Raw genomic sequence first — 72,089 nt, 5'->3', positions numbered from 1 at the left:
AACTTTCTTCCCATACAAATTTGCCTGAAGCTCACAAAATTCGTATGGAAAATTGTCACTTTATTTCCAAAATATTGTATAAAATAGGAAGATTTGTCGCGAGTTTTCCTGGCGACCAAGGGGAGCTCGTTAGAATCCTATCTGTACATATTTTGTTCATAGATTTTGTGGTATTTCGTAACTCTTTCACCAAGTTTTGATTCCTTTTAGTATGATATTATGTAAATGAATAACATTTTGTTTAGGTTGTACATAAGTTAAGTTTTATGACTTTTCTTTAATCTTTATATAGGTATTGATGATTTTGGCAAGCTTGAATTGAAAGGCTTTGATAGAATGAGCTTGGAAAGAAGTTTGGAGGCTAAAAGAAGAAGACTTGTATCAGCAGGTCCGCTAAGCGGACCACAAGCGCGCTTATGCTCCCCAAATTCAATAACCTCACTTGAAGCGGGGCTTGGCAGAATAGAATCCTCATTTTGGGTCCGCTTAGCGAAGCCATCCCGCTAAGCAGATGATGAAGAGAAAACAGATATTTTGAGATGTCCGCTTAGCGGACCTATTTTTTGGCCACTTGTGTTTAGGCACTTAAGATGATATTTTGAGGGGTTTTTTACCAACTTTTCATAACATACTTTTTAGACTACAAGTGAGGGAAAAGGAGAAGAAAAGAGAAAAACCATTTTCAAGTGTAATCTCAAGATTACTAAGCATCTTTCTTCATCTTCCTTTGAGTTTGATGCTACCAAATCTTGTTTTGTTGCTTGTTGTTGAAGCTTCCATGACTATGGGGAGCTAAACATCTTCTTGTGTCAAGATTAGAGGTAGTTAGTTTGTAAATATGTATTTATTTTAATATTTTGTGTATGAACTTGGTTAATGATTAATATATGGTGAATATCTTGTTATTTATGTCCTATTTGTTGTTTTAGATCACTATTGAGAGATATGTTTCAAATCTTGACCTAAAGGATATTCATCTATCAATAAACAAACTCTAGAGATAGATTTGTGAGTTAATAATCACTTGTATCAAGTTTTTAAATATTATCATGTTGATTGTCGGCATGAGAGATCATCTGATGGTTAATATGATAATATTCACGATATTGCTTTAGAGATAAACAGTATCGAGAGGATACGCGGTTGTATTAATCATTAATAGGTTCATATACATGATTATTAGAGTACATGTGAAGCAAACTAATGAATGCTAATCTTAGCACGTTTTTCTCAAATTGTTTTCAAACCCTATTTTATTGTCTTTATTTACCTTTCATGCTCTTTACATATAATGATACCAAACTGTTACCCAACCTTAGCTCAAAATACACCAAACTGTAGAACGGCGATAGTATCACATCAATTCCTGTGGAAACGATAAAGGAAATACTTACCCTTTTAACAGAGCTCAAATCCCCTGAGCTCGCTTGGCGAATTCAACAGCAATAAGAAAAATAATTTCTTACTTTCACCATAACTCAAGAACCGTAACTCCGATTTACGCACGGTCAGAAGCATTCAAAAGCTTATTCAATGCTCTATATTACTATGACTAAATATCATTGCTTGAATACCTACAAATATGAGATAAAAAAATCAAACTCAATGATATTTACATGATAATGCAATATACACTATATCATAAACTATATATACCAAATATACACTAAAATTGAGGTTTATTGACGAAAAGAAAACGAATTAAGCCGATGAGTGCTAATTATTCACTCTCAAATTCATAATAATTTAGCACTCATCAACTATTTGTACAAGCCCTGATGCATTTCGTAACCATGTTGTATCCCATGCATGTTTAGACATCTATTTAACTCGGGGTATATTTAGATAACTCTATCAACACAAACTTCTAACTCACTTGATAACCATGTTTAGACATCATATTTCCCATGCATGCTGTATTTCCCAATTCCTATTCTTCAAAAATCAGCTTTGAACATTTGGTTTATATATCAATTTTGTATCCTTCATGTCATATACTTCTTAAGAACTTCTAAGCAATATTTAGTTTGGCTTATGAAGGTTTCCTTGTTGGTTTACTTTAATTGAAGGCCCGCGAAGTACATAAGTTCACTCATTAATGAAATTTCAAACTCACACTGCAAAGTGTTAGAAAACTTCTTATTTAGATTCATTAGTAGATCCAAAAATAAAAGCATATGCATATATCTGAGCTAATAGAACATATTCTCCATTATGTTTTATAAAAAAAATTAGTTTCTACATTTTCAAGATGATTCATTTTCCTAGTAATAAACTACTAAGGTGCTTGTTTGAGACCATAAATAGCTCTTTTTAGTTTGGAAATATGGTAATAATTTGCATTGTCCTCAAAACTCGAAGTTTGAGAAGCGTATACCTATTTATTCATAAAACCATTTAGGAAAGGAGACTTAACATCTATCTAATATCGCTTGAAATCAAGGCAATAAGTGAATGCCAAAAGGATTCTAATAGTTTTGAGACGAGCTACGAGAGCATAAGTCTCCTTATAGGATATTATTTAAACCTTATTATATCCTTTTTTTTCAACTAGCCAAGCTTATTTCTTGTAATTATTCTAGTCTCATCTAGTTTGTTTAAAAAAACTCACTTAGTGCCTATGATTATTTTGTTTTTAGGAATTAGGACGTAGGATAAGTCCCATACACTATTTGTTTTTAAATTGATCAAGTTACTCTGGAAACACAAGAAGCCAATCTTCATCACTCAACGCACCACTAACAGTATTCAGTTCAATTTGAGATAGGAAGGTAGAGTGATTACATGAATTGTTTAACTATAAATGCATCCTTTCTATTTTTTTTATATCTTCCAACAGATGGTATATTATGACATTCCAATCTTGAAAAAGATGCTTTGAAGTATCTTGTTTATCTCCTCTTTTTGTTGGGACGTATTTGTTGATGGAGGATCTGATTGGTTTCAGCTATAAACCTGAGGGTAATGAAGTGGTTTTGTAGTAGTTGTAATTTTCCTCATGGTTATCCCCTTATTTTTTAGGCTCTCCATTTTTGTCGTGTATCTTGTTTATTTTATCTTGTTTTTGGACATCTCATGTGTTTTGTGATTTTTTTTTGTATCATGATTTTCTTCTATTTTTAATATATTTTATTTTTCATTAAAAAAATAAAAATAAAAATAATTTACGGAATTTCAATAGAGAAACAAATTATAATATTATTTTTCTTAAATTTTGTTGTTGTTGGTGTTTTCATGACATTCTACTCGTGATATTCTCTCTCACACACATATATATTTAAAGTTTGTTATATCATAAGAAATTTAATATAAATTAAGAATCATACGAAAAATATTTAAGGAATTGAACATTGATTTTATTAAATCTTGGAATCTCCATTTCTGAAATGTGACATCCACGTGAGTTTCATCTATTAGTTAAGGAAGTGTTTTGTAAGAAATGTATTAACTAACAGTGTGTAGTTTGAAACAGTGTTTTAAAAATTGGACCGGACTGGCCGGTTGAACCGTGAGCCGGTCAGGTAACCGGTCTGGTTCAATAGCTGGATCGGGAATGTCATTGAACCGGTGTGAATCGGTCAAAACCGGTGTAAACCGCTAAAACCGGGAAAACCAGCGGTTTTTGTGAACCGGTGGTTTAAATGCATTTTTTAATTTTTTAATTTTAAAAAATTAAAACAACATTGTTTTGACTATTTTAATTAAAATTAAAATTAAAAAAAAATATTAAAAAAAATTGTTGGAGATGCGGTTGATTTTGGTACCCATAATTTTGATATTAAAGAAGGAGATCCCAACATTGAAATAATTTTTCTTTTATTGAAATTAAATTTATTAGACAATAAAATTATTTTGTTATAAATTATTTAATTAGATTATGTTGCGATTAAATTTTTGTTTGCAATTATATTTTATAATCATGTACTATTTTATTGTGTGTGATACTTATGTATAAAGTTTAAATTTAAATTATGAACTTGTGAATTATTTTATAATATGATGTTTTCAAAAAATTTAAGTGCTAGTTATATTTTGTAGAGACTGAATCATCCGGTTTGACAGATTTTATACCTATATAATTTTGATATAACGACCGGTCTATCCAACCGAGTTATCCGGCTTAACCCGGTTTAGTCATGTGGTTCGACCAATGACCCAGTGGTTCGACCAATAAACCAGTGACCCAGTACCCTTACCGGTTTGAGATCCGGTCCGGTTTTTAAAACACTGGTTTGAAAAACCCTACTTCTTTTCAATGAATGAGAGATATCAAATTGTAAGGTCAAGCAACAAATTTAAAATATTTATTTTCAAATAAATATTCATGCATAAGTATTTTCGAATAAATATTTATAAATGTACGGGGCATGCAGTTAAGTTAGCATATCTTATATAGGGGTATATTAGTAACTGACAATTAACAATTTATTAAATATTATTAAAGGTACATGTTTTTTTAACAAAAACTGTCTTCTTTTTTTTTAATTTGGATCTAAGATTTTATTAACAAATGTTTTGATTTGGTTATTTTATATAATTTCAATTTTGTTTATATATATATTTTTTTTTAATAACTTATACTGATGATCATTCCATATATATATTTAAAGTTTGTTATATCATAAGAAATTTATTTTAAATTAAGAATCATACGAAAAATATTTAAGGAACTGAACATTAATTTTGCTCACTATTATTAAATCATGGAATGTCCATTTCTGAAATGTGACATCCATATGAGTTTCATCTATTAATTAAGAGAATGCTATATTTACACCAAAATTTTACACCAAAATTTTACACCTTATCTTACACCAACTAAAATACAACAAAATTATGTATTCATTTACTTAGAAAAAGTGCAAAAAATAATTATTTAATAAATAAATAAAAACTAAACCGTATGATATACGGTGTAGTTGTCATGTTTTGATATATATATATATATATATATATATATATATATATATATATATATATATATATATATATATATATATATATATATATCAATTCTCATTAATTAAGGAAGTGTTTTGTAAGGGATGTATTAACTAACAGCCTGTAGTTTGAAAAACCCTACTTCTTTTCGATCAACGAGAGATATCCAATTGTAAGGTCAAGCAACAAATTTAAAATATTTATTTTCAAATAAATATTCATACATAAGTATTTTCGAATAAATATTTATAAATGTAAGGGGCATCCAGTTAAGTTAGCATTTATTATATAAGAGTATATTACTGAGTGATAATTAAAAATTTGTTAAATATATTTTAAGGTACATGCTTTTTTTAACAAAAACTGTCTTCTTCTTCTTTTTAATTTGGATCTAAGATTTTATTAACGAATTTAGATTAAAAATGTTTTTATTTGGTTATTTTATATAATTTCAATTTTGTTTCTGTTTTCTTTATTTTTAAATATGATCATTCCATATATTAATTAAAGAAATTAATGAAATTAGAAGATTTTTTTCATAAAATTCTTATGTTTGCTTAATTAGTTGTGAATAACTTATGAATGTAGATGGCAGATTTTTTAAAGTTTAAAAAATAATATTCATACTTATTAAAATGGCTTAATTGCAATTTTTCAACTCATTCATTTTTATATTTAGATTAACTCGTTTATAGAAGAAATGAACACACGCCTGCAGGCTGCAACTAATCTTTTGTCAAGATTTTGCCATCCTACCCAAGATACACCATTCTGATTATTTTACCAGGAAATTTATATAACTTTTACAATTTTTTAAATATTGTTTCCAAAAACTATCCCTAATTTATATAACTTTTACAATTTTTTAAATATTGTTTCCAAAAACTATCCCTATCAAATAAGGATTTATATTGTATATACCTTCACTTTTTCTTCTTCACTATTTGCAACCTCACTTTTTTTAGAACTTTTTCTTCTTCAATTTGGTGTTTGAAATTCATTCTTTTAATTATTTCAATTTGTTTAAAATATGTTTGATTCGATTTTTCATGATTAGATTTTGTTGCGTTTTGAGTGAATTACTCCTACTCTTGAATTAGGACTTCATTATTTTAGGCATAATATGTTAGGAGGATTATCAAAAAAATATGTGAAGCTGGCATAATATGTTAAAAGGATTAACAAGAAAATATGTGAAGTTGGATTGGCAAGAAAATATGTGAAGTTGTGATTTATGCTCATTAAAAAGCATGGATTTTTTTGAGGGGAAAGTAATCTAATATAGGAGTTATCAGCTTTACTATTTTGGACTTATATAGGGTAGTGTTGTCAGGTTTACTGTTGCAATAGTTTTTGTTGAAAACAATATTTCTGATATTTACCTTAAAATAAAATATTAATTTTACGATTAATCTCAAAATTGTACATGGCTTGTAAAGTCCTTCGCAATTTGAAGTAGTGGATCTGTGTTTGATTCTTTCGAGTTTCAAAATTTTTTTTTTTTTTGTAAAATTATTAGATTTTATTGTAAAACTTTTAAAATAAGATTAATCTAAATATAAAATAAAAAGAATGAATTGGAATAATTTCATACTGACTTGACAAAGACACGTAAGTTAATTAGTGCCATGTCATTAAAATATGCTCTCTTTTAAAAGGGACCAAAACCGAAAAAACAAGATAATAGGGGATTAAAATTATAATTAGGCCTATTAAAATTTAATCGAAACAAGAAATATAGAGTTTGTTTTCACACAAATTAGACCATATGTTAAGATTTCAACAAATTTGAGATCAAATAGTCTTATTATTTGATTAATTAATTGAAATGAGCAAGTAGTTTGATAATATATTGATATATTTACGCTTGGGTACACTCAACCCCATATTCGACCCTATAGTGGTAAATCATTCTAAAACCAATAAGTAAGAACAAATGAGACTTAGAGCACATTGGAAAATATGTTTTAGAATAAACTTTTTAATTACCATAGAGAGAAGAATTAAAAAAATATTATTCAAGGAAGATTCTTCAACATCCTAAGTTCTATTAATTCAAAACCATATGTTCTTTCTTATATGAGGAGTATTCAAGGAAGATTATTTATAATAAAGTATTTGCAGCAAAAAATGTAAATGTAAGAAATATTTGATTTTTTACCTTTAAGTAGAGGTTTTGTTTAGGATAGGTCTACCGAATATCCTGTTTAAGACGTGTCATGTAGTATTAATCGTAGTTGTCCAAAAGTATTTATGTAGACCCATCACTTATCATAGTTCGTGATAAATTTTCTAAAACATGATTTTTACACTCTACAATACTATTTATTGTAGAGTGGGTAGACATGAGAAGTTATGAGTTATACCATTTTTCATCGTAAAAGTTTTCAAAATAGTGATTAATAAATTAATCACCATGATCACTTTTTAAAGTGATTGTTTTTAAATTAAATTGGTTTTGGTCAAGTTTGATAAATTTAACAAAATCCTTAAAATTTTCTTCCTTGTGACTTAAGAATATATTCCAAGTGAATCTAGTAAAATCATCTATTATTACAAAGCCATAGAAATTACCTCTGAGATTTTTAGTCCTTGAGGGACCAAAGAGATCTAGATGGAGAAGCTTATGAGGTTTTGATGTGCTAACACAATTTTTTTGATTTAAAAGACACTCTTGTCTGCTTTCCATTTTACATGTATCACATAACTTCTCTTTCGAAAACTTTATTTTAGATAGACTAATTACTAGATTCTTGGATGTTATCTTATTATTTAAGTCAAAATGAAAACGTCCTAAACATTTATGCCACAATAAAAGTCTTCACTCCGGACGACTAAACATTTTGTACCATTATTTGGCACATCATTTATCACTCAATTGACTAATACTAAGGAGATTATGTCTAAGTCTTTTAACAAATAAAAGACCATCTATGGTGATTGTGGAGGAATTTTCCACAACACTTTCGCATAACAACTTACCTTTGTTGTCATCTCCATATGTGACGTAGTCACTCTCTTTCTTGATGAAGTAATGAATAACGAAATGTTTCCATCATAACGATTGAAGTAACACTATCTAGGAATCATATTTTATTTGTAGTTGTAAGACATTCCTATAAGCAGGGGTGGCCCTGAGCACGGGCTCGCGGGGCGGGAGCCCAGGGCCCCATAATCTTAGGGGGCACCAAAAAATTATTTTTTTAACATCTATATATATTAAAAGAGAATCTGGATTTGTAAATGTTAAGGCTAGTACTGAAAAGATTGAGAATGAAATGGAGATTGAATGTGTGTGTATTCAAAAACGTCAAATTCGTAGAAAACAACACTGATGAAAATTCATCTAAACCCACACAACTGAATCTAGAGTCTGCTGAAGAGTCTTTTCGAAATCACTATTTCTTATATATTGTAGATCAAACAATTGACTCACTTGATAAAAGATTTTAGCAGTATAGCACATATAAAAATATTTTTTCTTGTTTAGTATTGAAAGACTTAGATCATTATCTGATAGGGACTTAAAAGCATGTTATAAACATCTAGAAACTTGTTTAAAACATGACGAATTGAAAGTTATTCTAGAAGTTTTAACAACTGAATCAAAATCAAACTATATGATACTGATTTCTTTAAAGACTTTTAATTGTTTTTCTATTGCATGCATAGCTTATAGAATAATATTGTCTATTTCTATCAGTGTTACATCTGCTGAAAGAAGTTTTTCAAAATTAAAAATTATTAAAATCTTATTTGAGATATACTATACCACGAGATAGATTTAAATAGTCTTGCGTTGATTTTAGTTGCAAATAATATTTGAAGAACATTGATTATGAATAAATTATTAATGATTTTGCAACAAAAAATGCTAGAGGATGATATTTAAAGAATTTTAAAAGTTTGGTCAATTTTTTTATAGGAAAAAAGATCGGATCAAGAAGAAGAAGGAGAAAAAGAAGAATAAGTCTCTTTATAGTGGTTTATGTTTTCATGTAGTATAAACAATGATTCAAAGATTCATACTTGTATTCTTTTTGCATAATGTCAAATAAAAATGTATTTTTATCTAATTATTTTTTTTATCCTTATGTATTTATTGTTAAAAAAAATATAGTGGCACCACTCATTTGATTCGCCCAAGGCACCTAAATTCAAAGGACCGGCCCTGCCTATAAGAAGACTAGCAAGGTAAATTAAGTACCCAACTTATGTTGGGTACTTAGGAGAAGCATCACACTCAACTAACTCTACATTTTCTTCTAAAGTATGAGGAAAACGCAACTAATCATTTACTAGAAATGCATGGTCATATTTTAAGGACTCAAAAGCACGTTTAAGTTTTAAGACTTATCACTCAAGTTTCAAAATATTTTTCTTTTAAGAGGATATATATATATATATATATATATATATATATATATATATATATATATATATATATATATATATATATATATTAAAGATTTTAAGGTTTTTACATGATTTTTGTGAAATGCTTCAGACAACTCATTATAAGAAAGTAAAGAGTATGTGTTAGAATCACTTGCTTTTGAGTCTGTCTTCTTATATCGCACTGTCAAACAAAGATTGACTACTTCTTCATGTAAACTTGATTTGGAAGAGGAATAAAATTTATGTTCTTCCATAAAAATATGTGCCCTACGTCCTGTTCCTTGACTTTTAGGTTTGTAGAACGACTGCTTAGCTTTGCATTTAATCAAGCTTGGATAATCATTTTTATAGTGTTCTGGTTTTCCAAACTTAAATCATGTTATTTGATTTTAATCTTTATTTTTATCATCCCACTTCTTGGGTGAATTAGACTTTCTAAAATTTATCAAGTTCATGTCTCAATGTTTGAGACAGTTCTTCCTCATGTATTTATTGTGCCTAATAGAATAATGGAATTCCTGTCTGTTTTCATATCTCAGTAAAGTATATATACAGAAGGATATCGTCCACATAAAGAAGGATATAGGCAGTGTCATTTCCATGGTGGTAGATAAATAAAGAGTGATCACATATGCTATGAGTGAAACCCAAAGTAGCAACAAAGTCAGTGAAACGTTGGTACCAAGCACGAGGCGCCTGTTTAAGACCATAGAGAGATTTCTTTAACAAACATACATAATCAGGGTGGTCACGATCGCGAAAACCAGGAGGTTGGAACATGTATACATTTTCATTAAGATTCCCATGTAAGAATGCATTTTTGACATCTAATTGATGTAAACACCATGATTTTGAAAGAGCAATACTGATAACCGTCCTTATAGTTGCAGGTTTAACTACCGGACTGAAAGTTTCACCATAATCGATACCTGTTTGTTGATTGGAGCCATTACCGACTAACTGGGCCTTGTATCTCTCAAAGGAACCATCAGCTTTCTTCTTATGCCTGAAAATCCATAAGCTTTGTATAATGTTAGCATTAGAAGGATGTGGTACTAATTCCTACGTCTTATTTACAATAAGAGCATCATATTCATCTTTCATGGCCATTTTCCAATTAAGGTCCTGTAATGCATTAATAGGATTGGTAGGTAAAGGAGAAATTTGTGTGAACTAGAGGTGTGGAGATTAAATAGTTGACGAGGCTTGAAGATGCCATGTTGTGCTCGGGTTGTCATTTGAGGAGAGAGTGGAGGGTTGGCTAAAGGAGGGTTAGGTGTAGGTGGTTGATGGGGAGAGGTCGTGTTAGGTGTAGTGGTGGCGTGTGGAGTGGTGGCCGTGTGTAGTCGTGGTGATGGAAGATGGTGGGGTGAGTGAAGTTGTCGTGGTAGGGGGAGGTTGGTTGTATGGGTTAGGTTTATTTGTAGGGAAGGTTGATTTAGATTGTAGCAAATGATAAGGAAATGTTGTATCACTTGTATCCAAAAAATTATAGCAGGAGGACTCGGGAGCATTGAATTTTGAGAAAGGAAAAATATTTTCATCAAATGTGACGTGCCTAGAAATGATGATTTTACGACTTCAAAGTTCAAAACATTTGTAACCTCTATGATTGGATGGATATCCTAAAAATACACATGGTGTGGATCTTGCTTGAAGTTTATTTCTTGTAGTGGAAGGGATGAGGGGAAAACATAAACAACCAAAAATTTTAAGATGAGAGTAGGATGGGGATTTTTGGTAAAGAATATTGGTTGGTGTTTCAAGAGCTAGTTTCTTGTTGGGTAGGATATTTAAGAGATAAGTAGCCATTTGAAGTGCGTGATGCCAAAAAGAAGGTGGCATTGACGCATGAGTAAGGAGAGTGCGAATGATATTATTGATAGTACGAATTTTTCGCTCGGCTTTTCCATTTTAAGGTGATGTGTGAGGACATGAAAATCAGAATATCATTCCGTTTTGCTTGCAAAATTGATGAAAAAGAGAGTTGTCATATTTTCCTTTCCGTTATCACATTGAAAACATTTAATGTGTTTTTCAAATTGTGTTTTAATGTGATTACGAAATTGTAAAAAAATGGAGTGAGTTTGTGATTTGTTTGCTAGAGGAAAGGTCCATAAAAAGTTTGTAAAATCATCAAGAAATAAAATGTAATAACGATGACCACTAGAACTAAGAGTTGGTGATGTCCATATATCACTGTGCATAATATCAAAGGGTAATAAGGTAGACGACAAGGACTCATAAAAAGGTAACTTTATTTGTTTTCCGAGTTGACAAGACTGACAGAAGAAATTGTTTCGAAACTTATTACATGAGATAGAATTGTTTCGGTGAAGAGAATTCAAAATAGATGCTCCCGGATGTCCTAAACGATTATGCCATATTTCATTGGATAAAGCGGCAAAGGTAGACGGTGTTGAGCTTGGATTGTATGGTCTTGTGGTTAGAGGGTAAAGATCACCAGAGCTATTGCATCTCATTAAAGGCATCCCTGTCTGAAAATCCTTCACAGAAAAACCAAATGGGTCAAATCCAATAGAAACTTCATTGTCAATGGTAAATTTTCTCACAGAAACAAGATTTTTGATTAATTTGGGTGCATGCAAGACATTGTTTAAGGTTAAGGGGTATTGAGGGTTCTGTAATAATGCATTACTACAACCAATAACTGGAATGTTATGACCACTACCGACAGTAATATTGTTGCTAATATTGGAATAAGACGTAAGATTACCTCCGTTTGATGTCATGTGAGATGTAGCCCCGGTATCCATGTACCACTTTTCGTCGGGAGGAGCAAGAGATAAAGTGTGCATAGCAGCTTGAATGTCAGTTGGTGCAGATGATGACTGAGTTGCAGCAACATGTGCTTGTTGTGGTTTTGCTCCCAAGATACCAGGCTGACGGTTTAGAGTTGTTGGCCTTTGCCAACCGGTTGTAGGATAAGGGCGAGGAGGAATAGCCCACGGCTGCCACTGTGCATTCCAAGGTTGAGTGGCCCACTGATGTTGTGATGTTTGTGTTTGCTGCCATGGTCTGTGTTGATGGTAATGATATCGTCCACCTCGACCTCCTCCTTGTCCGCGACCTCGACTACCACGGTTATGATTAGAACCTCCACGACCATTGCGACCTCCATTGTTGTTGTTATTGTTGCGATTGGTGTCGCTACCGCGAAAAATGGATCAGAGTCGCCACTAATATATTCATCCCATCGCGGGAAAGGAATATCAGAAACCTAACTCAGGATAAAACAAGGTCTTTCGACCAGAGAACAGGGCACGGGAGTCGGTTACGCGAGGGGAAGGTGTTAGCACCCCTCACGCCCATCGTACTCGATGGTATCCACCTATGTTTGTTTCTATCTAAAGGGTGTATCTATGTCTAAACCTAAATGCGAATGCATGCAAAAGAAATACGGGGAAAAGAAGGAATTATTTACAAGTGTGCTCGCTTAGGCCCCGCGACCCAATGCCTACGTATCCCTTACAAGGAATCAGAGCGACCGTAGTTCGGCTCAATAGTTTCCATTTGTTTTGTGTTTTTTAGTTGAACAGAGGTTAAGGTCACAATCCACGATGCTCGACCTTTGGAGACTTATACGCCTACTTTTGGAAAGGACTTAACTTGTTCTTAAGCGCCTAACAAGGCAAAAGAAAAGAACTTGGGTTTGTGTTTTTTATGTAACTACATGATGAACAAAACCCAATACAAGGTTTCGCACCACTTCGTCACTTTGTTTTAATTCAAGCCTTTATTAAGTGTTTTAAATGTTTTTGGTTGGGTATTTTTTAGGGAATTTACTTTGCGATTAGAATCACATAACATGTATAATGATCGAGAAGCAGATTAGGGAATGAATCCCACTCACTTCTATCCCATTATGTAATGATCGAGAAGCAGATTAGGGAATGAATCCCACTCACTTCTCTCCCATTAATTAATGTTTGAGAAACAGATTAGGGAATGAATCCCACTCATTTCTCTCCCATTAAATAGTGACCGAGAAACAGATTAGGGAATGAATCCCACTCATTTCTATGCCACTAAGTGATTGAGAAACAGATTAGGGAATGAATCCCACTCATTTCTCTATCACTTTCTTAATGTGATTCGCCTCTTTATTTATTAGTGTTTTAAAGTTGAAAAGAAAAAAGAATGAACAAAGGGGGGAACTAACCTATTCTCTAATCTAAGTTATTCTATTCTAAGCCTAATGGCCCTAAGGTCAAGGATAACTATCCTAACCTATCTCAATTCCTCTTAACAAAGAAGGAAGAGTCTAAGGGAACATGGCAAAAGAATGGAGTTACAACTCCAACAAGATGAGAAGAGAGCCCTAGGGCAGTAGCAAACCAAGGAAATAAGTGTCCTAAATCAAACACAAAAGCATCATGACATCACACGAAAATATTCACAAAGAGTTACCAAAGTATCGCTTGAATCGCTACTTAACAATTAGTGAACAAACATCAATTAACCGAAACAAAAAGCAAATGAAAACATGAACAAAGCTTAAAGTCAGTAGCAATTAGTTCATTTATAGGTCCAAGACCTTATACCAATCTATGTTAGTCAATTAACTTGAAACAAACAAAGTTCTAACAAAACTATACAAAACTAGGTCAAAACTAGTTAATAGAATTCAAATTAGGAGTGAAGTTAGAAGAATGCAATCAAATGATGGAAGTCAGTAGCTAATGACCTCTAATAGGTGTCTAAACAATTATGGAATCAAGTCACAAAGTTTCATACAAAATTATAGGTCATTCGGACAAATTATGGTGCGATCGTTAACCAAAGGTGAGTCATTTACAAGTAAAAAAGAAAAATTAAGTAAGATAAGAAAACATGACTTGAAAAATTCAACTCCAGGTCTTAGGACCTCTAAACATCCCTATTTATATGTACAAAAAGAAACCAAGTCAATTGCATAAAGGCAAAGCAAATTATAGGTCAAATTCACATGGTTATCCGTTTAGAGACGCACATTAATCGGGCATAGAAAACCTAATGAAAACATAACCAAAACATGGAATTGGACTTTTATCTTTTCCACACAATATGGTATATGAGTCTACTGATATCACACAAAAAATGGCAATCAAATTCTACTCCTAAGGTATTAAACAAAATTAATTGGCAAAACCGATCAAACTTAAAAAACACAATGAACACACTAAAGAAAATGATTTATTAAAAACAATAAACTAAGTTCTAAAAATCTAACAAAAATATCAAAAATTTCTACACACATTATTCTATTTAAAACATATTTTTATTTATTTTTTATTTCATGATAAAATGATTTAGCAAGCAAAAATCGAAGAGGAAACAATTTCTAAGCAAAAGACAAATCTGCCTAAGTCTGGGGGTGAGAAAGTAAAAAAGATTTGAACTATATCTTAGTTATTGGCGCGTTTGGGCCTGACGCGAGGAGGCGTGGAAAGCGAAATGGTCTAAGCCCATAGTTCAAACACAAGAGCATGGCCCAGCTTTTACTATGTTTCTTTTTATTATTTCATTTTCTATGTGATCAACATGCATGCTATTGATTTATCATATGGTATTTATACGTGACATGAGAACTAACACACATTAGCATCAATTGGTCCAAGTAAACTTAAGTCACTAACGCCAAAACAACAACCCAGCTAATCAGCATCTAACATCAATTATCCATTATTAAAAAAAAACCAAATTAATTGAAATAAAAAACGATTGATCGTGGAACACCTGGCAGAAACCCTCATGAGGCTCACGTGAACAGTGCCATGAAACACCCTTCTTCTCCGGTGAACAAAACGGCGGCCATGACGGCGCCGATGTGAAAGTGATCGGAAAATAAAAAAAAGAACCACCATTCCCACTCAATTTTTAACGTAGATTCCAAATATGCCATCGGTTTTAACATTTAAACACTCTATCATCAAGAATCACAACATACAATATTGAATCGGAAAGCAAATCGATAATACTAAGATGCTGAGAAAGATACAAGAAAACTTACCTGTTGGCGAACCGCAAGCTTCAAGAAACTCTACTATGGCTTTAACAATCTTGTTGCAGACTTTCCGTGATTCCTCTTCAAACTTGTTGTAACCGATTTCTCGAGTCTCGTTACGTTTGCAACGGTTTCCTTGTGGTTGTGAAGGTTTCCTTGATCGATGTGAAGTTAATATTGGGGAAGGTGATGATGATTGTGAGAGAGAGTTTGAAGGTGGTGGTGATTCGGTTATGGAGGTTGGTTAGATCCTTATGGTTGAATGAAGGTGATGAAGATGAAGAAGGCTGATGGTTGGAGGTGGTTGCGATGGTGGAAGGAGTTTGATGAAGATCAGGAGCTCGGTGGTGTTTCCATGGAGAGTTTGTTATGAAATTTGTTAGGTTGTTATGATGGAGAGGGAGAAGAATGAGAGAGAAGTGAGAGGAGAAAGATGAGAGTGAAGGTGAGATGAATCGTGAAAAATGAAAAGCGTGGTCTCTTGGAAAATTGTGAAGGATTTTCTATATATATGGTGAGCTTGCACGGCTATTATGGTGAGTGCATTGATGTTATGGTGGAATGGCTGTAGTGTATGACTTTTCTATGCTTAATGAGCAAGTTTGTGGCGGAAAGAAGAAAAAATGAGAGAGAGCCCATCGTGAAGTTCTTGTTGTTGTCCGCGCGGAGAGAGAAAGATATTCTCTAGCTTTTTTTTTGTTTTCTCATGAGAAAAAGAGAACCATTTTTGTGTGGTGGTGTAATTCTGAATTTTTTCTTCACCTTATGCTATTGTGGGGTCCTTTTGTGAGAGAGAGGCAAGAGATTGTGTTGTTGTGTGATGGTTGTAGTGTGGGGTCCGATTGGAAAGACCTCCCCATATCAAATTGCTGTCATCATAAACTTAGTCCACACATCTTTTTTAAAATGCTCTTTTCTTTTTGCATGGCTTTTGTAGTAACCTCTTTTGAATTTGCATGATGATGAGTTTTTGTATGGCTAAAAAAGGGGTAACACACGTGATGAGTTATGTGCATGGGTTAATGCCATTAGTTCTACAATATTCTCTTTTCTTCTTTTTTTTTTTTTATAAGGATGGACCTTTCTTAATACAAACAAATTGGTACAATGGGCCAAATTCATAAGGTGACTTTGCCTTTAACCATGATACAAATTGGTACAATCAACTCTAACTGAAGATAGTCAAACTTGGTCAACACTTTAATTTTTCCGCTTTTCACAACTTCTTAGTTCATGATGATGTATCTTGATTAATTCTCCTCAAATATCGCAACTGTCAATACCAGCCACAATTTTGATCAAAGCACTGAAAAGTCTATCATTAACTTTATTGCTCCAGATGAAATTCTTGAACCGTAACCCTCCAATTCAACTTCAATCAACTATTAGCCAATGAAATCAAGTGAGTAACTCCAAATGGAACTCCCGAGCACCTCATACCATGTAATTATCTCTTGATTAAAAATTGACCAAAAAGTAAACAGGGTTGACTTTGGTCAAAGCCCTAATTTGGGAGTCCTGATGAACCTGAGGATTGTGCCTTTCTAATCTGATTTTTGACTAGGAGAGGATGAAACCCTGATTTTAGGAGGACTTCAATGGGAGTGATGCCGTATAATCAGACTTCAAAACGTCTCCTTCGAACCAAGATATTTCTTCTGTAGAAGCTCTTTTCTTATCAATTTTTGAATAGTAACCATGATATAAATGAATGTAATGGATGAGCGGCCTAGATGAGGTATGCATATGAATGTGATATGAAAGCCAGTTGAGGAATAAATATGTGGGCAAATTTTGGGGTGCAACAGCTGCCCCTATTCAATCTTCTTGGACCTGAATGTACAAACATCTTGGGTTTCGGACATTTAAGGTGTAAGTGGATTGAATACCCGAAAGTACCATCAAGATTTGCGCTCTGGAGTAACAACTCTGAAGAGATACTTGTAATTGTGATTTTGAATGAGGACATCAGTTACTATTGACTCCAAACAAGGGATACTATCAAATGCTTGACATAAACAAGAAACGCCAGTCAACTACTGGACCTTTGCCGATAACAACCGGGCTTTGAAGGAAAGGACCAATAACAATCAGACCTAGCCAAAGGACGCCTGTAACAACAGGACTTTCAGGAACAGACTAGTAACAACTAGGACTGACCAAAGGATGCCTATAACAATAGGACTTTCGCTGGTAACAACCAGACCTTGAGGGAGAGGACCAACAACAATCAGACCTAACCAAAGGACGCCTGTAACAACAGGACTTTAAAGGAACAGACTAATAACAACTAGAACTGACCAAAGGATGCCCGTAACAACATGACTTTGCTGGTAACAACCAGACTTTGAAGGATGCCTGTAACCACAGGACTTTAAAGGAACAGACTAGTAACAACTAGAGCTGACCAAAGGTGCCTGTAACAACAGGACTTTGCTGGTAACAACCAGACTTTGAAGGATGCCTGTAACCACAGGACTTTAAAGGAACAGACTAGTAACAACTAGAGCTGACCAAAGGTGCCTGTAACAACAGGACTTTGCTGGTAACAACCAGACTTTGAAGGATGCCTGTAACCACAGGACTTTAAAGGAACAGACTAGTAACAACTAGAACTGACCAAAGGATGCCCGTAACAACAGGACTTTGCTGGTAACAACCAGACTTTGAAGGATGCCTGTAACCACAGGACTTTAAAGGAACAGACTAGTAACAACTAGAGCTGACCAAAGGTTCCTGTAACAACAGGACTTTGCTGGTAACAACCAGACTTTGAAGGATGCCTGTAACCACAGGACTTTAAAGGAACAGACTAGTAACAACTAGAGCTGACCAAAGGTGCCTGTAACAACAGGACTTTGCTGGTAACAACCAGACTTTGAAGGATGCCTGTAACCACAGGACTTTAAGGAGAGAGATGCCAATAATCATTGGGCTTGACTGAAGGAGACCAGTAACGACTAGACTCTTATTGGGGATGTGTTACTTTGTGCCTTGGAAGCACATACAAACTTGGCTTATGCATTGATGCGTGTTTGATTTTTCTCATGGCGTAATGCTCCATATTCATGGAAATGCTACGCTTTTTGAAGATGCAATGTGAATGCAATGATTACTATATGCAGAGATGACAAGGGCCCTTTTAGAGAATATTCCGCTAACTTGTCGATCGAGCTTCGTCTCTGACCTCGGGAGAGGTAAACACCAGGGAGAATCCCCATAGTGTTAAGAACTCTGTGGGGGTGCCAATAGACATTGGACTTTAACTTGCAAGATATACTTTTTCTTTGGTCGACTTGAAGAATAATATCTGACTTCTCGCCATGTGCCATAGCTCGGAGAATTTTTAGCTTGAGGAGATTCCCTCAATTTACCATATTAGGGATGAGAACCCTGATGAGGAACCCTTGTTGAGAGGATTGGAACAACTCTGAGGAGAAATAAACTCCTATACTTGAGGAAAGAACAAATTTCCAGGAGAAATAAACTCCTATGCTCGGGGGGATATTTTTCCAGGAGAAATAAACTCCTATGCTCAAGGAATGGAACCAACTCCCTGGAGAACTAAACTCCTATGCTTGAGGAGAGAGACTTTTCAAGGAGAAATAAACTTCTATGCTTGAGGAGAGAGTAACTTGTTGGGGAAAAGCATTATGATACTCTTCCATTCTGTGATGGACAATCGCACCTTACAGGTGAATAATGGTTTCTTCAATACAAACCAAAGGAGTATGCCCTAGGCCACCTGACTTGTGAAGATATCTAATTTGACGAAGACATTTGCCTCGAAATGATCCTTACACCACCATTACTTGAGAAAATTCTACCCCAGCATATTCAATTATTTGAAATATTCTTTCTCTTGATCAACATATCCTTGAAGAGTTTTTTCGAATCTCGACGTAATTGCCCCAGATTGACTGAATTCTGAGAGAGATGTTTCGACATCACTGCTTTAGATTGATTGAAATCAAGAGAGAGATTCCTCGACTTGATTGATTGAATTTTGAGAGAGACGCCTCGACATCACTACTTCATATTGGTTGAAATCAAGAGAGAGATTCCTCGACTTGATTGATCCTGATTGGTCGAATTTTGAGATGTCAAACCTCGATTTGATTGCCCCAGATTAGCTGAACTCACGAGAGAGATTCCTCGTCGTGACTGCCCCTGATTACGTACATCTTATCATGATCCTCAAGTCTACTTCCTTTGAAGTCAACCAAATTATGGAAGCAACTTTATCACGCTCAATGGAGTCTTCAAACTCTTCCCCTCAGGGTACTTAATCAAAATGCATCTACTCCATCGAGTATTCAAACTTCTCCCCTCTGGGTAGTCAATCAAAGAAGGTATCAACTAATTTGCTCAATGGAGCATTCAACCCTTTCCCCTCAGGGTAACCAATCAAGAACAATATCAAAATGATCGGGCTCAACGGGGTCTTCAGGCACTTGTCCTTTAATGATCAAACAACGAGGGCATTAAACTGCACATGTTCAATGGAGCCTTCAAACAACTTGCTTTGATAATCAGTCTCTGAAATGATTGTTTTTACTCTACGGAGTTCTCAAGTCTCTTTTACTTTGTCAAGCTCTTTACGGATTCTCATCATGGAAACTTTCTTGATGTTTAAGCAAATGTTTTGTATGCAAAAGAATGTTAATTCTAAGAATGATAATTCTAATGCAAAGCCTATGCTAGTCTTGAAGTTTAAAACTTTTTATGAAATGAGGTGGCCACCTCTTGTGAATGAAATGTAAAGCGGGCATACAATACCAACATATATGTGTTACGCTTCATTGGGAGTCAGCTAAACGCTATCTTGTTGGAGTGCGTCTTCGAAATAAACCCTACTTCAATTAGGACTTTTAAGGGTTGTAACTTGGCCGGGTTCACGGTTTTCAGAAACAAAGGATTTTCAGGCTCAAAATTATTTGGTGCCCACCCCCTTCGTGATGTTCTCCATTCCTATACTCAATTAACTCAACATGAGTGCTCATCCCTCACAAGGAATTTTGAAATGGTTGAGGAATCAATGAGGTCTTTCGGACATGGCAGTCGCTCACCTTTTATTCTTCTGATTCATTATCACACGACTTTGTTCTTTCTTTATTTTCACCATCCTTTTTCTTTTTATTGCTATATTCTTTTCTTTCATCACTTTTTTTCATTTTTTTCATTTTTTTGTATTTATTTATTTTCTCTTTTTTTTTGAGCAAGTCGTGTGACCTCACATTGTCTTTGATTCGTTGGAAGTGATTGCGATTGCCTCATTCCATGATTGATGAAGGATTACCATTGTGGTATCGTCATCTTCTGTCCTTTTGATAGGTGAAGGATAACCATCACGGTTTTGACTTTCCTCAACCTTTTGAAGGATAACCATTGTTGTATCCTTAGATACATACCCTTTATGAGTTTTGAACACTTGATCAAGTTAAATGAACACTACCCTGCCCCAGGGTTAAAAACAAGGGTTTTTTTTTATCAGAAAGGAAACTCCTACTTCAAGGCTCAAAGGGGTTTAACGAGGGTCTATCTCCCTTATATCTCCGGTGTTTGTGGATTTGAAACAATGCCTGTACATCATCAGCAGGGTTTTATTCAAAAACACATGATTAGGGATTTTGCATTTTTATTGTCATCATTCTCCCTCCGCTCTTTGCCTAAGCAAGTGATTAGTAAAGTTGGTATCGTAATGCCAAAAACATTTTTTTTTGAGTGAAAACGAATGGATTACTTCAAGACAAACATAAACAATGTATTATGATTTTCATTCGAAAATTAACAAGTTTTTACATGCTAGCAATGCTTAAACAAACAATGGAATGTTACCAATGAGAATGCAATAAAAACTAGAGGAATGCCCTTGTTGAGGAGACTTGACAACGTATGGACTTATTGCTCTCGAATGCCTTTTGTCAGTTTTGATACCCCATTGAGACTTCAACTTGTGCATAAGACCTCTTGGAGTGGATTGTGGTTCTTCCGAAATCAACGAGGACTTGAATTCTGCCTTTGAATGTCCTACCACCTTCAGTTGAATGGCTAGGTGCCCCAGCATGGTAGCCACTTAACATTATCATATGTTTCTTCCACACACTTTAGATTACTTCCCAGAAGAATATTCCAACAAAGGCGTACAAGAGTGGTGCATTTTTGCCTTACTTTAGGGATTCGAGCAATGCAAATGATGCAATACTCAAGATAGACAATGTCTTGCTTATCCCTCGGTCGGGAGCCCCAAATATAGATGCTAGAATAGTAATCACCAATATAAATGGAAGAAGATAGTATGATCATCACACTCAGGAGAGCTACGTGTGGTAAGGAAAGCCCAAAACACCAACTGGAATACCAACAATCAAGGATATAACTGAGTACAAGGCATTGAAATTACATCACTTCGTTTCCCATATTGTTTCTGTCTCATATTCTTTCTTTCTCTGTCGACGGTCAAATGTCACTTAGAAGAAAATTTCGGGGAGAGATGACTCATGATATGAAGCCAAAGCTTGAGAATGAGAAATGTCTTCGTAGAACCCTCTTGATTATCACATGGAAAAATATTCTAACGAAGTTGCACAAGAATTTGTAGTGCTTTAGGGATTCAAGCAATGCAAATGACACAATGCTCAAGATAAGAATACGTCTTGCTTATCCCTCGGTCGGGAGCCCCAAGCAATTTCCACATATGTAAAAATGATGACTACCACTTTGGCTTGCATGTCCAAACTATCTAGAGAGAAACTAAATGACCTTTGCAGCTCTTGACATCAAGCACTAGGCACAATCCACCAATGTCTAAATCAATGGAGTCACAATCTTTTATGGCTTTCAACCCTGTCTTCAAGAGGTGGAATCTTTTGTTATTTTCAATACTCGGAAACTTGAAGACTTCAATGATGTGAATGCTCCTTACCAAGAATAGAAATCTCAACATTATTTCAGACCTTCTGCTTCATAGGACCTTCTTTTGAGATGAGATTAACATTGCATTTGGCCTTTGAAGAACTTGTCTCAACCCTTCTTGTCAAAGAGAAAAGGCTTGAATAACCTCCCTACTCTGATTCATGTCAGCCCCCATTTCCGTTCTTATCTTAGTCAAAACCCCACGGAGTTGTTCCATTGTTAACTTTCAAGCACATAGCGGTGAGAAGTCAATTTTTTATTGAAGTCAGAATTTGAATGGAAAGGGCCCCCATTGATAGAACCATGAAATGCATGATAGTGTGAATGCATGTTTCATTTCTAAGGGATCCTAAAGTCTTTTCATCAACTTTTATTTCCTTTTTTATTCTTTTTTTTTTTTTTTTTTTGCATATAGTATCTTTTCTTTCTCTTTTTCCATCTTTTCTTTTTTTCCACTTTTTTTCTTTCATTTCCTCTTCTTTTTTTTGGAAATAGACTTTAGATTCCCCCACAAATGAAGTGGATAAAGTAATGATGTTATGCAATGCAAAAGCATGAGATCAAGGTCCATATAATCCAAGTAACCACTATACAATCCTCTGAATAACTGATGTAAAGCCTCGGTAGGTCAAATGTCATGAGATCAAAGGTTCGACACCTTTTTGAATACCAGGAGAACCAATAGTCACCAACAGAATAGAATAGTCACCAACGGTACCTGTCATGTATATCCCACCCCACTCACAGGTGAATCTAGGTCAAGGTAGGTCAAAAGGTCTCCAGCGTTAACAACTCTCCTGAAACACCATCATTGTTGCAAATACATGCCAACAACGGTATCCCATTCGAGTCTCAGCTGGTCGTGGGTCTCATGATCGCAATCAACAGAACCTGACATTCTGTTGGCGTCATGACTATCCACTCTATCCTAGGTATCCTATGTGTTAACTCTGGCCTGGGTATTGGGCCTTTTACCTCATAGAACAACCCACCCAACCTGCAAAACAGAACAGAAGACCCCAAGGAACACAGAATATAATCCATATGCATGATATGCAAACAGAAATAAACATGATATGCAAGCAAAAAAGTAAACAGGTAAACATATATACAAGGTATAGACATAAAAACAAATAAACACCCAGTAAATAAACAAACAAACGCAGGCTAGGATCGACTCAACTAAGGACGGACCAGCAACAGGTCTAGCAACATCCCCAGCAGAGTCGCCAGCTGTCGCTACCGCGAAAAATGGATCAGAGTCGCCACTAATATATTCATCCCATCGCGGGAAAGGAATATCAGAAACCTAACTCAGGATAAAACAAGGTCTTTCGACCAGAGAACAGGGCACGGGAGTCGGTTACGCGAGGGGAAGGTGTTAGCACCCCTCACGCCCATCGTACTCGATGGTATCCACCTATGTTTGTTTCTATCTAAAGGGTGTATCTATGTCTAAACCTAAATGCGAATGCATGCAAAAGAAATACGGGGAAAAGAAGGAATTATTTACAAGTGTGCTCGCTTAGGCCCCGCGACCCAATGCCTACGTATCCCTTACAAGGAATCAGAGCGACCGTAGTTCGGCTCAATAGTTTCCATTTGTTTTGTGTTTTTTAGTTGAACAGAGGTTAAGGTCACAATCCACGATGCTCGACCTTTGGAGACTTATACGCCTACTTTTGGAAAGGACTTAACTTGTTCTTAAGCGCCTAACAAGGCAAAAGAAAAGAACTTGGGTTTGTGTTTTTTATGTAACTACATGATGAACAAAACCCAATACAAGGTTTCGCACCACTTCGTCACTTTGTTTTAATTCAAGCCTTTATTAAGTGTTTTAAATGTTTTTGGTTGGGTATTTTTTAGGGAATTTACTTTGCGATTAGAATCACATAACATGTATAATGATCGAGAAGCAGATTAGGGAATGAATCCCACTCACTTCTATCCCATTATGTAATGATCGAGAAGCAGATTAGGGAATGAATCCCACTCACTTCTCTCCCATTAATTAATGTTTGAGAAACAGATTAGGGAATGAATCCCACTCATTTCTCTCCCATTAAATAGTGACCGAGAAACAGATTAGGGAATGAATCCCACTCATTTCTATGCCACTAAGTGATTGAGAAACAGATTAGGGAATGAATCCCACTCATTTCTCTATCACTTTCTTAATGTGATTCGCCTCTTTATTTATTAGTGTTTTAAAGTTGAAAAGAAAAAAGAATGAACAAAGGGGGGAACTAACCTATTCTCTAATCTAAGTTATTCTATTCTAAGCCTAATGGCCCTAAGGTCAAGGATAACTATCCTAACCTATCTCAATTCCTCTTAACAAAGAAGGAAGAGTCTAAGGGAACATGGCAAAAGAATGGAGTTACAACTCCAACAAGATGAGAAGAGAGCCCTAGGGCAGTAGCAAACCAAGGAAATAAGTGTCCTAAATCAAACACAAAAGCATCATGACATCACACGAAAATATTCACAAAGAGTTACCAAAGTATCGCTTGAATCGCTACTTAACAATTAGTGAACAAACATCAATTAACCGAAACAAAAAGCAAATGAAAACATGAACAAAGCTTAAAGTCAGTAGCAATTAGTTCATTTATAGGTCCAAGACCTTATACCAATCTATGTTAGTCAATTAACTTGAAACAAACAAAGTTCTAACAAAACTATACAAAACTAGGTCAAAACTAGTTAATAGAATTCAAATTAGGAGTGAAGTTAGAAGAATGCAATCAAATGATGGAAGTCAGTAGCTAATGACCTCTAATAGGTGTCTAAACAATTATGGAATCAAGTCACAAAGTTTCATACAAAATTATAGGTCATTCGGACAAATTATGGTGCGATCGTTAACCAAAGGTGAGTCATTTACAAGTAAAAAAGAAAAATTAAGTAAGATAAGAAAACATGACTTGAAAAATTCAACTCCAGGTCTTAGGACCTCTAAACATCCCTATTTATATGTACAAAAAGAAACCAAGTCAATTGCATAAAGGCAAAGCAAATTATAGGTCAAATTCACATGGTTATCCGTTTAGAGACGCACATTAATCGGGCATAGAAAACCTAATGAAAACATAACCAAAACATGGAATTGGACTTTTATCTTTTCCACACAATATGGTATATGAGTCTACTGATATCACACAAAAAATGGCAATCAAATTCTACTCCTAAGGTATTAAACAAAATTAATTGGCAAAACCGATCAAACTTAAAAAACACAATGAACACACTAAAGAAAATGATTTATTAAAAACAATAAACTAAGTTCTAAAAATCTAACAAAAATATCAAAAATTTCTACACACATTATTCTATTTAAAACATATTTTTATTTATTTTTTATTTCATGATAAAATGATTTAGCAAGCAAAAATCGAAGAGGAAACAATTTCTAAGCAAAAGACAAATCTGCCTAAGTCTGGGGGTGAGAAAGTAAAAAAGATTTGAACTATATCTTAGTTATTGGCGCGTTTGGGCCTGACGCGAGGAGGCGTGGAAAGCGAAATGGTCTAAGCCCATAGTTCAAACACAAGAGCATGGCCCAGCTTTTACTATGTTTCTTTTTATTATTTCATTTTCTATGTGATCAACATGCATGCTATTGATTTATCATATGGTATTTATACGTGACATGAGAACTAACACACATTAGCATCAATTGGTCCAAGTAAACTTAAGTCACTAACGCCAAAACAACAACCCAGCTAATCAGCATCTAACATCAATTATCCATTATTAAAAAAAAACCAAATTAATTGAAATAAAAAACGATTGATCGTGGAACACCTGGCAGAAACCCTCATGAGGCTCACGTGAACAGTGCCATGAAACACCCTTCTTCTCCGGTGAACAAAACGGCGGCCATGACGGCGCCGATGTGAAAGTGATCGGAAAATAAAAAAAAGAACCACCATTCCCACTCAATTTTTAACGTAGATTCCAAATATGCCATCGGTTTTAACATTTAAACACTCTATCATCAAGAATCACAACATACAATATTGAATCGGAAAGCAAATCGATAATACTAAGATGCTGAGAAAGATACAAGAAAACTTACCTGTTGGCGAACCGCAAGCTTCAAGAAACTCTACTATGGCTTTAACAATCTTGTTGCAGACTTTCCGTGATTCCTCTTCAAACTTGTTGTAACCGATTTCTCGAGTCTCGTTACGTTTGCAACGGTTTCCTTGTGGTTGTGAAGGTTTCCTTGATCGATGTGAAGTTAATATTGGGGAAGGTGATGATGATTGTGAGAGAGAGTTTGAAGGTGGTGGTGATTCGGTTATGGAGGTTGGTTAGATCCTTATGGTTGAATGAAGGTGATGAAGATGAAGAAGGCTGATGGTTGGAGGTGGTTGCGATGGTGGAAGGAGTTTGATGAAGATCAGGAGCTCGGTGGTGTTTCCATGGAGAGTTTGTTATGAAATTTGTTAGGTTGTTATGATGGAGAGGGAGAAGAATGAGAGAGAAGTGAGAGGAGAAAGATGAGAGTGAAGGTGAGATGAATCGTGAAAAATGAAAAGCGTGGTCTCTTGGAAAATTGTGAAGGATTTTCTATATATATGGTGAGCTTGCACGGCTATTATGGTGAGTGCATTGATGTTATGGTGGAATGGCTGTAGTGTATGACTTTTCTATGCTTAATGAGCAAGTTTGTGGCGGAAAGAAGAAAAAATGAGAGAGAGCCCATCGTGAAGTTCTTGTTGTTGTCCGCGCGGAGAGAGAAAGATATTCTCTAGCTTTTTTTTTGTTTTCTCATGAGAAAAAGAGAACCATTTTTGTGTGGTGGTGTAATTCTGAATTTTTTCTTCACCTTATGCTATTGTGGGGTCCTTTTGTGAGAGAGAGGCAAGAGATTGTGTTGTTGTGTGATGGTTGTAGTGTGGGGTCCGATTGGAAAGACCTCCCCATATCAAATTGCTGTCATCATAAACTTAGTCCACACATCTTTTTTAAAATGCTCTTTTCTTTTTGCATGGCTTTTGTAGTAACCTCTTTTGAATTTGCATGATGATGAGTTTTTGTATGGCTAAAAAAGGGGTAACACACGTGATGAGTTATGTGCATGGGTTAATGCCATTAGTTCTACAATATTCTCTTTTCTTCTTTTTTTTTTTTTATAAGGATGGACCTTTCTTAATACAAACAAATTGGTACAATGGGCCAAATTCATAAGGTGACTTTGCCTTTAACCATGATACAAATTGGTACAATCAACTCTAACTGAAGATAGTCAAACTTGGTCAACACTTTAATTTTTCCGCTTTTCACAACTTCTTAGTTCATGATGATGTATCTTGATTAATTCTCCTCAAATATCGCAACTGTCAATACCAGCCACAATTTTGATCAAAGCACTGAAAAGTCTATCATTAACTTTATTGCTCCAGATGAAATTCTTGAACCGTAACCCTCCAATTCAACTTCAATCAACTATTAGCCAATGAAATCAAGTGAGTAACTCCAAATGGAACTCCCGAGCACCTCATACCATGTAATTATCTCTTGATTAAAAATTGACCAAAAAGTAAACAGGGTTGACTTTGGTCAAAGCCCTAATTTGGGAGTCCTGATGAACCTGAGGATTGTGCCTTTCTAATCTGATTTTTGACTAGGAGAGGATGAAACCCTGATTTTAGGAGGACTTCAATGGGAGTGATGCCGTATAATCAGACTTCAAAACGTCTCCTTCGAACCAAGATATTTCTTCTGTAGAAGCTCTTTTCTTATCAATTTTTGAATAGTAACCATGATATAAATGAATGTAATGGATGAGCGGCCTAGATGAGGTATGCATATGAATGTGATATGAAAGCCAGTTGAGGAATAAATATGTGGGCAAATTTTGGGGTGCAACAATTGGGACGATGAGAAGGTGAATAACCTGAATTGTTGTCTTCCTGAGCGACCAAAAAAGTGGAATTGGCAGCGGTAACAGCCGTTCATTTTGCATGTGCCGTTTATTCTAAGACAACCATCGAGCGGGCTTTGTAAAAAGAGGGAAGAGTATCAGAATGACGGATTTGAGACCCGGCAGTAGCATAATGTCATACCCCAAAATTTGCCCATCTTATTTCTCTTAAATCAAACTCATATCAAAGTTCAAGACTCAAGGACACCCCTCATAAACAATGGTTTAAGGAATTAGAGTTTTGATTTCTCTGAAGAAAATCAATGAATCAAAGGTCCCAAGGCATTTCATATGGCTTATGATGTTTCAAACTACCCCCATGACAAAATCCAGGCTCTAATTCAAAGGATTGACCACTCAATTGCTCAAAAAGTCAACAGTCGACTAGTTTGACCTAAAAGTCAACTGTGGTCAAAGTACAGTCAAAACTCCTGATTTTTTGTCAACAACTTAATTTTGAAGTATCATTCACCATTTTATCAAGGATTGATCATGGTTCATCAAGAAAATATCAGAAATCAACAAATTCAAAAGTTTCTAAATTAGGGTTTTCATAGGAGAAAGTCAACTGAACTTTGACCAGCCATAACTCCTACATGGAACATCATAAATTTCCCATCCAAAGCTCATTTTGAATGAAATTGAATTCTCTACAACTTTGTCTCTCACATGCCAAGTCTAAAAATGCTTCATTTGGGAGATATGACTCAAAACATTATAGGTCCCTTTTGAAAATCAACCAAAAGTCATCTTTTTCAAAAGAGCACACAAGGAGCATGGAAAATTATTTTGACATGGGACCAAAAGCATTGATTATAGGACTCTTCAAGGTTTCTAAAAAGTCCAAGAACTTGAAAAAATGTTGAAATATGAAGAAATGGCAAGGTGCACAAGTTCACCTATGTTCAAGGGTATGCATGAAGAGAAAAGGTCCAAAACTCCAAATATTTCCAAATGGGCCTATATTCTTTTCATCCAATCTTCATCTTAAGCCCATGCACGTCCCAAAATATATCTTCCTATTTTATATTATTTTTATTAATTATTTTATGGTTTTTTATTCATTTAAATCATAATTTAATTATATAAATTAGTAAATTAATGAAAGATATGGTTTTGCTTTGATTTTAAGTCAAGAAATCAATCAATATACTCCTCCAAGTCAATCAAATTTCGTTCACATGGTTTGAGGTGCAAGAAAGATCAAATATTGGCCATAATTAGAAAGAAAAATCAATTTCCAAATCAAATTTTCCATGATTGATTCACAAGGATTTGGATCAATTTTATTGCCCTAATCCCATCTCCTATAAGTACTGAAACATTCCAGACCCCTAGGGGACGAAAAATCTGCAGCCAAATACAACCTTCAAGCTCTCAAAATCCTAGAAAAACTCAAACTCGGTTTTGGAGATTGGAGGCATTCCAAAGAATTTCAAGCCTTGCTATACGTTCCTGGGAATAAAGTGAAGCTGTTTGGACCATTACACGCAATCAACACCTCCAGAAATACCTCCTTTTAGCCACGGTATGTCGTTTTCGATTTGAGGTTGAATGCATTGATTCAGGCATAATTCATGGATTTCGTTTGCATAATATTGTTTATAATGCTTCTATGAGTGATTCTGGAAGTGTAATTGAATTTCTGTGCGTGTTTATGAATAATTGCCATGTTAGGGTTCTTGATTTAGATTTGGGGATTTTCGTTTTAGAAACTTTTAGGGCATGATAATGGTATAGGTGTGTTCGCATGAGGAAGACGAATATGAATCCGGTCTTGGATTTAATTTTCATGCACGTATGAGTACCTTTGTGATTCACATGGGTAATAAGTATGGTTCTTTTATAGCTAATCTGGTAAGAGCGCTGTAAAAGGCTCAGTTGCAGGTTTCAGTGGGGAGGATGATGAGTTGTCATCACCCTGTTGGCCAATTTGAATTTCGCGCGCAGGTCCCATAAAAATCCATGCATCGTATTTATTAAGCAAAGCGCGTTTAATATCAAACAACATAATTGGCACAGTTGGTAACTCAAGCATCCTGTTCACCCAAGGGGCACCGGTTCGATACCTGGCTCCCCATATATTTTTGTTGAATTATCATGTTTCCATATCCCACGCGTACTGGCTAAAGAAGACTACGGTGCACCCTCATATCAAGGCCTTAGGATCACACCAGAGTTGGATCCAACGCCTACAAACTTGCAGATCTACCATGGAATCTCAATGGACTATCACACAGGATCAGCTAAGTTTTTTTTCTATATTTTATTTTATTTTATTTATCTATTTAATTATATAAATTTTTTTTTTCCTATTTTTTTTTTATTTATTTTAATTATTTATTTACTTATATTTTATAATTATATATATATATATATATATATAATTTCATAGTTGTTTATATTTTGTCGAAAGTTCAATTTTTATCATTCTATTTAAAAATATTGTTATTAAAATAATCATTAGGGTTAGACATTTTGATCGAAATTTTATTTTTGCCGATAATTAATTAATTTGTTTTTTTTACTTATTCTATTAACCACAGTTAACTTGTGCCCTAATCAGGGTTTACAAGGATCATCCCTACACTAAATTTTTTTTCCTTTTTTCTTTGTGCAGTTTTTCAGGGTTACCATCAGGGTTCGTCCGACTACGCGCCACGCCAATCAAGAAGCTAAGTCCTGATTCTTTATTTATTTATTCATTTATTTTTGCCTTATAAAATAAATTAGGGTTTACTTTCAAATATCAATGAACTCCTCCTACACTCACCCTTTGTTGTTTATTCTTCCTTTACCAATTTTCATGGTTAACCAACCAGTCAAAGCTCGAATGTTCGGTAACCCTAAAATTCATTCTCTTTTAATTTCTTCTCTAATTATAATTTATGTCAGACCTATTACTCTACTTATCTTTATTGATTTTTCTCCCCCTCCCCATGGTTTATTATGTAACTGCTCCTGGACTGTATTGTGTGGCCTTGAAGGCACTTAACACTGTTTATATTATTCAACTGCGTGGTTAGTAATTTAGGGAGTGTAACCTCGAACTGAATTTAGAACAGCTAATTATAAGATAATTATTTGAATTAATCACGTGACTGTGCACCCACACACCTTTTATGGTAACCTCTCCTGTTGCCTATTGCCTGTTGCCTTGTTGCCTTGTGTTTTTCAGTGCAGAATAGCCAAGTCCCTCGAATACGAGGATGCCTCAGCAATGTTGCCCTCGGTTCATTCTTAAGATCATAAGTCCCAATGATGTTGCCTTTGATTCGCTAATATGATCTCGTCCCTCGAAGTTGCCTACGAAATGCTGAGGTGTCCTCTGTTTGCCTAATAATGATGGCTATTCTGATCCTTCCCTTAGACTACCTGCCCCTCTATGGCAGGGACAATCTTATGGCGAACTATAATTGCGACGACCCTTCAACCTCCAAATAAAAGGACTTCCTACCCTCCTATGGTATGGATAGCCCTGAAAGGCTAAAAGAACACTTTTACAAATATCAAGGTAATTTGCCCTTAATTGCATGCTCTGGTTTAAATTCCTTTTTCTACCCTTTTCTTAAAAAACTTCAATAAGGCTACGCTCATTTACGAGCTAAATTCCTCATTTTCTTCTTCTACATTTCTAAACTTTTGGTTTCAAAAAAAAGCAAAGCAATTAAGAGCCCATGGAAAACCATGGATGCAAAGGGTGCCTTACACCTTCCCTTTGTATAAATTACCTCCCTACTCAGTTTCTTTTAAAAAGGTTTTTTTCTGTTCTTTTAGCCTTTCATTAATTTGGATAAAATAAAAGTCGTTGGCGACTCTTACTTAACCACAACATTTCGATAAAGTCAGTTCACCGTATTACACATAATCATCAGAAAGATCGGAGACAAGTTGAAGCACCATTCGTTCGTTGGAAACAGGTGCACCGACATTAGAGAGTTGGTCGGAAAGAGACTTGATGTGTTGGCAGTATGATGAGGCATCAGAAAATTGTTCCATGCTAACTCTGGAAAATTCTTGCTCTAGGTAGAGCTCTTGAAGTTTTGTTATCAAAAAATATATCAAACAGGCGATCCCAGGCAAGTTGAGCGGTGGAGTCGTGTTCAATAATTGTATGAAGAAGATCAATGGATATAGTTCCATAAATCCATTGCAAAACAATGGCATCGAGGCGTTTCCATAGAGATGGGTCAATTTCTTTGAGAGAGGGTGATGAAGTGGAAACAATTGTTGATGGGGGGATGATATGGTTAAGAACTTCATATGATTGGGCATGTATTTTAAACAGTTCAGACCATGTATTGTATTGGATTTTCTCAATGTCAAGGGTGACTTTGATGAAATTTGTGATATTAGAAACAGTGAGTGCAGGATGAATAGGAGAGATGGTGGTTGGGATAGCATTTTGTTTGGATTTGGGAGAAGGAGGTGAAGGATTTTCGGCCATGATAATTACAGGAATTAGGGCCGACAGAAAAAAAAGAAATTGTTGTTTTTAGGAATCTAAACCTGCTCTTGATACCATAATAGAATAATGGAATTCCTGTCTGTTTTCATATCTCAGTAAAGTATATATACATAAGTATTTGAATCATATTGATTCAATAACAATAAAGCCTATTTAATTTACATAATGATATTACTAAAGATAGAGATTCACTAATAATATATCATATTCTATTTTTGCTAATAATATATTCTAATAGTGCCGTCTCACAAATACTCCCATATCTTCATCTATCAAAGATTAATCACTCGAGCCATCTTCACTGTCCATTACACAGAAAATGCTATTTTTCATTAAACTTCACATTGCTCAACATAAAGAGTTTTAGCTCATGGTGAGCAAAATAAACACGACACAAGTTTTCAATGTTAATATTTCTAAACACTTAATGAAGAGAAAATGAAAACCTAAGTGTAACACTTCTACACCTCGCAATCTTTTAATCACTTGGAGGCGAGTTCTACACGCCCGGTAGCTCATCACCTATTCAAGAGAGAAAGATGAAGTGATCTCTTCACTTCTGGTTTAAAATTTTTCTTCTCCAAATGAGATATTTTTCAAAGTTATTTCTCAAGTCTCCCAACTTCTGAACCTCCTCACATTTCATCAAAGTAGTCCTTTTATATCTTCCTCATTTTAAGTTTTAATTTTATCACTGTATCCTGGGCCTTATAATTATCCATTGGTTTATCCTAGGAAAATTAATATATTTCTTCTCCTTATCCTCTCGTAGAAATACAAGGTAGTATAATTTACCATGCAGGGGACAACAAGCCATGTGATAAACTTCAACATCCAACAACTTTTGCAGGTTTTATCTTGTAGTGTTTGATCTTATTCATCAAGTTTTCTTACTCAACTAGTGGTTTCTTCTTCATACTTATGGCCCATTTTCACAAATTATGAGAAACTTCACTCCTTACATCATCTTCTGGCTCTAAGGCCTGATAGGAAATGATGTTGAAGGGCTACTGCCTTCCTGTCGTGCCAAAACTTATCACCATAGTAGTCTTACACAAGTAACAAACACATAAAGTTCACAAAGGAGATAACCTAGTGTGCTCCGTGCTAATTAAGCTAAAAACACCAAAAACTACTTAAATAAACCTAATACAACTTTTTAACATCAATTAAAATTAAGTAGTAAGAGCTTAAACATCTCACAAATAATGAGTTATCAATGAGGCCACAATATTAAGGACAACCGTGAAAGGTTTGTCGAGAATGCAATTGTAGACGCTTTTGCAAGGGACTACAAGGACCTTTGATTCCATAGTCTGAACGTATGTTCCTTCTCTCACATATATCATTAATTCAATGTATACCCAAGGGTGAGTGGTTGTGTCGTTGAATGCTTGCAAGGATGGCTTTTCATATGAGCACACATTTTCATTCTTGAGGCCCATCTTTTCAAACAACTTAGAATACATTATGTCACAAGATCTTTCGCCATAGATGAGTATTTGTGACACATCGAAGTGGCCGTTATGGCCAGGAAGAAGATTGGTCTTTCTAGGGTTTTAGCTGAGGCACTTCCATCTTTCTTATGGATGTTTGCTTGGTGTGGTCCCCCAGTAATGGTTGCAATGTGTTGGCGCTTCCCCATTACTCGCTCCTTCATCTTTGCTAATGGTCCCATCACTAGTATCCATGGCATCCACAATCTTGGATAGGGATTTGTTCTTCAGAGACTCTTCTCTATCTCTCTTATTGCCTTTTCTATACCTAGAAAAATGATCTCTCTTTATCAAACGCTCAATGATATCTTGTAGCTGGATGCAGTCATTGGTGGTGTGTCCATGACTCTTGTGAAAGCAACAATATTTCATCTTGTCAATTCTGGAAGATTCTCTAATATGGAAGGTGCTTTTGATCTCGACCTTCCGAAATTTCGTGTTTTGTGCACTCCTGGTATATCTTTCATAATTACGGGTTCCAACACACGTATTCCTCCCTTCGTCTGTTGGAATATTTTTCGTATGACCGACTGGATCCTGCATGTGTTATGGTCTGGTTGTTAACATTTCTTCTACATTATGGGTCTCTCTGCGCCCTGATTTCTTCTTGAATGATTTATCTTGCATTAGGTCGTTCTCCAAGATCCAACACTTGAGGCCCTCATTATCTCATTCTACTTATAGAGCTACTTGCGTGAAATGGTCTATTTAACTCGGGGTATATTTGGATAACTCTATCAACACAAACCTCTGACTCACTTGATAACCATGTTTAGACATCATATTTCCCATGCATGTTGTATCTGAATAATGTAACACCCCATTTTCTAGAAACTATTTTACTTGATTTAATTGTATTTTTGTGGTGTTTCTTTAGTTATTCATGATGGTTAATTATATAAGTTAGGGAGTAGGGGTATGTGATCATGTGGTGAGGTATAAAGAGTAATTGGAGATTGTTAGAAAATCATTTAGAATTATTAAATAATAGCTTCTATGCGTTTTATTAATAAAATAATAAGGAAAATGAAATAATTAGAGGTGTAGAGATCTTAGGGGCATGATGGTACTTGTATGAGATTAAGTTGAGGGTAAAAGAGGTAAACTATATTTGAGGGATATTTATGAAGGGAATAAGGAAAAGAGTGATCATTTTACTGCATACATGAAATTGAGGAGAAGAAGAGAGTGCTAGAGCAAGAGGAGACTTGAGAAGAACATCCATCCATAGAGAAAGAAGAAGCCATTCTAGGAGAATTCTAAGGTAAATGTGGGTAATGGTTCTCAATTATGATTTATACGAGGGAATGGTAGAATAGGGTTTTAGTTCTTTTTAGATTGATCCCTAAATCCAAATGTCACCCCGTTCGAGGCATTGGAAAGCTAACTCAATTAGCCATCAAATGGAATTAGTCTCATGGGCTCAACATGTCGTGACAACATGCATAATTCATGAGAATTATGCGTACTTATCTATGTTATCTTGTAATGATATTTATGATGTTGAAAATGTTAATTATAACTGGATAACAATGTAAATGTTGTTGATGTTATAATAAAATAACATGATTACAAGTTTATGAATATACCTATGTTGAGTGGCTGAAGTTGAAGTTATTATTGATTGTAGTAATACTTATTGATGTTTGCATATGGTAAATGATGTTGTATGATGAATTGATGAAGATGTTGTTGATCATGTTATTATGATGATATTGTGATGATGTCTTAACGATATTGCATGTCCAAATATATACATGCTATGTTGATGATGATTATGTTGCTGAGGACACACTTGACTAACTGAGGTTGAGCGTATGTGTGTTACTGCATGGTGAGAGTCCATGCATCCATGATGTTATAACTTTGGTTTTGTTTATGAAGTGGCCTCGTTTCCTATGGTGATGGTTCGAGTGCGAGTAGCTAAAGTTCCTTGTTCGGGAATTTTAGTGAAGCGTTACCTATGGTGATGGTAACGATTTTTTGTGTACTCCGGTTCCAAGAGGAAATATATCCTATGGTGGGGATCATGGGGGGGGGGATGAACTAGTTGTTCAGAATTTGTACCACATGCATTTAAGTCATTGTCCCTACATTAACATTCTATGTGACATTGCATATGTTGATTGATGATATACGATGTGGTGATTAACGATGATTACTATGTGATTATGTGTGAACTATTTATTATGAATAAAGGTGTGAGTATATGTTGTATTGATGTTGTTGATTTGTAGACTATATTTGTTGAAGTTTACTTTTCTCTTGTGTTGTTTATGATTGATTATTATTATTACTCACCCCTTTTGTTTGAATGTTGCCTCCACGTGGGTAACATGCACATACTCAAGAGTAGACTCCAAGGAAGTAAGTGGAAGCTAGCTATTGAAGCTTGTTTCAGTTTATCATTTTAAGTAGTAAGGATCCTACTCTAATTCATGTAAATTGGGTTGGGTTGACGCTTGGCTTTTTTATTTCTTTTGTTGAGTATTTTGCAGCATTTGCTATTAATTTCATGGTGATACTCTAAGATGTTGAATTGAGTGTTGATGACACTTATCTTTTGTTAATGTTATGAATGTTAGAGTTTAAGACTCAATCTTAATTGTGGAAGTATTAATTGAATTTTTATAATGAATCTGTTGCGTTGTTTTTTCTATAAGTACTTGAATCAAATCAGATATATTGGATGTCTTGTAGCATCCCAGGTATAAAATGTGTAGTTTAATTGTTACTATGTTAACTTGTGTTACGGAGCAGGATGATTGTGATGTTTTATGAAGTGTGACACCCTTGTGGTTATGTTTACATGATTAAATTAATCGTTAATTTCGTGGGGTTTGGAAGGGTGTTACAGATAACACTATCTGTACAAACCCTTAACTCAACTATAAGCTTTATAATTAAATGATAGTGAATTGGTTGAACCATGTTCTCTTTACACCAAATACGTCAAAAGTTAACATAAAACTATATATCACACGTAATACCGGTTATCATACATAAGTTGGTTGATAAAACAAGATATCCATATGACATTCCTATAGAAAATTAACAAATGTGATAAATTACTACTAAAAATGTTTACAAGAATAAACATGGTCTATAAAAGAGTTTAACTATCGAGTTTGGCGCAAACCCTTGTTTCTCTAATGTCTCATATACTAATGTGGACCCCGTTCCTCTAATAGCATCGCTGGTATGGTATCCCACTGGGGATGCTTTCTTGAAACTCTCCTCTACTGATGGCAATTTCTCGAATAGTGACAACATGAAGGCATCTGGGAAACACATCCATAGAATATTCTACCTTATCTTGTTCTTCCTATAAGAACTTTTGATGAGCTGGCATTGGGGGATCTCTCTCTGATGTTGGTGTCATATGCATGTAGGAAACACTACAATACCATTGGATTTAACCTTATATTGTACTCTATGGACTAGTATATGGCACATTTAGTACATACTCAGGTACCAAATGCTCATGGTACTATGCAAATATCCCATCAATATATATACAGATACCTTGTAAATATTCGAACTTGCTTAATACCTGCTTAGGTAGATCTTAGTACATAATTTGAGACCCACAAACTCATCAACTAGAGGACCATATGATATTCACTAAAGGTCGCGTCCGATGGTGCTTATGACATGGTTTAAAACAAATATCTTCCGCTTGTATGTGGTCAATTGTGTGTCTGTACGACTCAGTCGCCAAATTCTCCTTGTGTGGATTAATCAGGCAGACACGAGGCAATTATTCGTCATAGTCGATAATAATTTGCCTCCCAGAGATTCTAGGAAAATGTTGGAGGATTCGTGGCCGAAAAATGATTCAGGCAGAAATCATTAATATCTACGTAAATAAATTTCCAAAATGATATAATTTAATAAGCTATATGAATGTATGTTACTTGAAAGAGACAGTTGTTTCATGCCATTTGTCTTGTCTTCCAATGACCCGCTTCATCTAGTTTGGAGTACATGCGAACCAAACAAGATACTTCCCAATTAGACTAATGAGTCCTCCCAAGGTTTATAAAAGTAATTAATATAGACAAAATTCACCCTAAAAGTTTAAGCTTTCTCTCCACAAACTAATGCGATGCAAGCTGAAATAATCGTCCATCCTTGATAAATAAGGGTATCTCTTTTATTTTCAAAAGTTAGTGAATGTAGGGGGAAAATGGAGTGCATGTTATATTAATGGTTTCTCGAGATTTTATCATTCAGATGATGTGTCCGAATATTATTTTTCAGAACAATTCATTTGAACATTTGAAACGTACTAGATAATATTGTACTCTCCCCGTCCCACAATGACTGACTCATTTGGAATAAAATTATGTCCCAAAATAAATGACTCATTTCAATTTTTAATACATTTTTTTCAATTCTACCCTCTAATAAAAAGTTCATCATTCTCAATACATGATAAAGGTACTACAGTAAAAACAATATTCTCTCCTTTATTTTTTTACACTTTTCTTAATATGTATGAAATAATATGTTAGGTTACTCATTATGGGACGGAAGAAGTATATAGTACGTCGGAAAGATAATATTGTATAAGTATAACATGTTGGTTGATGAACTTCTTCTAGCTAATTGAAAATTAATTTTTTGGACAATAGTTAGTTGTACTAAAAACATTTTTAAAAAAAAAATTGCAAATGGGTACGCAAGGCATCAATTTTTGAAATAGTAGAAGTTTTCAATCATAAGACTTTGTCTGTCCTTGATCTAATATTTCTCTCCAAAAGAACACAATACATGGACAACAAGATCCTAAATTTCTACATGTCTGACACATGTCTCTCCCAAAACTCTCTTTCTCCTATATAATAAACTCTCCTTGTCCTTCCTTTTCACTCAAGCAAGCTTCAAAACTGTAAGCAACAAGCCAAGACACTATGGCAAACAGAGCGACTCTTTTGATCATGCTACTTATTCTTTGTCATGGCGTGTCCATGACAATGGGGTTATGGGGAACAGAAACACAAGATAAAGAAAATGGCTCACATTCGAAGCACGAAAAACTGTTCTTGTTGCAAAACTCCAAGCGTTTGGTGAAGACAGATGCCGGGGAGATGAGTGTGTTACATAGCTATGGTGGAAGAATTTCTGAGAGACCACTGCATATTGGTTTCATTACTATGGAACCAAGCTCTCTCTTTGTTCCTCAATATCTTGACTCCACTCTCATCTTGTTTGTTAGTTCAGGAGAAGCAAAGGTGGGATTCATATATGATGATGAATTGGCTGAGAGTGAATTGAAGAAGGGAGATGTGTATCAAATTCCAGCTGGTTCGACGTTCTATTTGTCGAATACCGGAGATAGTCAAACTCTGCAGATTATTTGCAGCATTGATCCATCAGAGAGTTTGGGAGTAGGCATTTTCCAGGTATATGTGAAAACAAATTAATATCTTTATATATAATTTGATTAACATTCTTGCTAATCTGTTAATATATGTTTGTAGTCTTTCTATATTGGAGGAGGTTCCAATCCAGTTTCAGTACTTTCCGGATTCCATCCTCGAATCCTCGAAGCTGCTTTTAATGTAAGCCAACAAAGAAATTACCAATGTCACTAAGTATCTGTGTTGTGTTCGATGTTCGTGTCTGTGTTTGTGTTTGTGGTTAACAATGAACTTGATACATGGTTAACAATGAACTTGATGACAGGTATCAGGAGTAGAGTTGGGGAGATTCTTCACAAGGCGACACGATGGACCAATTGTGCATGTTGGTGATTCACATGCCAAGGCTTCAAGTTTATGGACCAAATTCCTTCAACTAAAAGAGGATGAGAAATTGCATCACATGAAGAAAATGATGCAAGATCAAGACGATGAAGAAGAAAAGGATGATGCTGAAGTTAAGCAGAAAACAAGTTGGTCTTGGAGGAAGCTATTGGTATCTGTATTTAGCAATGAGATGCAAAAGAAGAAAGCAGACCATGATACCCATAAATCTCCTCACTCTTGCAACCTTTATGATAGACAAGCAGATTTTGAAAATAGTTACGGTTCAAGCGTTACTCTAGACGGTTCCGATTACTCTCCACTCAAATCTTCTGGAGTTGGCATTTATCACGTCAATCTCAAACCGGTACGTAAGCCTAATATTGTTTAATAGTTATTTACATGTGCAGTCACAATCTCGTTACTGCATGCAGTCTGCCGCATCTGGACCAAATGGTCTAGCCATTTGGTCCATATGTGGCTGAGTATTTACGGTCACATTGCATACAATTCAAATCTTATTCACACTTTTTAAAATAAATTTCCATGACCACGAGTTGGATAGCGACATGACGGTTCTTATTGCAGGGATCAATGATGACACCGCACGTAAACCCTAGGGCGACCGAGTATGGCGTAGTGATGAAAGGCTCAGGTAGAATCCAAATATTGTTTCCAAATGGAAGCAATGCAATGGACACAGAAATAAAAGAAGGAGATGTTTTCTTCGTACCAAGATACTTTCCATTCTGTCAAATAGCATCAAGCAATGAACAACTAGATTTCTTCGGATTCACCACTTCTTCCAAGAAGAACAAGCCACAGTTTTTGGTAGGTGCTTCATCACTTATGAAGACCATGATGGGACCTGAGCTTGCAGCAGCTTTTGGAGTGAGTGAGGATACGATGAAAAACATCCTTAATGCACAACATGAGGCTGTTATTCTACCAACCCCATGGACTAAACATGAACAACAGAGTTATGATAACAAAATGGATTTGTTGAAGATTCTTCCAAATATAGAAACAATCATGACATGATTATGGCGATTGGATTTTTGTTTTTGGTTTTTTGGTAGAGTCTTGTTGCTTTTGTTTTTGTTCATTATAATAAGTTTTCTTTTTGGAGATCTTGATCATGTTATTATGGGAATAATGAATAAGACAAATGCTTCGATTTAATTTTTTTAATTATTCTTTCTCTTTATATGCTATAACTGTTGGATTATATCTATAAGAATTGGATTAAAGATTATTAACTGAAGGTAAGAAATAGGTTGATCAACAGTAAAAAGAAAGAAATGTAGCTTCACACAAGAAAAAAGGGAATTGAGAGAAAGGTGTTTGATTAGAAAGAATTGGTAATTATAAAACTGAGGATGATGATTATTTATAGCATGAGCTATTTCTAACAACTTATAACCATTATAACTTCCTCACGTAACAAATTTAACTAATTCCTAACAAATACAACAGTAGCTTGTGAATCAAGAAATTGACTTAAACTAATAATAAATTATTTATAAACACACCACTCTCTTTGACGTACTTATAGTCTTTCGAATTTAACTTAACTGTCAAGATTTTGATCGTTACGGAAATTATGTTGTTATTGCTTTTTAGTGCCTTGTTCCTTCCTTGTCTAGAACTTAATTGCAAGACCAGCTTTTATGGCCTTTACTGTTACGGGTGTATATCATTACTGTCACTCACACCTTGTTTTTCTATATGCGTCTCCATTGTATAATGGCAAAATACCCTTTTTGATCCCGTAACTTTATCTCGGGTCCATTTTAGTTCCTTAATTTTTAAAAAGACCATTTTGATCCTTTAACTATTAAAATAGAGACACATAAGTCCTTTCCGTCAATTTTCCTCTAACGTCTGTTTATGTTTGTAGACATGGAAGCTGAGTTGGCAAATGCACTTTGTCTTCCTTATTTCCACTGTCTTCTACAGTGCTCATCATCCCCAATCTCTCTGGTTTTCCATGTTGGTAACTATGAGTTGAATACAGGTTCGTATTTCCACTCTCTTCTATAGTGCGAACCATCCCCAATCTCTCTCTTCGATTTTCACACGTTAGTATCTCAACCAAAAGCTTTATCAATTTCAGATACAAATTTTCATTAGCAACTATGCTCTGTGTAGTATACTGCAAATGTTTTGTTAATTTGTGAATTTAAGTATTTGTAACTAGCAACTAATTTAGTTGAGAGAGAACTGCATTATTCAAACATTAAACTGTGCAGAAATCCAATTTTCGAAGATTAATCCGAGTTCAACTGGTAGGCTCGGGAAGAGGTGTTTCACACGGATATAGAAACTTGAGAAGGTATCAAACTCAAACATACGTTACTTAGATTTTCTTTGGTTTATAATAAAAACAAAATGATTGACAAAGTTAGTCTAAACGCGTTCCCATTATTTACTTAAACTTTACATACACCTAACTAACACACACCATCCATATTCTTCTTACTTGCTAAATGGAATAGATCAGTCGGTGAATTCGTGCAAATTTATCTTCTATTATGTTAATAATATTTCTCTACACATAATGTCTTATCTAAATAATTTATTTTATTCACTCAACTATATCATTAATGTACTAAAGTCACCTAAAGGTAAGCTAATCCTTCTCTATATGGTGAGAAAATGAAAGTTACATAACATTGTATTAAATAAAATAAAGTTAGAATTTAAATAGGTAGAAAGCTTTTGGATCTTTTTCTTTGAAAGTCACCACAATTATTAACAGGGTATGAGATTTTACCTTTCTCTATTTAGTTGGAGGAAGTTGTTCAAGTAGCTCCATTATTGATACTTACATTTCTCTATGTGGTTGTTTTTTATAGGAGCTGAGAAGGTTTGATGTTGTTTTCTACCAGTGGTAGTAACAACATATGAACCATTATTTTAGTTAAAAGAAAACATTGCAGTCAAACAAAGAAAAAAATGAAACCTAGATTGGTAGCAGGTAGAAGGCCGGCGGAGGTTTGCAACGCGGAGGAGTAATGACGGTAGAGAGGGTGGCTAGTCGGCGTCAGGAGAATAGGAGGGTTCGGTGGAGTTCTGTTATTTGATGCATCAAGTTGATCAAATGGACAAGATTGATGGAAAGGCACATACCTTATCCACTTTATTTATGTTATATCCACATCAGCACATTACAATTCCACTTGGATGCTTTTTTCAAACTTTGACTAACGGATCTAGACGGAAGGACTAACGTGACACTAATTGAAGAAGTAAAGGATCAAATTGGTCTTTTTAAAAATTAAGGGACTAAAATGGACCCCGAGGTAAAGTTAAGGGACTAAAAAGGGTATTTTGCCTTGTATAATTCTCATCTTAAATTCGTTGTATGATTCAAAGATGAGTCAACTTCTTGATTTAAAGTTGAGTTAACTTTTTAGTTGGGTGATCTCGCCCACACAGCATACATACTGTGGCGAGCTAATCAATATGACTTGAGGTCGACTTCACTTCGTCTGTGCTAGTTTAAGTACTCTCCGAGGGTTCAACATATTCTAAAGCAAATGAGCGGGGCCTGATGATACTAGATGGACTTGGATATTATAAACATTTAGGTCCAGACTTTCTATTCTAATGTTCATTAAAAAATGTTGACTTTACATCAGGTTGGTTCAACCTCTCTGTATATTAATTGACACCGCATTTTTAATTGTTTCAAGTCTTGCTACTAGTGCAAATATCTCATTGAAGTTTAGACTAGTTCTTTGTAAGAAACCACTTGCTACTAGTCTTTTATTTGTGTTTTCGATGAGGTAGACGCCCACTCTACAAAGGCCATATAAGGGAACAAACCAAACCACGAAAGGAACAAATGTTTCGCAAAACAAGCTCAGGCGTGGCCCTGAGCACGGGCTCGCGGAGCGGGAGCCCAGGACCCCATAATTTTAGGGGCACCAAATATTTTTTTTCTTACCCCTATATATATTAAAAGAGAATTTTCTATTACAAAAATACTTGCTAAATTTTTTTTAAAAGAAATACTAGTTAACAAAATTATAGGGGCACTACAAAGTAAAAATTAATAAAAGAATGTAATTTCTCATAAATAAAATATAGAGTAGAATAAAATCAATTAATTTCTCTAAAATAAAATCAATTAATATATCCATAATTTTAGCAACTAAAGTGTTAATTGAGCCACTAAAATAGAAAATATTTTATATTATCGATCCTAAAATTAAGAATGAAGCACTACTTCAACTAGCTGAACAGGATAATGATCCCAAAATTAAGAGTGAAGTCAAATCTTTAACAACTCATGGAATTGGAAACTTTGAATTTTTTAGTAGCTATGATTATTTGATTTGAATTGTTAACCGATGTTAATGAAATTTGCAAAAGTTTGCAAAAAAAAAAAAGACATGTGTATTGATGTGGCTATATAACTAGTAAGTTTGATCAAGTATTTGAAAAAATATAGAGAATCTGGATTTGTAAATGCTAAGGTTAGTGTTGAAAAGATTGAGAATGAAATAGAGATTGAATGTGTGTTTATTCAAAAACTTTAAATTAATAGAAAATAACACTATGATGAAAATCCATCCACACAACTAATTCTTGAGTTTGCAGAAGAGTCTTTTTAAAATCATAATTTCTTATATATTGTAGATTAAACATTTTGCTCACTTGATTGAAGATTTGAGCAGTATAGCACATATGAAAATATTTTTGGATTTTTATTTAGTATTGAAAGGCTTAGTTCATTATTTGATAGGAACTTGAAAGCATGTTGTAAACATCTTGAAACTTGTTTAAAATATGACAATTCTCTTGATCTTGATGGTGAAATTTTGTTTGAAGAATTGAAAGTTACTAGAGAAGTTTTAACAGTTGAATTAAAATCAAGCTATATGATATTGAGTTCTTTAGAGACTTTTAATTGTTTTCCTAATGCATGCATAGATTATAGAGTAATATTGACTATTCCTATCACTGTTGCATCTGCTGAAAGAAGTTTTGCTAAATTAAAATTATTAAAATCTTATTTAAGATCTACTATGTCACAAGATAGATTAAATACTCTTGCGTTGATTTCAATTGAAAATAATTTTTTGGAGAACCCTGATTATGACCAAATTATTAACGACTTTTCAACAAAAAATGCTAAGAGAATGATATTAAAATAATTTTAAAGGTTTGCTCAATTTTTTATAAGAAAAAAGACCGGATCAAGAAGAAGAAGAAGAAGAAGAAGAAGAAGAAGAAGAAGAAGAAGAAGTCTTTTTAGAGTGGTTTATATTTTGATGTAGTATAAACATTGATTCAAAGATCTATATTTCCATTCTTTTTGCACAATGTCAAATGAAAATGCGTCTTTTCATTCAATTATTTCTTTTATCCTTATGTATTTATTGTTAAAAAATTATAGGGGCACCACTCATTTCATTCGCCCAAGACACCCAAATTCAAAAGACCGACCCTGAACAAGCTTAAGGAGAATTGAAATATGAGATCATTTATCCCATGAAATAGGTGTCATGTGGACTCAAAACCTAATAAAAGCCGAATGAATGACCCATGTTCAAAAACACATTATTCTAACACTAAAATTTATTACTTTCGGTCATCACTAACTTGAACAACAAAGTGATTGTTGGTCCTTAGAGTGGTGGTAATTGGTAGTGGTTAATGGTGATGATTAGTGGTGGTTTACAGTGGTCAGAGTGATGGTTAAAGTGGTAGCCATTGGTGGTTGGTGACTAATGATGGTCAACTTGGTTGACAATGATCAACATGGTGGTAATTGATGGTCCTGATGGTGGTGATCATACTGATGGTTGATAGTGGTCATAGCGGTGATCATACTTGATATCATAGATGGATAAAGTGGTTATCAGGGCCGGTCCTGACTATTTTGAGGCCCTGGGCAAATAAAAAAATTAGTCGTAAAAATTTTATAATAATTAATATAGTTATATGATGAATTTTTAAATATTTAATTATAAATAATATTAAAATTTATATAAAAAATATAATTGAAAAATTATAATAAATAAATTAAGAACAAAACTGACTTGATGCCCCATTAATAATTTTACAATATTAGATCAAAATATCATTTGTAATTGGAGATATAAAATGAAATTAATACATTAAATTTAAAAAAAAAAAGATCATTCTTTTCCAAGGTCTTCTTAAATGAAACGAAGTTCCTTTGACAAATTTTAAAAAAAGATTTGCTTCTAATATAAAAAAATTAAATTTAAAATAATTTTTTATATTTAAATTATAAATAATATTAAATCTAAAATATAGTTTTAGATATTTTGATAGAGTCGCAATCTCAAAACTTTAAGATATTACATTATGAGCCTCTAAAATTTATGAAAATTGATACTATAAGTATAAGGAAAGCTAAACTAAATAAAAGAATTATAAAATCTTATAAATACTACATCAAATTAAATTAACTTTATTCAAGTTGTTAAAAAAAAATTTAATAATTTAATTATGTTGAATTAATACAGAATAATACTGAAATTTTTTTACTTTTAATTTATTATTATAAAATTTAAAAAAAAATAGAATTAAATTTATATTTTATTATATAAATTTAATAAAGATGAATTCATTATAGGATAGATCTATTCATATATAAATTAAATATAATTTATATATTATTCAAAACATTAAAACTGTTGTGCAATATAATTTTTGTTTCTTTTTGTTAGTTATATGAATACCTTTGGCTGTATAGGAACTTGTAAAAAACACCAGCGGCCAAGAATCTGTTTAGTTATATGAAAAAGAAAAACATTTGAAATCTGTTTAGTTATATGAAAAACAAAAACATTTGAACTTGTTAAAAAAGCAGTAGCATAGTATCGAAACATTTGAAATCTGTTTAGTTATATGAAAAATTAAAAAAACAGTAGCACAGTATTGAACACAAGAAATGCTTGCTACGACAATACCTTTTTTCCGCTACGCCACTGTTGCAACGTACAACTAGCTTAACAAACAAAGTATTTATTAGTTAATATTTTTATAATATTATAACTCTTCTCTCGATTTTGAGGCCCCGATTTTTTGAGGCCCTGGGCCGTGGGCCTGGTTGCCCTGGCCCAAGGCCGGCCCTGATGGTTATCATAGATGATCAAAGGTGGTGGTCGGTGATGGTTGGAGTTGGTTGTAGTGGTGGTCAGAATAATGGTCAGTTTATTGATAAGAGTGGTGGTCGGCTATGCTCAATGTTATACAATTAAAGTTAGGGATTAAAGTTAGGGATAGTTAGAGGTGATCATACTCGTAGTTATGAAGTGGTAGGAGTAGTGGTTAACAACCATTAATGTTAATTGTCTTAATTTAAAAACAATAAGCAAAAAATTAAAAATATAATATTTTGGTCGATTTTTAATAATTTTTTTTTAAATTAAGCAAAAAAAAGTATTTGAATTTAATAGACATGTATTGACAATATAAATTTTATATTTTATATTATTAAAATATTTTTGAAATATATATATATATATATATATATATATATATATATATATATATATATATATATATATATATATATATATTATAAAGCAATTTTACACTGTCAGGAAATCGTAACCGTTAAATATTTATTCAATTTGGATTTTGATTTTAATTATTTATAAAATAATATATGTGAATGGTTGTGATGCACCGACTGTGTAAAAAATTTTACACTGACGGTGCATATCCATTAAACCATATATATATATATATATATATATATATATATATATATATATATATATATATATATATATATATATATATATATATATATATATATATATATATCACTTATTGATTATTTGTGTAAAATTACATCTCCTATTTTTTTTTATGAAATATATTTTAATGATAAACTTAATTTTTATTTAAAATTAAAAACCAAAATTTCATATCTACTGCAAACGGCCTTTAACAAAACGAGTAAGCTAATTTTGATATAATGGACTATTTAAAATTTTAAAAGTATGAATAATGTGAAATCTAAAATAGAATGAAAAGTTCTTTCTATTTCTAAAATAGAATGAAGCCTTTCATAAAAAAATATAAAAAAATCATGCTTTGAAACTTAGAATTAAGCATTTATTTTATTTTAAAAAATCATGCTTTGAAACTTGCCTTCGGACTAAGGCCATCTCCAATGGTGCAATTCATTTTTGAGTTCTTTATGGGTTCCACCAGCCATATCATCTTAAAATAATTTATTTAATATTTATTTTATTGATGTAATTCAAATGGGTCCCACAATTTTACCTTATAAATGAATTTGATTGGTACCACAATTTTTTACTAGTTGCATTGCAATGCAACTCTACTATGACATGGCAAATTGATTCAATATTTAATTATTATATTGATGTCTAGTTGGAGAACTCATTGAAAAATACTACCATTGGACATGCTCTAAGAGCATCTCCAATGGTGCAACTTACATTTGAGTTCTTTATGGGACCCACTAAGCCACATCATATTAAAAGAATTTATTTAATTTTAACTTTAATAAAAATCTGATATGGGTCCCACAACTTTACCTCATAATTTGATTTGATTGGGTACTAGAATCTTTTAGTTGTTGCATTGCAATGCAACTCTATTATGACATGGCAAATTTTTTAAATATTTAATTATTAAATTAATGATACAGGTGGAGAACTCAATAGAAGAAACTACCATTGGAGATGCTCTAAGTGGAGCAAACAAGGACGAGACGAAGCGATATACATCCCCCATCACGCGCAAAACACGTGACTTCAAGATCTAGAGAGTAAAATCTTACGGTGGCGTAGCAAAAAAGCGAGAATCAAATCAAACCGTAGATCATGAAAACTCGCCGCCCGCACACTCCCTCCGCCGCCGCAACTGCAATTCCCTCCTCCCTTCTTCTAATCCTAACAACAACATGTCTCCTTCTCTCTTTCTCAATTCCCGCTCAATCCGAAGTCATCACTCTAACCTCCGACACCTTCTCCGATAAGGTTCCGTATTCATTTCTCACTTTTCAATTTCTCATATTCATCGATTCTATTTTCTGTTTAGTGTTGGTATTTAACTGTGATTTTATTATTTTATTTATTTATTTTGAGATTTTTCATTTGATGTTCAGATTAAGGAGAAAGATACTGCGTGGTTTGTGAAATTCTGTGTTCCCTGGTGCAAGCATTGGTAATTAAATCTTTAATACACTACACTTGTGATTATGTTTAATTTATTCATTTTTTCAAATTATTATCAAGATTCGGTGTCGACGTGTCAGTGTCAGTGTCAGTGTCATGTTTCCGGTGTCGGTTGGATTGGACGGTAATTTTGAGTATGTGACTCTAGAATTTTAGAAGTGGTTTGTTATTAACGTTGAAGATTTTTAATGATGTTACGGTGATTATAATTGATTGATAATGTATATGAATTAAATTGAAATAATGATAGGAATGATTTTTGATTGTTTGGCAGCAAGAATTTGGGCTCGTTGTGGGATGATGTGGGGAAGGCGATGGAAAATGCAACTGAAATAGAGATTGGAGAAGTTGATTGTGGGACGGATAAATCTGCTTGTACTAAAGCTGATATTCACTCGTATCCGACATTTAAGGTTTTCTATGATGGAGAAGAAGTTGCCAAATATCAAGGTAATTCATTGTTCTGTAAAATATATAGGTTTTATTGGGTTTTGCTCGATTGTCCTGTTAAAGATTATAACCATTTGTGAGTTGTGAGACAAAATTTTCATAATGTAGTGTTTTGTTTTTAGGCCAAATTACAATTACGTGCCTGAGTTATGTTGAAGTATCAAATACACAAACCTCCCTTGACGTTTACCCCTTTAGATTACCGTTACTCTTTGTTTGTAAGACAGACAAAGAAAAGTGACACTGTCATGAAGTTCATAGGCTTAAAGCTCATTTGTGAACTACAAGCCCGTCTGCTAGACTGTAATATTGGTGCCACTTATCAAATGCATTTAACATTCTTACTTTGTTTATGTGATTTTACTAGCTAATGGATAAACCTCTCGGAGACTCAAACTAATATAATAACATCTCACATATTTGAATCTTAGATTGCAAAATTAGGGATTTGAAATAAACAAAAGTTACAGAAATAAAAGGGAACGACAAGCATGAGTGAAAATTTGAAGCTTTGCTAGATTATTTTAGAACATATCCTCTTTTTGGCGTCTATGTGTTCCGTCTATAACATCAGTTAGTGTCCTTCAAAACTTTTCTTTATACTGAATCTTTCATTTAACTTTTGGATTTGGACCTAATGGAGGAGTACTCATTTAATCCATGGAGTGAGAGTAGCTTCAAAATTGGGGGAGCAATTTCAAAGTAGCCACTCAAGTGAAAGAGGAGGATTAGCTTTTAGAACATTGGTTTTAACTTTTTAATGGTGCACAAACAATGTTAATTTGAAAGGGATGTCTCTTTCATTTGAAAAAGAATAATTAAGGGAGGTTAGTGTCTACTTAAAAACTAGAGAGTGTTTGTACTTTGTATCATTTAAAGAAGCCTTAGAGGAGGTGAGTGAGAACAATTTCCTCTTTATTTTACAGTTTTCTTCTACTATTTCTTGAGTTAGAAAAATAAAACTAAAGAAGTTTAACAATGCATGTCAAAGGATAATGTTGCTTTGTGGGGATACTCATCAGTTTTTAAAGTTCTCAAGACGATACGATGGGTAAAGGGTATTGGTTATGATAGAGTTATACTTTTGATGAATTGTAAGGTAGTGGAGTGGTCTTGGTTATGGTTTAGTCAATAACTCAGAAGAACATTCCGAGCTAAGTGCCATGCCATCATAGGAGAGTTTCTCTCTTTTCTTTATTGAATCAAGCATCTGCTAGAATTTCTCTTGGAATTCTTTTATGATAGGTACCTCAAAATATCAAAGGTAAAAATAGGAATTCAGTTTGATGAACATGAATGTTCAGGTTTGAGTATGGTGAATAATAATTTCAGTCTTGGACTACTGAATTAGAAGAATAAATGACAGAGTCAAGCCCTCCTCTCATAAACCTTAGTTGTTATGGGCCCTTGGTTATATAATTTTATATATCAAGTTTGGAAAACCAAACAAAAATGCCCATTTTCATTGCATCTATACTTAGGCATGGCAACAGGGCGGGGGCAGGTTTAAGCACTACCAGCCTCGTCCCCGCCTCTCTGTAATTGCTCCGCCCTCAAACCCAGCCACGGGACTAATAATTGACCACTCACCCCTGTTCCCTGTTTCCCCCAACAGGGAACAGGTTTTTCTGCCCCCACCCGCATAAACTGTAATTTTTTTAAAATGTTTTTTTTTTTCCATATCAACAAATATCAATAATTAAACTCAATAGCACCCCCACCCCCGTAATTAAAACCGGGTTTTCCCCGCTCCTTCCCTCTGTCCCCAATTAAATTAGTTTTTCCCTGCAGCGGGGGCGGGCGGGCGGTTCCAGCTGGGTTCGGATTTTCTTACCATGCTTATCTACAAAATTATGATCTTTCTGAAATGGAAATTTAGAACAAAACCATCATTCATGTTTTCTGCTGATGAATGAAGATGCAAGATGACAACAATGTTGGTCAAATGACTTTTCTTCTTACTAGACCGCAATCTTGCGGTCTGTAATTGTATGTGTTTGTGTGAGCTTATGGTATTACTAGGTAGTATGCGCAGTTAAGTCAAGTGTCATCTACTACTCATCTAACATCATATTTTAGGAAAAGTTTCCCTTTAGCAGAGGCCAACACTACTATGAACTACCCGATAACAAGCTTTCTATGTAATTTATCAGTCCTGAAGGAAGAAATATACTTATTCATTTTATAGAGAAACAAAAACACTCTTTTTATTGGAGACTAATTAATGACTTATTTTTTATATTAGCTACTCCTTCCAACCAAAAGTAAGGAGAATTTATAGAACATAAACTATTAAGTATTGACATGCACACGAGGCTGCCATGATAGTAATTTGAAAAGTGAAAATTTTGAATGTAGTTGTACGTGTCCGTGACACATTTGTGTCAGACAATCACCTATGTTGGATATTGGATATACTTTTAATATAAAGGGTTGGTTTTACATAGATCTTAATCGAATCTTATATATATGGTGATGAAATATTCAGGTACAAGGGATGTTGAATCATTGAAAACTTTTGTTTTGGATGAAGCTGATAAGGCAGCAGCAAAAGCACAGCTCAACAGTGATAAAGAATTGTAACTAGTTTTGAGGTATCAACCAAGCCTCCCACTCCCTTCACAATTATTCTTTTATTCTCTAGAATTTTGTGATAGTATGTTGTAAGGGAGGACTTAAAATTTCAGATGATGGTGTTAAATCAGTGCGTGAGGCCTTTTTTTTTTTTTTGTTTCACATTTGATATTGATTCTAGGAAAGTTACTGTTGAGGATATTTTAATTCTTGTGAACAAATTTCCAATTTAGGATGAATTACCTGAAAAGAATTGTTAGTTCAGTCAAAAGATATGGGTTAATCATCTAGATTTGAAATTATAATTTCCCTATAATTTGTCATTAAATAATTGACTGCGATAATCTGATTGATAATAGTTACGCTCATTCAGGCATTACCTAGACTGCAATCAGCTCTTACCTAAACACCAAAGTAGAAAAGATCCATTATGTTATGTTTTGATCAATATTTGTTTTTGGTTCTGCGGTTGTGAACTTAGAACTAATTCTGCGCATTACCATTTTTTTTGTTCTAGTGTCTGATTTACATTTAGATTTGTTCTTTCATCGCTGTCTTTCAAATGTTCAAACTATTGTAATGGACCTATGTGTTCACTTGCGGAAGAATATATTTAAAATTAGTTTTAAGCAATTAATCTAAGAGGTTAAAGGTAGGGTATTGTCAATGTAAATTTTTTTACACAGTTAGTGCATCACAATCTTTAAAAAGAAATATTTTATGTGATTTTTATAAAAAAAATCAAATTTTTACAAAAATTAACGGTTATGATTTCACTGACAGTGAAAACAGTTTTACACAGTGGTGTATTTTCATTAAATTCTTAATTAAAAAAAGTTGGTCCATTAAATCCTTAATCTAAAAAAAAGTTGGTCGTAATGATACACACCAATGATATGTAATTAAAGAGAAACAATATACTAATAAATCTTAAATACATCAAATAAACAATTTGATCATTTATGGATTAATTAATGATTAAGCAATTTATAATCACATTTTGACAGTATAAAACAATATTCTTTGAAAAATTCAATCTAATCAGACCTTAGTTTACAATATTAATCTCTGTGAAATCAAGAAAACTTAAAAACATGCAATTTTAGTCGAAGCAAGAAAACCCTACAATATATAGATCTAAAAAAGAAACTTAATGAGAGAAAATTTTAATCAAAGTAAGAAAACCCTACAATATATAGATCTAAAAAAGAAACCTAATGAGAGAAAAAGAGAGAAAAGGCTGCATCGAGTTTTATTCTAATTCGGTATTTACGTCTCACGTGCACCTAATCTAGTCTTAGTCTTCAATGGTAAATCATCAAAATTTTGATCTTCTACTATATGATTTGATTTTAGGTTTTTGGATAGAACAAATCAACAAAAACAAATAAAATAAAACTAGTTAAACCCTATTATTTTTGCCTTGCTTCTTAATTAAATCTTCTTTGCAGCTCAGCTAACTAGCTACCACTTTGATCGCTAAATTAATCGTAATTTTCAACCTTTGATTGACAATCTTCACACCTCAACGATCTTCAATCACTCCTTCATGCAAGCCTTGAATCTTATCTTCTAACGGAGAATAAATTTCTTTTTTTACTTTAAAGGAACTCGAATCTTAAATTCCACCAACAAATCACAATGCTTGAAAACTACACACTTTAACAACAAATAGAGCTCTAATGTTTCCTCACAATTAATCATAACACATACACAAAGGTTGATGTTCCCCCATGCACAAGATGAAGATAAATATTTGAGAGAGATGAAGTTGTGTTTCTAACCATCTCACTAGATATTTTAATATTTGAGAGAGATGAAGTTGTGTTTCTAGCATCTCACTAGATATTTTAATATGTGTTATGATTTTAAGATGAAAAAACTTTTATATATGTGTTTGAGAGATAGCATAATTTTGGTACAAAAATTCTTAAATGACCATATTCAAAGAAGATTTTGAGTCTGCTTCAATATTTGAAGTTTGCCTTAAATGATCATGATCATAAAAACATATGAAAACATGCCATGAAAATTTAGCTTATAAATCAATTCATTTGAAGAATTGAATCGGATAAAAAAAATAAAATGAAAACACGTTATGAATTTGAGATCTACGAATCGATTCAACCCAAAGTGTAAATCAAACCAAATTTGAGATCTACAAATCGATTCAACCCAAAGTGTGAATCAAACCACATAAACTGAGATCACATGAATATTAAAAATGGTTAAATATGTTTTTTATCCTTATAAAATTACTTAATTTTATTTTTTGGTCCCTATTAAAAAATGACATGTTTTGGTCACTACAAAACTATTATGCATGAAGTTTTAGTCCCTACTATTAAACCTATGTGTAGTTTTGAATGATTAGTTTGCTAACATGTTTACAACGTTATAAAAAGTTCCTTGAAAAAATTGAAACTCAAAATTGATTTTCTAAGTCAAAATTTTCATTACTTTTATCATTATTTTTTAAATTTTAAAAAAAATTATATTTAATTATTCTCATTTTAAAAAATTCTAAAATTTGATAAATAAACATTTTACAGTATTCTAAACATATATACCAAAAATTATTCAAAAATTTAACAGTTAAAAGATAATAAAATAATTTTTAAAATTTTAGAAAATAACAGGGACTAAAACTTCTTGAATAAAAATTTGGTTGGAATCAAAATATGTCATTTTTTAATAAAGACTAAAAATAAAATTTGAGATATTTATAAGAACCAAAAATATATTTAACCATATTGAAAAAATATCATTTGAATAGATTCATAACCTACTTTGAATTGATTCATGAATCACTTTGTCTCGACTCATTTAAGGCTGACTTAAGTCAAATTTTTTTTTTCTTGAAAAACTATTTTGACTTTGTGAGTGAGTGGATTAATGAGAAAACTCAATATGATAAATTAATAAAGATAAAGCATCAAACTATGTTATACATATTGTTTAATAATTCATTTGTGCTTTGTATTATGAGACTAGCCTATAAAATCTGGAAACCAAGTAATGCTTATGATCTTGAGGTTAACGGTGGTGTTGGATATCTAAGTGAAGGCCTACATTGTTGGAATTACGGAGAAAATCCTACGACATGAAGATGTTGGAGGAGATCTGAATGTATTTGAGTGTTCACAACAACCTAATCCACATCGCCTTTAGGAGGATGCGGTGAATTCCTTGTGGCTTGAGCAAAAGCAGCCGCTGCAACACTTCGGGTGAAGCGGTGTAGATCAAAGATTTAGAAATCATGAAAATTGGAGTTGATTTGTTACTAGAGTAGATCAAGAACAACATATCTATGGTTAGATCTAGGAACTATGATCCTATAGGTCGAGAGAGCTTTGAATCATTGGATCGAAATAGGAGTATTTAATCGTAGAAAATGCACGAATCAGAAGTTGACTCCCACAGACCGCGCCACTGATCCGTTATGAACCATAACTGAACGGAAAATAGAGGTTGCGAGATGCAACGAGAGAATCAAACATCTGATGCGGGAAAGGAAGGACTGGCCTGCAAGGTTAACACTCTAACACTATAGTCAATCTGTGAGTGATGTGAGTGAGTGAATGAGGTTTGAATTTGAAACTATGTACATAGAGAATGGCGCGTTTTCCATTTATATATTGGAGCTCTTGTAACCACCCACTATTCTTCAGGCATCAGGTGCAAGGAGTCGTTGGATGTATCTTGGACTTGTATTTTATATGCTATTTCCTAGGATTATACCCCTGCGTTGCAAGAAATTTAACTAATTGTGTGCTTGTTGGCATATATATATATATATATATATATATATATATATATATATATATATATATATATATATATATATATATATATATATATATATATATATATATATATATATATATATCTTTTTATTGGGATATGATCTGTTCATGGTGGATCTGGTTGGTTTGAGCTATAGCCTGAGATTAGTGAGGTAGTTTTATATATGGATGGCAAAATAGATGGATTGGATGTATATGGATTGGATTGTTAATGGATGTATCAAAACAATTCATTAGTCCATTAACAATCCATTAAAACTTTCTTACAAATATCCAATTTAATCCATATTAAAGATAAAATTCATTCAATCTATCCATTATCATTTTAATTGATGAATATCCATCTATCCAAAAAATTAATTTGAATATATTCAAATATTTTTAAACTAAAATATTTTGAATAAAATATTTTTTTACGTTGTCAAAAATAAAATCGACATTTCATATTTCAGAAGAAAAATAACTTTATTTTTTATTTTTTGGAAAATCGATTTTTCATATTTCCAAAAAAATGATATTTTTTCGTATTTTCGAAGAAACTCGATTTTTTGTATTTCCGAAAAAAACTTAATTTTTTTCGTATTTCTGAAGAAAAAAAAAACTCGATTTTTCATTTTTTAAAATAAGTTGATTTTAAGTATTTCCAAAAAAGCTCGATTTTTTGGATTTCAAAGAAACTCGTTATTTTCCAAAACAAATCGATTTTTTAGTATTTCCGAAAAACTAAATTTCTTTTTCCGAAAAAATTGTTAATTTCATATTTCCTAAAAACACAATTTTTTGTTTTTTCGAGAAAACCAATTTTTTATATTTCAGAAAAAACTCAATTTTTCGTATTTTCAAATAAATTCAATTTTTTCATATTTCCGAAGAAAAAAAACTTGATTTTTTAAAAAAAAGATATTTTTTATTTTTTTAAAAAATAATAATTGAATAAATTCAAATCATAGATAAAAATAATTCATTGAATAATCAAAATATGTTGGATAAATTGGATCAATCCATATATATAAATGAATGAATTTAAACCAATTATTTTATATGTGAGGGATAAATTAGATGAATTTTTTGAATGAATTTTGACTTAATAGATTCAATTATCTCCCCTAATTTTGTAGTAGTTTGGATTTTGCTCATATTTATCCCCTTATTTTTTAGGCTCACCATTTTTTGGGTATCTTATTTATTTTATCTTATTTTGAGACACCTAATGTGTTTTGTAATTTTCTGAAATTTTATGATTTTTTCTCTTTATTAATATATTTTATTTTTCATTCAAAAAATAATAGTAATAAAAATAAAAATAAAAAATAAAACTTACGAAGATTTCAATAAAAAAACAAATTCTAATATTATTTTCCTCAGTTTTTTTAATAACGGTGTTTTCATGGTGTTTTTAATTACTCGTGATATCCTCACATTTATATTTTTTTAAAGTTAGTTATATCATAAGAAATTTATTTTAACTTAAGAATTATACGAAACATATTTAAGGAGCTGAACGTAGATTTTGCTCACTATTATTAAATCATGCGAACCTCTTTTCTGAAATGTGACACGCATGTGAATTTCATCTACTAATTAAGTAAGTGTTGATGTATTAACTAACAATGTGTAGTTTGAAAAACGCTGCCTGCTTGTTCTCCATGCTTCATTGGGGTTTAATATTCCATGAGAGATATGATATCCAATTGTAAGGTCAAGCAACAAATTCAAAATATTTAATTTTGAATAAATATTTATACAAGTATTTTCAGATAAATATTTATAAATGTAAGTTGCATACTGTTTTTTCTTTTTTAAAACGAGTAGTTTTTAAGTTACCATGTCTTATATAGGAGTATATTAGTAAGTGACAGTTAAAATTTTGATAAATATAATTTAAGGGATTTTTTTTTACGTTTTTTCCTTAATTTGGGTTTAAGATTTTATTAACAAATTTACTAATTTGGGTCTAAGATTTTATTTTAAAATTCTATTTTCTATATTTTTAAAGAGCGTTTTACTAATTATCATTCCATATATAAATTAAAGAACTTAATGGAACATATTTTTCATAAAATTCTCGTCTTTATTTAATTAGTTGCAATTAGGGGTCGCAAAACGGATCACCCACCCAGTCCTATTTTATGCCGCAAAAAATAAGGTGAGGTTGACAAGTCTGCTAAGTGAAATAGACATCAAAATCTAACCTGCCCCACAAAGATGTTAGGATATGCGGGCGGCAGGCTTGGGTGTCTATTTTTTAATTTTCTTTTATAGATTGATAAAAAAAATTACCTTTCAATTATATTTTTCGCTTATTTTTATCTTTTTAATAAATTTTATTTAAAAAATATTGCATGTCTTCATAAATAAATGTATAAATTAAAACTATCAAGAGTTAGAATTACTATAATTAATAAAAAAATGGTAGATAAGGCGAGCTTTGGCGGACGGGACCCAAAATTCCAACCTAACCCTCTATTTTTAGGCGGTTATATGGACTTGCTCGACGGACTACGATTTTTTTTATTACATGGAGGGCCTAAGCCCAAGAGAAAAACAAACTAAACACAAACAACCCTAGGGTACAAGAAATCCTTTAAATCTTTCTCATAACTATCAGCAAGCCAATGAGACAACTCATGGAATATTTCAAAATCACCTCCAAGGTTTTTCCATGCAAGGCTAAAAGATGAGCACACCCATTCACCTCTCTAAAAACATGTCTAACCTCCACCATCTAACCACATGCTCATGACAGAATTTCATGCAAATAGTAACAGTTTTCTTCGAATCCGCTTCCACCAACACCTTCAAAAAAGCCAAGTCTTTTAACCATCTTAAGACCTTCCAACATACCCCACAATTCTACTCAAAGTCATTTAATAATAATGAGACAGGTTAACAAAAAGTATATATGAAAAATTTTAAAATTAAATAAATGCTAGAACTCACCACAATACAAAATACAGAGTTTGTTTGTGTACAAATTATAACATATTTTTATACACGTTAAATCTTTTTGTTGTGATGAAATAGTGTTATTATTTGATTAATTAATTAAAATGAGTAAGTAATAACATGTTCGGTAATATATTTATATATTATACACTCTATATTTAACCTTTGACCATGTAATGGTAGAATATATTTTATTATAAATTATTTTTAATTATTATGCAGAGTAGAATTAAAAGATGACTACTTAAATTAGTTGGCTAAAACTATTATTACAGTATTGTTTGAAATAATATTTATATATTTGTTTTAAATGAAAACATGTTAGCGTATTTTTTTTATTATTTATTTTAAAATCCAATCTTTTATATTTTAAATTTTTTGTGACATTTTATAATTTTTTTCCCACTATTCGTACACATGAATGCAATTATGATGCATAACTAAACATGCCATGAAAATTTAGCTTATAAATCAATTCATTTGAAGAATTGAATCGGATAAAAAAAATAAAATGAAAACACGTTATGAATTTGAGATCTACGAATCGATTCAACCCAAAGTGTAAATCAAACCAAATTTGAGATCTACAAATCGATTCAACCCAAAGTGTGAATCAAACCACATAAACTGAGATCACATGAATATTAAAAATGGTTAAATATGTTTTTTATCCTTATAAAATTACTTAATTTTATTTTTTGGTCCCTATTAAAAAATGACATGTTTTGGTCACTACAAAACTATTATGCATGAAGTTTTAGTCCCTACTATTAAACCTATGTGTAGTTTTGAATGATTAGTTTGCTAACATGTTTACAACGTTATAAAAAGTTCCTTGAAAAAATTGAAACTCAAAATTGATTTTCTAAGTCAAAATTTTCATTACTTTTATCATTATTTTTTAAATTTTAAAAAAAATTATATTTAATTATTCTCATTTTAAAAAATTCTAAAATTTGATAAATAAACATTTTACAGTATTCTAAACATATATACCAAAAATTATTCAAAAATTTAACAGTTAAAAGATAATAAAATAATTTTTAAAATTTTAGAAAATAACAGGGACTAAAACTTCTTGAATAAAAATTTGGTTGGAATCAAAATATGTCATTTTTTAATAAAGACTAAAAATAAAATTTGAGATATTTATAAGAACCAAAAATATATTTAACCATATTGAAAAAATATCATTTGAATAGATTCATAACCTACTTTGAATTGATTCATGAATCACTTTGTCTCGACTCATTTAAGGCTGACTTAAGTCAAATTTTTTTTTTCTTGAAAAACTATTTTGACTTTGTGAGTGAGTGGATTAATGAGAAAACTCAATATGATAAATTAATAAAGATAAAGCATCAAACTATGTTATACATATTGTTTAATAATTCATTTGTGCTTTGTATTATGAGACTAGCCTATAAAATCTGGAAACCAAGTAATGCTTATGATCTTGAGGTTAACGGTGGTGTTGGATATCTAAGTGAAGGCCTACATTGTTGGAATTACGGAGAAAATCCTACGACATGAAGATGTTGGAGGAGATCTGAATGTATTTGAGTGTTCACAACAACCTAATCCACATCGCCTTTAGGAGGATGCGGTGAATTCCTTGTGGCTTGAGCAAAAGCAGCCGCTGCAACACTTCGGGTGAAGCGGTGTAGATCAAAGATTTAGAAATCATGAAAATTGGAGTTGATTTGTTACTAGAGTAGATCAAGAACAACATATCTATGGTTAGATCTAGGAACTATGATCCTATAGGTCGAGAGAGCTTTGAATCAGTGGATCGAAATAGGAGTATTTAATCGTAGAAAATGCACGAATCAGAAGTTGACTCCCACAGACCGCGCCACTGATCCGTTATGAACCATAACTGAACGGAAAATAGAGGTTGCGAGATGCAACGAGAGAATCAAACATCTGATGCGGGAAAGGAAGGACTGGCCTGCAAGGTTAACACTCTAACACTATAGTCAATCTGTGAGTGATGTGAGTGAGTGAATGAGGTTTGAATTTGAAACTATGTACATAGAGAATGGCGCGTTTTCCATTTATATATTGGAGCTCTTGTAACCACCCACTATTCTTCAGGCATCAGGTGCAAGGAGTCGTTGGATGTATCTTGGACTTGTATTTTATATGCTATTTCCTAGGATTATACCCCTGCGTTGCAAGAAATTTAACTAATTGTGTGCTTGTTGGCATATATATATATATATATATATATATATATATCTTTTTATTGGGATATGATCTGTTCATGGTGGATCTGGTTGGTTTGAGCTATAGCCTGAGATTAGTGAGGTAGTTTTATATATGGATGGCAAAATAGATGGATTGGATGTATATGGATTGGATTGTTAATGGATGTATCAAAATAATTCATTAGTCCATTAACAATCCATTAAAACTTTCTTACAAATATCCAATTTAATCCATATTAAAGATAAAATTCATTCAATCTATCCATTATCATTTTAATTGATGAATATCCATCTATCCAAAAAATTAATTTGAATATATTCAAATATTTTTAAACTAAAATATTTTGAATAAAATATTTTTTTACGTTGTCAAAAATAAAATCGACATTTCATATTTCAGAAGAAAAATAACTTTATTTTTTTATTTTTTGGAAAATCGATTTTTCATATTTCCAAAAAAATGATATTTTTTCGTATTTTCGAAGAAACTCGATTTTTTGTATTTCCGAAAAAAACTTAATTTTTTTCGTATTTCTGAAGAAAAAAAAAACTCGATTTTTCATTTTTTAAAATAAGTTGATTTTAAGTATTTCCAAAAAAGCTCGATTTTTTGGATTTCAAAGAAACTCGTTATTTTCCAAAACAAATCGATTTTTTAGTATTTCCGAAAAACTAAATTTCTTTTTCCGAAAAAATTGTTAATTTCATATTTCCTAAAAACACAATTTTTTGTTTTTTCGAGAAAACCAATTTTTTATATTTCAGAAAAAACTCAATTTTTCGTATTTTCAAATAAATTCAATTTTTTCATATTTCCGAAGAAAAAAAACTTGATTTTTTAAAAAAAAGATATTTTTTATTTTTTTAAAAAATAATAATTGAATAAATTCAAATCATAGATAAAAATAATTCATTGAATAATCAAAATATGTTGGATAAATTGGATCAATCCATATATATAAATGAATGAATTTAAACCAATTATTTTATATGTGAGGGATAAATTAGATGAATTTTTTGAATGAATTTTGACTTAATAGATTCAATTATCTCCCCTAATTTTGTAGTAGTTTGGATTTTGCTCATATTTATCCCCTTATTTTTTAGGCTCACCATTTTTTGGGTATCTTATTTATTTTATCTTATTTTGAGACACCTAATGTGTTTTGTAATTTTCTGAAATTTTATGATTTTTTCTCTTTATTAATATATTTTATTTTTCATTCAAAAAATAATAGTAATAAAAATAAAAATAAAAAATAAAACTTACGAAGATTTCAATAAAAAAACAAATTCTAATATTATTTTCCTCAGTTTTTTTAATAACGGTGTTTTCATGGTGTTTTTAATTACTCGTGATATCCTCACATTTATATTTTTTTAAAGTTAGTTATATCATAAGAAATTTATTTTAACTTAAGAATTATACGAAACATATTTAAGGAGCTGAACGTAGATTTTGCTCACTATTATTAAATCATGCGAACCTCTTTTCTGAAATGTGACACGCATGTGAATTTCATCTACTAATTAAGTAAGTGTTGATGTATTAACTAACAATGTGTAGTTTGAAAAACGCTGCCTGCTTGTTCTCCATGCTTCATTGGGGTTTAATATTCCATGAGAGATATGATATCCAATTGTAAGGTCAAGCAACAAATTCAAAATATTTAATTTTGAATAAATATTTATACAAGTATTTTCAGATAAATATTTATAAATGTAAGTTGCATACTGTTTTTTCTTTTTTAAAACGAGTAGTTTTTAAGTTACCATGTCTTATATAGGAGTATATTAGTAAGTGACAGTTAAAATTTTGATAAATATAATTTAAGGGATTTTTTTTTACGTTTTTTCCTTAATTTGGGTTTAAGATTTTATTAACAAATTTACTAATTTGGGTCTAAGATTTTATTTTAAAATTCTATTTTCTATATTTTTAAAGAGCGTTTTACTAATTATCATTCCATATATAAATTAAAGAACTTAATGGAACATATTTTTCATAAAATTCTCGTCTTTATTTAATTAGTTGCAATTAGGGGTCGCAAAACGGATCACCCACCCAGTCCTATTTTATGCCGCAAAAAATAAGGTGAGGTTGACAAGTCTGCTAAGTGAAATAGACATCAAAATCTAACCTGCCCCACAAAGATGTTAGGATATGCGGGCGGCAGGCTTGGGTGTCTATTTTTTAATTTTCTTTTATAGATTGATAAAAAAAATTACCTTTCAATTATATTTTTCGCTTATTTTTATCTTTTTAATAAATTTTATTTAAAAAATATTGCATGTCTTCATAAATAAATGTATAAATTAAAACTATCAAGAGTTAGAATTACTATAATTAATAAAAAAAATGGCAGATAAGGCGAGCTTTGGCGGACGGGACCCAAAATTCCAACCTAACCCTCTATTTTTAGGCGGTTATATGGACTTGCTCGACGGACTACGATTTTTTTTATTACATGGAGGGCCTAAGCCCAAGAGAAAAACAAACTAAACACAAACAACCCTAGGGTACAAGAAATCCTTTAAATCTTTCTCATAACTATCAGCAAGCCAATGAGACAACTCATGGAATATTTCAAAATCACCTCCAAGGTTTTTCCATGCAAGGCTAAAAGATGAGCACACCCATTCACCTCTCTAAAAACATGTCTAACCTCCACCATCTAACCACATGCTCATGACAGAATTTCATGCAAATAGTAACAGTTTTCTTCGAATCCGCTTCCACCAACACCTTCAAAAAAGCCAAGTCTTTTAACCATCTTAAGACCTTCCAACATACCCCACAATTCTACTCAAAGTCATTTAATAATAATGAGACAGGTTAACAAAAAGTATATATGAAAAATTTTAAAATTAAATAAATGCTAGAACTCACCACAATACAAAATACAGAGTTTGTTTGTGTACAAATTATAACATATTTTTATACACGTTAAATCTTTTTGTTGTGATGAAATAGTGTTATTATTTGATTAATTAATTAAAATGAGTAAGTAATAACATGTTCGGTAATATATTTATATATTATACACTCTATATTTAACCTTTGACCATGTAATGGTAGAATATATTTTATTATAAATTATTTTTAATTATTATGCAGAGTAGAATTAAAAGATGACTACTTAAATTAGTTGGCTAAAACTATTATTACAGTATTGTTTGAAATAATATTTATATATTTGTTTTAAATGAAAACATGTTAGCGTATTTTTTTTATTATTTATTTTAAAATCCAATCTTTTATATTTTAAATTTTTTGTGACATTTTATAATTTTTTTCCCACTATTCGTACACATGAATGCAATTATGATGCATAACTAAACATGCCATGAAAATTTAGCTTATAAATCAATTCATTTGAAGAATTGAATCGGATAAAAAAAATAAAATGAAAACACGTTATGAATTTGAGATCTACGAATCGATTCAACCCAAAGTGTAAATCAAACCAAATTTGAGATCTACAAATCGATTCAACCCAAAGTGTGAATCAAACCACATAAACTGAGATCACATGAATATTAAAAATGGTTAAATATGTTTTTTATCCTTATAAAATTACTTAATTTTATTTTTTGGTCCCTATTAAAAAATGACATGTTTTGGTCACTACAAAACTATTATGCATGAAGTTTTAGTCCCTACTATTAAACCTATGTGTAGTTTTGAATGATTAGTTTGCTAACATGTTTACAACGTTATAAAAAGTTCCTTGAAAAAATTGAAACTCAAAATTGATTTTCTAAGTCAAAATTTTCATTACTTTTATCATTATTTTTTAAATTTTAAAAAAAATTATATTTAATTATTCTCATTTTAAAAAATTCTAAAATTTGATAAATAAACATTTTACAGTATTCTAAACATATATACCAAAAATTATTCAAAAATTTAACAGTTAAAAGATAATAAAATAATTTTTAAAATTTTAGAAAATAACAGGGACTAAAACTTCTTGAATAAAAATTTGGTTGGAATCAAAATATGTCATTTTTTAATAAAGACTAAAAATAAAATTTGAGATATTTATAAGAACCAAAAATATATTTAACCATATTGAAAAAATATCATTTGAATAGATTCATAACCTACTTTGAATTGATTCATGAATCACTTTGTCTCGACTCATTTAAGGCTGACTTAAGTCAATTTTTTTTTTTCTTGAAAAACTATTTTGACTTTGTGAGTGAGTGGATTAATGAGAAAACTCAATATGATAAATTAATAAAGATAAAGCATCAAACTATGTTATACATATTGTTTAATAATTCATTTGTGCTTTGTATTATGAGACTAGCCTATAAAATCTGGAAACCAAGTAATGCTTATGATCTTGAGGTTAACGGTGGTGTTGGATATCTAAGTGAAGGCCTACATTGTTGGAATTACGGAGAAAATCCTACGACATGAAGATGTTGGAGGAGATCTGAATGTATTTGAGTGTTCACAACAACCTAATCCACATCGCCTTTAGGAGGATGCGGTGAATTCCTTGTGGCTTGAGCAAAAGCAGCCGCTGCAACACTTCGGGTGAAGCGGTGTAGATCAAAGATTTAGAAATCATGAAAATTGGAGTTGATTTGTTACTAGAGTAGATCAAGAACAACATATCTATGGTTAGATCTAGGAACTATGATCCTATAGGTCGAGAGAGCTTTGAATCAGTGGATCGAAATAGGAGTATTTAATCGTAGAAAATGCACGAATCAGAAGTTGACTCCCACAGACCGCGCCACTGATCCGTTATGAACCATAACTGAACGGAAAATAGAGGTTGCGAGATGCAACGAGAGAATCAAACATCTGATGCGGGAAAGGAAGGACTGGCCTGCAAGGTTAACACTCTAACACTATAGTCAATCTGTGAGTGATGTGAGTGAGTGAATGAGGTTTGAATTTGAAACTATGTACATAGAGAATGGCGCGTTTTCCATTTATATATTGGAGCTCTTGTAACCACCCACTATTCTTCAGGCATCAGGTGCAAGGAGTCGTTGGATGTATCTTGGACTTGTATTTTATATGCTATTTCCTAGGATTATACCCCTGTGTTGCAAGAAATTTAACTAATTGTGTGCTTGTTGGCATATATATATATATATATATATATATATATATATATATATATATATATATATATATATATATATATATATATATATATATCTTTTTATTGGGATATGATCTGTTCATGGTGGATCTGGTTGGTTTGAGCTATAGCCTGAGATTAGTGAGGTAGTTTTATATATGGATGGCAAAATAGATGGATTGGATGTATATGGATTGGATTGTTAATGGATGTATCAAAACAATTCATTAGTCCATTAACAATCCATTAAAACTTTCTTACAAATATCCAATTTAATCCATATTAAAGATAAAATTCATTCAATCTATCCATTATCATTTTAATTGATGAATATCCATCTATCCAAAAAATTAATTTGAATATATTCAAATATTTTTAAACTAAAATATTTTGAATAAAATATTTTTTTACGTTGTCAAAAATAAAATCGACATTTCATATTTCAGAAGAAAAATAACTTTATTTTTTATTTTTTGGAAAATCGATTTTTCATATTTCCAAAAAAATGATATTTTTTCGTATTTTCGAAGAAACTCGATTTTTTGTATTTCCGAAAAAAACTTAATTTTTTTCGTATTTCTGAAGAAAAAAAAACTCGATTTTTCATTTTTTAAAATAAGTTGATTTTAAGTATTTCCAAAAAAGCTCGATTTTTTGGATTTCAAAGAAACTCGTTATTTTCCAAAACAAATCGATTTTTTAGTATTTCCGAAAAACTAAATTTCTTTTTCCGAAAAAATTGTTAATTTCATATTTCCTAAAAACACAATTTTTTGTTTTTTCGAGAAAACCAATTTTTTATATTTCAGAAAAAACTCAATTTTTCGTATTTTCAAATAAATTCAATTTTTTCATATTTCCGAAGAAAAAAAACTTGATTTTTTAAAAAAAAGATATTTTTTATTTTTTTAAAAAATAATAATTGAATAAATTCAAATCATAGATAAAAATAATTCATTGAATAATCAAAATATGTTGGATAAATTGGATCAATCCATATATATAAATGAATGAATTTAAACCAATTATTTTATATGTGAGGGATAAATTAGATGAATTTTTTGAATGAATTTTGACTTAATAGATTCAATTATCTCCCCTAATTTTGTAGTAGTTTGGATTTTGCTCATATTTATCCCCTTATTTTTTAGGCTCACCATTTTTTGGGTATCTTATTTATTTTATCTTATTTTGAGACACCTAATGTGTTTTGTAATTTTCTGAAATTTTATGATTTTTTCTCTTTATTAATATATTTTATTTTTCATTCAAAAAATAATAGTAATAAAAATAAAAAAAAAAAATAAAACTTACGAAGATTTCAATAAAAAAACAAATTCTAATATTATTTTCCTCAGTTTTTTTAATAACGGTGTTTTCATGGTGTTTTTAATTACTCGTGATATCCTCACATTTATATTTTTTTAAAGTTAGTTATATCATAAGAAATTTATTTTAACTTAAGAATTATACGAAACATATTTAAGGAGCTGAACGTAGATTTTGCTCACTATTATTAAATCATGCGAACCTCTTTTCTGAAATGTGACACGCATGTGAATTTCATCTACTAATTAAGTAAGTGTTGATGTATTAACTAACAATGTGTAGTTTGAAAAACGCTGCCTGCTTGTTCTCTATGCTTCATTGGGGTTTAATATTCCATGAGAGATATGATATCCAATTGTAAGGTCAAGCAACAAATTCAAAATATTTAATTTTGAATAAATATTTATACAAGTATTTTCAGATAAATATTTATAAATGTAAGTTGCATACTGTTTTTTCTTTTTTAAAATGAGTAGTTTTTAAGTTACCATGTCTTATATAGGAGTATATTAGTAAGTGACAGTTAAAATTTTGATAAATATAATTTAAGGGATTTTTTTTTACGTTTTTTCCTTAATTTGGGTTTAAGATTTTATTAACAAATTTACTAATTTGGGTCTAAGATTTTATTTTAAAATTCTATTTTCTATATTTTTAAAGAGCGTTTTACTAATTATCATTCCATATATAAATTAAAGAACTTAATGGAACATATTTTTCATAAAATTCTCGTCTTTATTTAATTAGTTGCAATTAGGGGTCGCAAAACGGATCACCCACCCAGTCCTATTTTATGCCGCAAAAAATAAGGTGAGGTTGACAAGTCTGCTAAGTGAAATAGACATCAAAATCTAACCTGCCCCACAAAGATGTTAGGATATGCGGGCGGCAGGCTTGGGTGTTTATTTTTTAATTTTCTTTTATAGATTGATAAAAAAAATTACCTTTCAATTATATTTTTCGCTTATTTTTATCTTTTTAATAAATTTTATTTAAAAAATATTGCATGTCTTCATAAATAAATGTATAAATTAAAACTATCAAGAGTTAGAATTACTATAATTAATAAAAAAATGGCAGATAAGGCGAGCTTTGGCGGACGGGACCCAAAATTCCAACCTAACCCTCTATTTTTAGGCGGTTATATGGACTTGCTCGACGGACTACGATTTTTTTTTATTACATGGAGGGCCTAAGCCCAAGAGAAAAACAAACTAAACACAAACAACCCTAGGGTACAAGAAATCCTTTAAATCTTTCTCATAACTATCAGCAAGCCAATGAGACAACTCATGGAATATTTCAAAATCACCTCCAAGGTTTTTCCATGCAAGGCTAAAAGATGAGCACACCCATTCACCTCTCTAAAAACATGTCTAACCTCCACCATCTAACCACATGCTCATGACAGAATTTCATGCAAATAGTAACAGTTTTCTTCGAATCCGCTTCCACCAACACCTTCAAAAAAGCCAAGTCTTTTAACCATCTTAAGACCTTCCAACATACCCCACAATTCTACTCAAAGTCATTTAATAATAATGAGACAGGTTAACAAAAAGTATATATGAAAAATTTTAAAATTAAATAAATGCTAGAACTCACCACAATACAAAATACAGAGTTTGTTTGTGTACAAATTATAACATATTTTTATACACGTTAAATCTTTTTGTTGTGATGAAATAGTGTTATTATTTGGTTAATTAATTGAAATGAGTAAGTAATAACATGTTCGGTAATATATTTATATATTATACACTCTATATTTAACCTTTGACCATGTAATGGTAGAATATATATTATTATAAATTATTTTTAATTATTATGCAGAGTAGAATTAAAAGATGACTACTTAAATTAGTTGGCTAAAACTATTATTACAGTATTGTTTGAAATAATATTTATATATTTGTTTTAAATGAAAACGTGTTAGTGTATTTTTTTTTATTATTTATTTTAAAATCCAATCTTTTATATTTTAAATTTTTTGTGACATTTTATAATTTTTTTTCCCACTATTCGTTCACATATGATGAATGCAATTATGATGCATAACTAAATTCCTTGTAACCACTTATTGTTTTTTTATTATTCGTGACCCATGAATGAATACAACTGTGATGCATAACCAAACGAGTCTTTTGTCGAATCTAACGCAAGTATTCAAGTTTTCTTCTTACACAAAATGTCACACATTTTTAATGGTTCCGAACGATGAAATGCAATTACGATGCATAGTCAAATTCCTTGTGACCTCTTATTATAACCAAATGAGTCTCCTATCGATTTTGACGCAAGTATGTTTTGTGTATTAAGAAGTTTAGAACTTCTTCTTACACAAAATGTCACACTTTTAAAATTGTTACAAAGGATGAATTGATAAAAAAAAAAACAGTTATTGTATCACTAAATATATTTGCTTAAATTTACACATCCTTAACCTCAAATTTCACTTCTGTGAAATTTCATTCATATGTGACATAAACATCACAATGATTCTTATAATCAACAATGACATAACAACAACAACTTTAGATCACGAACAAATTCACGATAGTTCACATAGTCTGTTACATCATGTTTTTAGTCGTTAATTCATTTAAATTTAAGTTTTTTTTTTCTATTTTTAGGTTTTTAATAAAGATTTTGAAACTAGTTAGAAAAAACCAAATCAATTCATAATCATCCCAGCTTTTATAGTATTTTATTGTGAAAGTTACGATGATAAAACAATTAAAGGACTAGCATGTAAAAAACAAAAGAAAAACAACAAAAAAATTACAAAAGACATTTAATAGTAGCGCGCCAAGACTACATACTTATGTCATATAGTTCAAATGGACATAACGGTAATATCAAGACAGAGGCACGAAATTTCAAAATTCTGTCAAGCAATTTAGGAGATTTTACTTGTTTATTTTCTAACTAAAAAAATTATTACCAAGTTTAATTTATTTATTTTTAGTTAGAATCTAGTTTTACCATTATTTAAATATTTTATTTAACATTTTAGCTAAAATTTAATTTTTCCCCTAATTTAAGCTTTAACGTAAGAATTTTGATTTTTCGTTGATTTAGCTTTTTCACTAGGATAATTTAATTGACCTCTAAAAGGAAAGTCCGTCATTTTATTACACAAGCCAATTATGTCAGCATTGGGCGAGCGTCCGGGGCATGAGGACACCTAGAGTTGAGCCTGATGTCGCCTTAACTAAAGCATGAAGCCGCCCAAATTTGGATGGTAGACCTCCTAATCTAGACCTCCTAATCGGGCTTGGATTTTCGAATTGGTTTCATATCCCACTCGCTTAACATATATTAATGACATGTTAAGATAATAATTGATTTGAAAGGTAAGTCAATGAGGAAACCGTCTCTCCCACGATTCGAGGGAGAATAAGTTCCATCTTTGCCACATTCTCTAGGGATGGAGTTAGGGAAAACGTCCTCGGACTCTCAAATCCATATCCAAGAAGCTTTCTATAAATACCTCAATCCATGAAATTTTATTTGATTTTTTCTCTCTTTAATAAATAATTATGAGTAATTTTGACAAAACGATAACTCATACTAGGGATGGCAATGGATCGGGTGCGGGTTTCACACTACCCAAACCCGCATCCGAAATCGGCACCCGAACCCGAACCCACCCAAATGCTATTCGGGTGGCAAATTAACACTCACGCCCACATTCATTGGGTTCGGGTTTTTTCACCCAAACCCGAACCCACAGCAAAATACATAAAATACATTTTTCTTACAATTTTCCTATATATATATATATATATATATATATAAGCGGGTGTCATATCGGGTGCGGGTGAGCCCCGCAGATGCGGGTCTGCTTGCCATCCCTAACTCATACTACCTAAAACTTTAAAAATGACATTAAAAAGAAACAAAATTTTACACAAAAGCAGAACAAAGAGAATAGTTAATAGTTAGTTTGTTTAATTAAAAAGTGGCTAGTTATTATTCCTCCATTCCTTTATAATTTACTTTTCACATGTATCAAATAATAATTATTGTTACTTTTTAAATAATAATTTGCATTTTACTTATAATATCCTTAATTAATTATTATTTCAATTTTTTCTCTACATAATAAATATTATGGATAATTTTGACAAAACAATAATAATTACTACTTTAAACTTTGAAAGTGACAATTAAAAAAAAAAACCAACTTTTTAAAAAAATGATAATTAAACAAAAATGGAAAGAGTAGTTAGTTAGTGTATTATCAAAATTGTTGAAAAACTCTACAATAAGAATCACTTAATTCAATGAAAAGAAATCCAATTATGAGCGGTGGCGGAGGAATATGGGGGCGGGAGGGCACTCCACCCCTCAACCCCTCGGGAGTAACTATTTCTTAATATATTGCAATTGTTTTTTAAAAAATTAAGTAATTTTTTTTTATTATGTTATGAACATGAACATTAGTTTGAGTTGTTTTATTTTTAATGGTATAATAATAAATTTAGCTATAATAAAGTGATGTAAGAAGTCTTTTAATTATATCAAAATAATTTTTAAGATATTTTTTAACT

The 72,089-nt window shown here is 32.2% G+C and overlaps 3 protein-coding genes across 3 annotated transcripts; 2 read left to right on the top strand and 1 right to left on the bottom strand.

The window, feature by feature from the left end:
- Positions 1-32,196: 32,196 nt before the first annotated feature.
- Positions 32,197-32,643, bottom strand: LOC131651283 (uncharacterized). Its single transcript, XM_058920955.1, has one exon. It carries the CDS (start codon positions 32,641-32,643, stop codon positions 32,197-32,199), a length of 447 nt encoding a protein of 148 aa, XP_058776938.1.
- Positions 32,644-39,059: 6,416 nt separating this feature from the next.
- On the top strand, positions 39,060-41,092 carry LOC131648195 (vicilin-like seed storage protein At2g28490). Its single transcript, XM_058917974.1, has 4 exons — positions 39,060-39,568; positions 39,647-39,727; positions 39,852-40,277; positions 40,499-41,092. Exons 1-4 carry the CDS (start codon positions 39,077-39,079, stop codon positions 40,949-40,951), a joined length of 1,452 nt encoding a protein of 483 aa, XP_058773957.1. The 5' UTR covers positions 39,060-39,076; the 3' UTR covers positions 40,952-41,092.
- Positions 41,093-48,636: 7,544 nt separating this feature from the next.
- On the top strand, positions 48,637-52,405 carry LOC131653813 (protein disulfide-isomerase 5-1-like). The gene is made up of 4 exons (XM_058924105.1): positions 48,637-48,912; positions 49,041-49,099; positions 49,385-49,560; positions 52,049-52,405. Exons 1-4 carry the CDS (start codon positions 48,757-48,759, stop codon positions 52,141-52,143), a joined length of 486 nt encoding a protein of 161 aa, XP_058780088.1. The 5' UTR covers positions 48,637-48,756; the 3' UTR covers positions 52,144-52,405.
- The last annotated feature ends 19,684 nt before the right edge of the window (positions 52,406-72,089 follow it).

Source organism: Vicia villosa, linkage group LG2 (genome assembly GCF_029867415.1).
Source record: "Vicia villosa cultivar HV-30 ecotype Madison, WI linkage group LG2, Vvil1.0, whole genome shotgun sequence".
In the NCBI taxonomy this organism is placed as follows: Eukaryota; Viridiplantae; Streptophyta; class Magnoliopsida; order Fabales; family Fabaceae; genus Vicia; species Vicia villosa.
This window is presented reverse-complemented; position numbering and strand designations above follow the sequence as displayed.

Coding starts and splice junctions, on each gene's coding strand:
- LOC131651283 (XM_058920955.1), bottom strand. CDS start 32,643: ATGGCCGAAAATCCTTCACCTCCTTCTCCCAAATCCAAACAAAATGCT.
- LOC131648195 (XM_058917974.1), top strand. CDS start 39,077: ATGGCAAACAGAGCGACTCTTTTGATCATGCTACTTATTCTTTGTCAT. Junction 39,728..39,851: donor TCCTCGAAGCTGCTTTTAAT/GTAAGCCAACAA, acceptor ACTTGATGACAG/GTATCAGGAGTAGAGTTGGG. Junction 40,278..40,498: donor ATCACGTCAATCTCAAACCG/GTACGTAAGCCT, acceptor TTCTTATTGCAG/GGATCAATGATGACACCGCA.
- LOC131653813 (XM_058924105.1), top strand. CDS start 48,757: ATGAAAACTCGCCGCCCGCACACTCCCTCCGCCGCCGCAACTGCAATT. Junction 48,913..49,040: donor CCGACACCTTCTCCGATAAG/GTTCCGTATTCA, acceptor TTTGATGTTCAG/ATTAAGGAGAAAGATACTGC. Junction 49,100..49,384: donor GTTCCCTGGTGCAAGCATTG/GTAATTAAATCT, acceptor ATTGTTTGGCAG/CAAGAATTTGGGCTCGTTGT.